At 44.5% G+C, this 72,089-nt stretch overlaps 1 protein-coding gene across 1 annotated transcript; it reads right to left on the reverse strand.

The window, feature by feature from the left end:
- Nucleotides 1-940: 940 nt before the first annotated feature.
- Nucleotides 941-56,083, reverse strand: LOC135512272 (GREB1-like protein). The gene is made up of 32 exons (XM_064934122.1): nt 55,595-56,083; nt 55,141-55,300; nt 52,780-52,959; nt 52,265-52,441; nt 51,664-51,840; nt 50,732-50,857; nt 50,075-50,195; nt 49,050-49,189; nt 48,692-48,817; nt 47,910-48,047; nt 47,643-47,828; nt 43,403-43,702; nt 42,727-42,855; nt 40,526-40,660; nt 40,153-40,350; nt 39,777-39,957; nt 39,305-39,497; nt 37,823-37,956; nt 37,365-37,707; nt 28,840-28,955; nt 28,348-28,592; nt 27,613-28,166; nt 27,171-27,273; nt 26,882-27,037; nt 26,481-26,620; nt 25,627-25,788; nt 23,010-23,214; nt 21,748-21,913; nt 19,819-20,188; nt 17,145-17,345; nt 2,929-3,067; nt 941-2,601 (listed from the first exon to the last, which is right to left on the reverse strand). The coding sequence occupies exons 1-32, from the start codon at nt 55,640-55,642 to the stop codon at nt 2,438-2,440; spliced, it is 5,913 nt and encodes a 1,970-aa protein (XP_064790194.1). The 5' UTR covers nt 55,643-56,083; the 3' UTR covers nt 941-2,437.
- Nucleotides 56,084-72,089: the final 16,006 nt, after the last annotated feature.

The following is a 72,089-nucleotide window of genomic DNA, read 5'->3' on the forward strand; positions in this document are numbered from 1 at the left end:
CACTCCACACTGCCCTTTCCCACCTGGATAAAGCTCATCACTAAGCTAAGGACCCTGAGACTAAACACCTCCCTCTGCAACTGGATCCTGGACTTCCTGACGTGCCTTCCCCAAATTGTAAGTGTAGGCAACAACACATCTGCCATGCTGATCCTCAACACTGGGGCCCCTCAGGGGTGAGTGCTTAGTCATCTCCTGTACTCCCTGTTCACCCACAACTGCGTGGCCAAACACGACTCCAACAACATCATTAAGTTTGCTGATGACACAACAGTGGTAGGCCTGATCACTGACAACAATGAGACAGCCTAAAGGGAGGAGGTCAGAGACCTGGCAGTGTGGTGCCAGGACAACAACCTCTCGTTCAATGTGAGCAAGACAAAGGAGCTGATCATGGACTACAGAAAAAGGCGGGCCGAACAGGCCCCCATTGACATGGATGGGGCTGTAGCGGATCGGGTCGAGAGATTCAAGTTCCTCTGTGTCCACATCACCAACCACCTATCATGTTCCAAGCACACCAACACAGTCATGAAGAGGGCACGACAACACATTCTCCCCCTCAGGAGACTGAACAGATTTGGCATGGGTCCTGCACCATCGAGAGCATCCTGACCGGTTGCATCACCACCTGGTATGGCAACTGCTCGGCATCTGACAGTATGGCGCTACAGAGGGTATTGCGTACGGCCCAGTGCATCACTGGGGCCAAGCATCCTGCCATGTAAAACCTATATACTAGGCAGTGTCAGAGAAAGGCCCTAAGAATTGTCAAAGACCCCAGTCACCCAAGTCATAGACTGTTCTCTCTGCTACCACACGGCAAGTGGTACCGGAGCACCGAGTCTTGGACCAAAAGGCTCCTTAACAGCTTCTACCCCCAGGCCATAAGAACAATTAATCAAATGGCCACCTGGACTATTTACATTGCCAACCCCCCCCCCCCATTTGTTTTTGTCATTGCTGCTACGTCACTGTCTATTATCTATGCATAGTCACTTTACCCATACCTACATGTACAAATTACTCCGACTAACCTGCACATTGACTCAGTACCGGTACCCCCTGTATATAGCCTTGTTATTGTTCCTGTTACTTTTTATAATTTTTTACTTTAGTTTATTTAGTAAATATTTTCTTAACCAACAATGCAGTTCAAGAAAGAGTTAAAACTTGTTTGGTGTAGGGGGCAGTATTTTGACGTCCGGATGAAAAGCGTGCCCAAAGTAAACTGCCTGTTACTTAGGCCCAGAAGCTAGGATATGCATTTGGATAGAAAACACTCTAAAGTTTCTAAAACGGTTAAAGTAATGTCTGTGAGTATAACAGAACTGATATGGCGAAACCCAGAGGACAAACCATCCCAAAAACATATTTTTTTCAGCCTACCACTTTTCAACGGCTGTCATTTTTATTATAAGGTGAAATCCTCCCAGACTGCAGTTCCTATGGCTTCCACTAGATATCAGTCTTTAGAAAGAGTTTCAGGCTGGTTTTTGGAAAAATGACCCAGAAATTGAAGTTCTTCTAGGTGGCTCCCATTTTGGCTGTAGTGTTTCCAAGCACGTGAATGAGAATATGTTCTTTGGTATTTTTCTCCGGTAAAGACAAAATTTAAAACTGAGAATCGTTATTGTTTATTTACGTATTAGGGAACCTAAGGTTGGATTATAAACTTTGTTTGACTTGTTTGGAAAAGTTTATAAGTAACGTTTGGGATTCATTTTGTATGCATTTTGATGGAGGGAAACTGGGAGGATTATTGACTGAAGCGCGCCAGCTAAACTGAGTTTTTATGGATATAAAGAAGGACATTATCAAACAAAAGGACCATTTGTGATGTAACTGGGACATTTTGGAGTGCCAATAGAAGATCATCAAAGGTAAGGCATTTATTATATCGCTATTTCTGACTTTCGTGTCGCACCTGCCTGGTTGAAATATGTTTTTCATGGTTTTGTATATGGGGTGATGTCCTCAGATCGCATGGTGTGCTTTCGCCAAGCTCAGATCAGGGACAGACTCCAACACAAGCCTCAGTTAAGAGTCTCTGGCTGAACAATTCTGTTCCGAACATAGTGCAGCGTGGGAGAGGAGCATATAGGAGAAGTTACATCCACATTGATGATGGCCACGTGTCCATACAGGGCACTTGGGGCCTGGGTGTGCCCCAATACATCTCTCTGATCTCCTGACATACAGAGAATTGTTGTGCTTGTTAAGTGGTCTGAGAACAGATGCTATCCTCCTGTTTGATTAGGGTCTGTGTGACAGGGGGTCGGCTGAACAGTTCTAAGAGTGATTGTATCCTCTGACAGACAGAGAATAATTGTGATTGTTAACTGGTCTAAGATCAGTGGTTGGTGGTTATCCTCCTGCCTGGTTAGGGTCTATGGAACAGGAGGACAGCTGAGCAGGTCTGGCATCAGTCTTAGGGTTAAACATGGCGTCCGGTGAGAAAATAGAGGGGCCGGTCCTCGCTGCAGTTGGCCGTCTGGAACTCATCCCTCAGGCGGAACTGCCACTTGTCCTCCAAATCCAGCCGCATGATGGTCTGACGGAGAGAGTTACGGTCCCTGCAGATCACACACAATGTGGCACCTAGGAACAGGGTCAGAGGTCATAGGTCAAGGAAACAATCAGAAAGGTGCCATTGTTTTCCTACGGTATATACGTGTATTGTTGTATGGTTCATTATACAGTATATGTCATTTTGGATGTATATATTGGAAAACATTATAATCAGAGGTCAGAGAACCAGTCAGAAAGGTGGTATTGATCGAGTGAATTGAATTGAAGATTAATAGCCCTAGGCCTCACAGACATTACATTGGTCAAACCTTACATGGTTCCAAAACAATGGATGAGGTTACACTTAACTTTACATAAGGACTAACAAAACACAACATAGAAAATAGCATTCGTTACCTTTGAGGAAGTGAAACTTCTTGAGGAGGCCAGAGACAACGAAGGAGTCACACAGGTAGAGCAGCAGGCCGCTGAAGACCAGACCCTGGTGGTCCAGGTTTGAGGAGTGTGGCCTGGAGCTGACGTAACATACTGACACCTGGGGATACAGAAAGCATAGTCACATCTCCTCCATCTCAGTCATGATGTTTTATCATGGGAACATGGAATCGTTCCAATTGTCCAAATCCTATACGAAAAATTCTTAAAACCTGTGCTCGATCAATACATGAGTTGGACACAAGTTGGCCTTCAGAAAGTATTCATTCCCCTTAAATGTTAGAATCACCTTCGGCAGCAATTAACGACACCGCTGGTTCTGCTCACACTGCCCTACCCTGTGCTCTGACCTCTTTCTCCCCTCTCTCTCCAGATGAAATCTCGCTTCTTGTGACGGCCGGCCGCCCAACAACCTGCCCGCTTGACCTTATCCCCTCCTCTCTTCTCCAGACCATTTCCGGAGACCTTCTCCCTTACCTCACCTCGCTCATCAACTCATCCCTGACCGCTGGCTACGTCCCTTCCGTCTTCAAGAGAGCGAGAGTTGCACCCCTTCTCAAAAAACCTACACTCGATCCCTCCGATGTCAACAACTACTGACCAGTATCCCTTCTTTCTTTTCTCTCCAAAACTCTTGAACGTGCCGTCCTTGGCCAGCTCTCCCGCTATCTCTCTCAGAATGACCTTCTTGATCCAAATCAGTCAGGTTTCAAGACTAGTCATTCAACTGAGACTGCTCTTCTCTGTATCACGGAGGCGCTCCGCACTGCTAAAGCTAACTCTCTCTCCTCTGCTCTCATCCTTCTAGACCTATCGGCTGCCTTCGATACTGTGAACCATCAGATCCTCCTCTCCACCCTCTCCGAGTTGGGCATCTCCGGCGCGGCCCACGCTTGGATTGCGTCCTACCTGACAGGCCGCTCCTACCAGGTGGCGTGGCGAGAATCTGTCTCCTCACCACGCGCTCTCACCACTGGTGTCCCCCAGGGCTCTGTTCTAGGCCCTCTCCTATTCTCGTTATACACCAAGTCACTTGGCTCTGTCATAACCTCACATGGTCTCTCCTATCATTGCTATGCAGACGACACACAATTAATCTTCTCCTTTCCCCCTTCTGATGACCAGGTGGCGAATCGCATCTCTGCATGTCTGGCAGACATATCAGTGTGGATGACGGATCACCACCTCAAGCTGAACCTCGGCAAGACGGAGCTGCTCTTCCTCCCGGGGAAGGACTGCCCGTTCCATGATCTCGCCATCACGGTTGACAACTCCATTGTGTCCTCCTCCCAGAGCGCTAAGAACCTTGGCGTGATCCCGGACAACACCCTGTCGTTCTCAACTAACATCAAGGCGGTGGCCCGTTCCTGTAGGTTCATGCTCTACAACATCCGCCGAGTACGACCCTGCCTCACACAGGAAGCGGCGCAGGTCCTAATCCAGGCACTTGTCATCTCCCGTCTGGATTACTGCAACTCGCTGTTGGCTGGGCTCCCTGCCTGTGCCATTAAATCCCTACAACTCATCCAGAACGCCGCAGCCCGTCTGGTGTTCAACCTTCCCAAGTTCTCTCACGTCACCCCGCTCCTCCGCTCTCTCCACTGGCTTCCAGTTGAAGCTCGCATCCGCTACAAGACTATGGTGCTTGCCTACGGAGCTGTGAGGGGAACGGCACCGCAGTACCTCCAGGCTCTGATCAGGCCCTACACCCAAACAAGGGCACTGCGTTCATCCTCCTCTGGCCTGCTCGCCTCCCTACCACTGAGGAAGTACAGTTCCCGCTCAACCCAGTCAAAACTGTTCGCTGCTCTGGCCCCCCAATGGTGGAACAAACTCCCTCACGACGCCAGGACAGCGGAGTCAATCACCACCTTCCGGAGACACCTGAAACCCCACCTCTTTAAGGAATACCTAGGATAGGATAAAGTAATCCTTCTCACCCCCCCCCTTAAATGATTTAGATGCACTATTGTAAAGTGGCTGTTCCACTGGATGTCATAAGGTGAATTCACCAATTTGTAAGTCGCTCTGGATAAGAGCGTCTGCCAAATGACTTAAATGTAATGTTAAATGTAATTACAGCTGTGACTCTTTCTAGGTAAGTCTCTAAGACTTACACACCTGGATTGTGCAATATTTGCAGAACATTTGCAGAAAATATTCATACCCCTTGACTTATTCCATATGTTGTTGTGTTACAAACTGAATTCAAAATGGATTATATAGTTCTTGTCTCACCCATCTACACACAATACTCCATAATGACAGTAATTCAAAACATGTTTGACATTTTTGCAAATGTATTTAAAATACAATACAGAAATATCTACTTTACATATTATTCACACCCTTGAGTCAATACTTTGTAGAAGCACCGTTGGCAGTGATTACAGCTATGAGTCATTCTGGGTAAGTCTAAGAGCTTTCCACACCTGAATTGTGCAACATTTGCCCACTATTCTTTTCAAAATTCTTCAAGCTCTGGCAAATAATTGGTTGTTGATCATTGCTAGACAACCATTTTTAAGTCTTGCCATAGATTTTGAAGTAGATTTAAGTCAAAACTGTAACACAGCCACTCAAGAACATTCACTGTCTCCTTGGTAAGCAACTCCTGTGTAGTTTAGGTTATTATCCTGCTGAAACATGAATTCATCTCCCAGAGTCTGTTGGAAAGCAGACTGAACCAGGTTTCCCTCTAGAACTTTGCCTGTGCAGAGTATCTATGGTTCAACGAATACCTGGAAGATGGATTATATCTCTCAATCTCCGCGTAGTTCGGTAATAATATTCAAAAAGAGAATAAAACGGTGACATGCCCCCACTGTTCATTTAAACTGTGCGTCAGATCACACACTGTTTTAGAGAATCTTCTCGCCCAAAGATTCAGAGTGACAGGAAAGTACTGACGATCTTCCAGGTATTTGTAGAACCATAGTTTCATTGGTAACTTCTGTTTTATATGTATGAAGTAGAACGGAAGTTAAGAATGTCAATATGGTTCTACAAAGACTTGGAAGACTGTCAGACATGCCAACAAGGTCGCGAGGAATAGCACTACTAACCTCTGATGAATGTGCCGGTGCCACTGGAAGACTGTCAGACATGCCAACAAGGTCGCAAGGAATAGCCCTACTAACCTCTGATGAATGTGCCGGTGCCACTGGAAGACTGTCAGACATGCCAACAAGGTCGCGAGGAATAGCACTACTAACCTCTGATGAATGTGCCGGTGCCACTGGAAGACTGTCAGACATTACATTACATTACATTTAAGTCATTTAGCAGACGCTCTTATCCAGAGCGACTTACAAATTGGTGAATTCACCTTCTGACATCCAGTGGAACAGCCACCTTACAATAGTGCATCTAAATCATTAAGGGGGGGGGGGTGGTGGGAAGGATTACTTATCCTATCCTAGGTATTCCTTGAAGAGGTGGGGTTTCAGGTGTCTCCGGAAGGTGGTGATTGACTCCGCTGTCCTGGCGTCGTGAGGGAGTTTGTTCCACCATTGGGGGGCCAGAGCAGCGAACAGTTTTGACTGGGCTGAGCGGGAACTGTACTTCCTCAATGGTAGGGAGGCGAGCAGGCCAGAGGTGGATGAACGCAGTGCCCTTGCTTGGGTGTAGGGCCTGATCAGAGCCTGGAGGTACTGCGGTGCCGTTCCCCTCACAGCTCCGTAGGCAAGCACCATGGTCTTGTAGCGGATGCGAGCTTCAACTGGAAGCCAGTGGAGAGAGCGGAGGAGCGGGGTGACGTGAGAGAACTTGGGAAGGTTGAACACCAGACGGGCTGCGGCGTTCTGGATGAGTTGTAGGGGTTTAATGGCACAGGCAGGGAGCCCAGCCAGCAGCGAGTTGCAGTAATCCAGACGGGAGATGACAAGTGCCTGGATTAGGACCTGCGCCGCTTCCTGTGTGAGGCAGGGTCGTACTCTGCGGATGTTGTAGAGCATGAACCTACAGGAACGGGCCACCGCCATGATGTTGGTTGAGAACGACAGGGTGTTGTCCAGGATCACGCCAAGGTTCTTAGCGCTCTGGGAGGAGGACACAATGGAGTTGTCAACCGTGATGGCGAGATCATGGAACGGGCAGTCCTTCCCCGGGAGGAAGAGCAGCTCCGTCTTGCCGAGGTTCAGCTTGAGGTGGTGATCCGTCATCCACACTGATATGTCTGCCAGACATGCAGAGATGCGATTCGCCACCTGGTCATCAGAAGGGGGAAAGGAGAAGATTAATTGTGTGTCGTCTGCATAGCAATGATAGGAGAGACCATGTGAGGTTATGACAGAGCCAAGTGACTTGGTATATAGCGAGAATAGGAGAGGGCCTAGAACAGAGCCCTGGGGGACACCAGTGGTGAGAGCGCGTGACGAGGAGACAGATTCTCGCCACGCCACCTGGTAGGAGCGACCTGTCAGGTAGGACGCAATCCAAGCGTGGGCCGCGCCGGAGATGCCCAACTCGGAGAGGGTGGAGAGCAGGATCTGATGGTTCACAGTATCGAAGGCAGCCGATAGGTCTAGAAGGATGAGAGCAGAGGAGAGAGAGTTAGCTTTAGCAGTGCGGAGCGCCTCCGTGATGCAGAGAAGAGCAGTCTCAGTTGAATGGCTAGTCTTGAAACCTGACTGATTTGGATCAGGAAGGTCATTCTGAGAGAGATAGCGGGAGAGCTGGCCAAGGACGGCACGTTCAAGAGTTTTGGAGAGAAAAGAAAGAAGGGATACTGGTCTGTAGTTGTTGACATCGGAGGGATCGAGTGTAGGTTTCTTCAGAAGGGGTGCAACTCTCGCTCTCTTGAAGACGGAAGGGACGTAGCCAGCGGTCAGGGATGAGTTGATGAGCGAGGTGAGGTAAGGGAGAAGGTCCCCGGAAATGGTCTGGAGGAGAGAGGAGGGGATAGGGTCGAGCGGGCAGGTTGTTGGGCGGCCGGCCGTCACAAGAAGCGAGATTTCATCTGGAGAGAGAGGGGAGAAAGAGGTCAGAGCACAGGGTAGGGCAGTGTGAGCAGAACCAGCGGTGTCGTTTGACTTAGCAAACGAGGATCGGATGTCGTCGACCTTCTTTTCAAAATGGTTGACAAAGTCATCTGCAGAGAGGGAGGAGGGGGGGGGGAGGGGGAGGAGGATTCAGGAGGGAGGAGAAGGTGGCAAAGAGCTTCCTAGGGTTAGAGGCAGATGCTTGGAATTTAGAGTGGTAGAAAGTGGCTTTAGCAGCAGAGACAGAGGAGGAAAATGTAGAGAGGAGGGAGTGAAAGGATGCCAGGTCCGCAGGGAGGCGAGTTTTCCTCCATTTCCGCTCGGCTGCCCGGAGCTCTGTTCTATGAGCTCGCAATGAGTCATCGAGCCACGGAGCGGGAGGGGAGGACCGAGCCGGCCTGGAGGATAGGGGACATAGAGAGTCAAAGGATGCAGAAAGGGAAGAGAGGAGGGTTGAGGAGGCAGAGTCAGGAGAAAGGTTGGAGAAGGTATGAGCAGAGGGAAGAGATGAAAGGATGGAAGAGGAAAGAGTAGCGGGGGAGAGAGAGCGAAGGTTGGGACGGCGCGATACCATCCGAGTAGGGGCAGTGTGGGAAGTGTTGGATGAGAGCGAGAGGGAAAAGGATACAAGGTAGTGGTCGGAGACTTGGAGGGGAGTTGCAGTGAGGTTAGTGGAAGAACAGCATCTAGTAAAGATGAGGTTGAGCGTATTGCCTGCCTTGTGAGTAGGGGGGGAAGGTGAGAGGGTGAGGTCAAAAGAGGAGAGGAGTGGAAAGAAGGAGGCAGAGAGGAATGAGTCAAAGGTAGACGTGGGGAGGTTAAAGTCGCCCAGGACTGTGAGAGGTGAGCCGTCCTCAGGAAAGGAGCTTATCAAGGCATCAAGCTCATTGATGAACTCTCCGAGGGAACCTGGAGGGCGATAAATGATAAGAATGTTAAGCTTGAAAGGGCTGGTAACTGTGACAGCATGGAATTCAAAGGAGGCGATAGATAGATGGGTAAGGGGAGAGAGAGAGAATGACCACTTGGGAGAGATGAGGATCCCGGTGCCACCACCCCGCTGACCAGAAGCTCTCGGGGTGTGCGAGAACACGTGGGCGGACGAAGAGAGAGCAGTAGGAGTAGCAGTGTTATCTGTGGTGATCCATGTTTCCGTCAGTGCCAGGAAGTCGAGGGACTGGAGGGAGGCATAGGCTGAGATGAACTCTGCCTTGTTGGCCGCAGATCGGCAGTTCCAGAGGCTACCGGAGACCAGGAACTCCACGTGGGTCGTGCGCGCTGGGACCACCAGATTAGGGTGGCCGCGGCCACGCGGTGTGGAGCGTTTGTATGGTCTGTGCAGAGAGGAGAGAACAGGGATAGATAGACACATAGTTAACAGGGTACAGAAGAGGCTACGCTAATGCAAAGGAGATTGGAATGACAAGTGGACTACACGTCTCGAATGTTCAGAAAGTTAAGCTTACGTAGCAAGAATCTTATTGACTAAAATGATTGAAATGAAACAGTACTGCTGGAGTAGGCTAGCTGGTAGTGGCTGCGATGTTGACACTACACTAATCAAGTCGTTCCGTCGAGTGTAATAGTTTCTACAGTGCTGCTATTCGGGGGCTAGCTGGCTAGCTAGCAAGGTTGATTGCGTTCCGTTACTTTAAAAGAACGACAATAGCTGGCTGGCTAACCTAGAAAATCGCTCTAGGCTACACAATTGTCTTAGATACAAAGACGGCTATGTAGCTAGCTAGCTACGATCAAACAAAACAAACCGTTGTACTGTAATAGTTACTACAGTGCTGCTATTCGGGGCTAGCTGGCTAGCTACGTTAGAAGAACGACAATAGCTGGCCAGCTAACCTAGAAAATCGCTCTAGGCTACACAATTGTCTTAGATACAAAGACGGCTATGTAGCTAGCTAGCTACGATCAAACAAAACAAACCGTTGTACTGTAATAGTTACTACAGTGCTGCTATTCGGGGCTAGCTGGCTAGCTACGTTAGAAGAACGACAATAGCTGGCCAGCTAACCTAGAAAATCGCTCTAGACTACACAATTGTCTTAGATACAAAGACGGCTATGTAGCTGGCTAGCTACGATCAAACAAATCAAACCGTTGTACTGTAATGAAGTGAAATGAAAATGTGATACTACCTGTGGAACGACGCGGAATGTTGACCGGGTAGTTGGAGTTCAATTCGGTAGAGGTTGGCTAGCTGTTGGCTAGCTAGCTAGCAGCATTTCCTACGTTAAGGACGACAAATAGCTGGCTAGCTAACCTCGGTAAATTAAGATAATCACTCTAAGTCTACACACTCTAAACTGCACAATTATCTTGGATACGAAGACAACTATGTAGCTAGCTGACACTACGCTAATCGAGTCGTTCAGTTGAGTGTAATAGTTTCTACAGTGCTAGTGGACAGTGGATGTTAGCTAGCTGCTTAGCTAGCTGCTGGGCAGATACGTTAGGACGACGAAATACGATAATTATGCAATTGTCGTTGATACAAAGACGGCTATGTAGCTGGCTAAGAAGAAGTTGCTAAGATTAGACAAATCAAACCGTTGTACTATAACGAAATGTAATGAAAAGTTATAAAAAGTTATACTACCTGCGGACCGAAGTGTAGATGCGGCCGCTCGCTCCAACCGGAACCGGAACCGGAAACTAGACACTAGAAACTAGACATGCCAACAAGGTCGCGAGGAATAGCACTACTAACCTCTGATGAATGTGCCGGTGCCACTGGAAGACTGTCAGACATGCCAACAAGGTCGCAAGGAATAGCCCTACTAACCTCTGATGAATGTGCCGGTGCCACTGGAAGACTGTCAGACATGCCAACAAGGTCGCGAGGAATAGCACTACTAACCTCTGATGAATGTGCCGGTGCCACTGGAAGACTGTCAGACATGCCAACAAGGTCGCGAGGAATAGCACTACTAACCTCTGATGAATGTGCCGGTGCCACTGGAAGAATGGCAGACCCCATGTTGTGGCAAGATGCAACGTTGACCTTGTAAAATCTCGAGAACGTGCAGAGCGACGACCAGACAGCAGCTGTGCATATCTCATTCAGGGGGCCGCCTCTCAGTGCAGCCCAAGATGTGACAACACTTCTGGTCCAGTAATATATCACACTTTCTGGAACAGGGAGCCCTATACCCTTGTAGGCCTGAGCAATGACATCCACAACCCAGTGAGAAAGCCTCTGCTTGGACAATGCAAGGCCTTTTGACTTCCCAACGAAGCACAGAAACTGCTGGTCTGATTTGCTGTCGTGCTCCAAGACTTGCATATAGCATTTGAGGAAACAGACTGGACACTGGAGATTTGCTCGCTCCTCCTCCGCATTCTGGAAAGGAGTGAGGGAAGAAGGCCGCCAGCTCGATGGCTTGATGTGAAGGGGTAATACATTTAGGCAAAAGGCTGGATAGGACCATAAGGCCTTCCATGGTATGCAGACAGGACTCATAGAGAGTTTGTGGAGCTCACTCCCACGTTTCGCTGATGAAATAGCTAAGAGGAAAACCATTTTCAGAACGTAACCATTTTATGTCTGACTCCTCCGTATGTTCGAAGGGAGGCTTTCGCAGATCCCAAGTTCTCACCCGGACAGGTCCACATATTCAGTTCCAAACCGCTGTCATATCATCTTCACTACTTGCAGGTGAAGTCTCCATCCTCCCGGAGTTGTTTTCTGTCACGACAAGAAGTCCGCTACCTCGTTCACCTTGCCTGGGAGATGAATGGCTCGTAGGGCCCATGTCAGAAGTTTTTGGGCCACCTCATTCCCCCTTGATGGTTGATGTGGAACACTGTCAATGTATTGTCTGATTGTATCAGGACCCGGCAGAAAGTGATTCAGGGCGAGGTAAACTGTCTGAAGTTCTAGCACGTTGATGTGCATTTTTCTCCAGCGGGGGAGCCACTCTCCCCATACAGACCTGTGTTGCCACAGTGCTCCCCAGCCTGTTAGTGAAGCGTCGGTTGTCAGTTCCCGCCTTAACGGAATTGATCCAAGAGGGACATCTGTAGTCAGGTAGGTTCTCTTCCTCCATGGCCGCAGAGTAGAGAAGCATGCCCATGTCACCTGCATTTTGGTGTTTCTGTCCCACTTGGGGTCCAGGCGGAGGTCATTAAACCACACTTGTAATAGTCTTAAAGACAGGAGCGTGAGCGTGCCCATCAGTTGTTGGAACGTTGGTACCTTCACCACTCATTCAACTGGAAAATTGCAGAAGAAGAATGCTGTCCACACACTGAGTTGTTTACATGCCCTCATAGTACAGGAGTTCAGAGCCATACCAATAAAGGTGACCTTTTGGCCTGGTGTGAAGTTTTTTGTTTTTGTTGTTCATGGTAAGGTGGGTCAGTGTCAACGCTTGGTTCTCAGCCACAAACTCGTGAGAGGGGGAGAAGATGAGCCAGTCGTCAAAGTAAGGAAGGATCCTAATCCCCTGTAGGTGGAGGGAGATCATGGCTGCACTCACACATCTTGTGGAGATGCAAGGAGCCAGGGAGAGGACGAAGGGTAATATCGCAAACTGATATGCCTGGCTACGGATGGCGAACCGCAGAAATTGCCTGTGTTCTTGTCACGCCCTGACCATAGAGAGCGCTTGTTTCTCTATGCTTTAGTAGGTCAGGGCGTGACTAGGGGGTATTCTAGTTTATAATTTCTATGTTGTGTTCTAGTTTAAATGTTCTATGTTGGTCTTTTTGTATGATTCCCAATTAGAGGCAGCTGGTAATTGTTGTCTCTAATTCGGGATCATATTTAATCATATTTAAGTACCTCTTTTTTTTGTGTGTTTGTGCATGTGCACCACGTAGTCACGTTTTGTTGTTCGTTTATTGATTTATTGTTTTTGCTTTAAGTTCCACTTTTGAAATAAATATGTGGAACTCAACATCCCTTAGTCCCGTTCTTACGACAACCGTGACAGTTCTGGTAAAACAGGAACGTGAAGGCCATCAGTTTCGTGGGTTTTAGCTCTTTTGGTCGCCCTGGGTGGATCCAGGCAATCAACGCTGGTAAATTATCTGTGAAAACCAGGCTGTCAATTCTGACTAACCTCGCTTCCCTTACTTTCACAGGCATAATGGTGCAGTTAATGCAGGGTTCAGCAAGGGCCTCATACAGGTGGCCAACGCTTAGGCAGACGGGGCACAGGTCATGACCATCTTCTACTTGTAGTTTAGCTTCACAAGAGGAGCAGCTATGCATGCCCAGTGTTCTCTCAGAATGTGAAGAAAAAATATATAAAATAAACAAATAAAATATTTCTTATGCAATAATCTGATTAATCAAGTTAACTAATATAATAGTAACTGGAGACTGCATTACAACAACTATTACAATCCAGAGTAAAGGTAGAGAGCTACAATAATCTGGCAGGAATTGTACAGCACCTGCCAAACAATTTAGGGTGAGCCTTGCTATGACCACCGGGCTGGAGCAGGAGAGATATCATGTTTAGGAGAGATATCACATAGGCTTATTAATGTGAAACATGCACGAATGGCCGTTGTTTGGTAAGCCAAGCTGACAACACACAGCGGCAGCTAGGTGGAGTTAGTAAACTAGCTGATGACACACAGTGGCGCTAGCTTGTAGCATGCCAGTAATACCAGGGGAGAGGGATGCCTAGGGGAGGCAATCCAAATCTCACGTCTTATAGCTGAGTAGGCTAACAACCTTCCTAGACGCGGTTATCAAGGGAAGTGACCCGTTCGAGTTTTAAATAGTCAAAGGACAACGAGTGCCCAGTGGCCTCGATAACGAGCACAGCAGTGGAGAATATCTTGACAAGGTTAGCACCGGAGTACGGTGGCCAAGACACACACACACCACTTTGACATTGTAAGGGTATTGTGTATAGGCCAGTGACCAAACATTTATATTTATCCATTTTAAATTCAAGCTGTAACAACAAAATGTGGAAATCTTAAGATTTTGACATTCTCTCCACCCCTTTTTCAAAAGATTGCTCAGCTATTACTCAGGGCCTATGTTGAGGTAACTGACTAAATCTTACCTCAGGGCCTATGTTAAACACCCTCCCCCTATAGGCCAGAGAGAAAAAATGTTTTACAGATAATCCCGTGCTATTTTACACATTTTGACACGAGGCTCCGATCTTTTTAACTGCTTTAGAACTCAGGGTTTCTTAAAAGATGGGACAATATCAACTATATTGTGATTGATCAGAGTATTAGCCATCACACCATGTAAAGGAACAACCTAATTATTATTATTTTTAATTAACTAACTGGATTCATGTCAACTCCATCAGACACCATAAAAGGCATTTCATTTTTACAGTTATTATCCAACAAGTGTTTAAAGGCCTTGATTGTTTAATTATAATTGTAGATTAATCAAATATGGAATACAAATCTCCAAACGTCTTTTTGTTTTGTTTTATAGCTCTATTGAAGACTCCAGGGCTGATTTTGTTAGCATTTTGGCATGTTTTTCTAGGTTGAGAACATAAAACATGTATAAAGCAAATATGATCCCTTATACCTAGAAAAGCAAATACTTCAACAGCAAATGTTGCAGAACAGTGATTCTAATATTTGTTCTGAATATTTACAAAAAAACGATCTCACCATCAGTGATGGAATTGACAAGCCACTGACGGAGATGACAATAGATCTTGAAAACAGACATATTATTGCCTCTAAAAATAAAATATGGAGAATGATTCATTTCAAAATCCCCAATAAAAACAACCATCCTATCAGATCTTGCAGCACTCTGACGGAGTTGACATTAGACAGAAATCTGAAGGAGTTGATGTTTTACATAGTTGACAAAAACAAAAATGTTCTTCTTCATTCAAGTGGTATTCAAAGCAGCAATGTTGTTTTTCCTCAGTAGCTTTATGACTCCAAAATCTAATGACATTCAACATATTTTAACCAAAATTCATATTCTATCTTAATCTATCAGGCAGATGGAGTTGACAGTTCATGGTTGTGACCAAGGTGATTCCAATATTGTCTGTTTAAATCTATCAAAAGTAGAGAACTTTACAGATTATGAGTGGTCTTTTGGCGCTACATGTAATGAGGACATGAATAAGGATTTTAGACAAATCATGCAACTGTCTATGGATCTTACCTCAGGGCCTATGTTGAGGAAACTGTCTATGGATCTTACCTCAGGGCCTGTTGAGGAAACTGTCTATGGATCTTACCTCAGGGCCTATGTTGAGGAAACTGTCTATGGATCTTACCTCAGGGCCTATGTTGAGGAAACTGCCTATGGATCTTACCTCAGGGCCTATGTTGAGGAAACTGCCTATGGATCTTACCTCAGGGCCTATGTTGAGGAAACTGTCTATGGATCTTACCTCAGGGCCTATGTTGAGGAAACTGCCTATGGATCTTACCTCAGGGCCTGTTGAGGAAACTGTCTATGGATCTTACCTCAGGGCCTATGTTGAGGAAACTGTCTATGGATCTTACCTCAGGGCCTATGTTGAGGAAACTGTCTATGGATCTTACCTCAGGGCCTGTTGAGGAAACTGTCTATGGATCTTACCTCAGGGCCTATGTTGAGGAAACTGCCTATGGATCTTACCTCAGGGCCTATGTTGAGGAAACTGCCTATGGATCTTACCTCAGGGCCTATGTTGAGGAAACTGTCTATGGATCTTACCTCAGGGCCTATGTTGAGGAAACTGTCTATGGATCTTACCTCAGGGCCTATGTTGAGGAAACTGCCTATGGATCTTACCTCAGGGCCTGTTGAGGAAACTGTCTATGGATCTTACCTCAGGGCCTATGTTGAGGAAACTGTCTATGGATCTTACCTCAGGGCCTATGTTGAGGAAACTGTCTATGGATCGTACCTCAGGGCCTATGTTGAGGAAACTGTCTATGGATCTTACCTCAGGGCCTATGTTGAGGAAACTGTCTATGGATCTTACCTCAGGGCCTATGTTGAGGAAACTGTCTATGGATCTTACCTCAGGGCCTGTTGAGGAAACTGTCTATGGATCTTACCTCAGGGCCTATGTTGAGGAAACTGTCTATGGATCTTACCTCAGGGCCTATGTTGAGGAAACTGTCTATGGATCTTACCTCAGGGCCTGTTGAGGAAACTGTCTATGGATCTTACCTCAGGGCCTATGTTGAGGAAACTGTCTATGGATCTTACCTCAGGGCCTATGTTGAGGAAACTGTCTATGGATCTTACCTCAGGGCCTATGTTGAGGAAACTGTCTATGGATCTTACCTCAGGGCCTATGTTGAGGAAACTGTCTATGGATCGTACCTCAGGGCCTGTTGAGGAAACTGTCTATGGATCGTACCTCAGGGCCTATGTTGAGGAAACTGTCTATGGATCTTACCTCAGGGCCTATGTTGAGGAAACTGTCTATGGATCTTACCTCAGGGCCTATGTTGAGGAAACTGTCTATGGATCTTACCTCAGGGCCTATGTTGAGGAAACTGTCTATGGATCTTACCTCAGGGCCTATGTTGAGGAAACTGTCTATGGATCTTACCTCAGGGCCTATGTTGAGGAAACTGTCTATGGATCTTACCTCAGGGCCTATGTTGAGGAAACTGTCTATGGATCTTACCTCAGGGCCTATGTTGAGGAAACTGTCTATGGATCTTACCTCAGGGCCTATGTTGAGGAAACTGTCTATGGATCTTACCTCAGGGCCTGTTAAGGAAACTGTCTATGGATCTTACCTCAGGGCCTGTTAAGGAAACTGTCTATGGATCTTACCTCAGGGCCTATGTTGAGGAAACTGTCTATGGATCTTACCTCAGGGCCTATGTTGAGGAAACTGTCTATGGATCTTACCTCAGGGCCTATGTTGAGGAAACTGTCTATGGACAGCACAGGGTTGCTGTTGTTCTGTACTGCCTTGGGGAACAGTCTGTGGATCTTACCTCAGGGCCTGTTGAGGAAACTGTCTATGGATCGTACCTCAGGGCCTATGTTGAGGAAACTGTCTATGGATCTTACCTCAGGGCCTGTTGAGGAAACGGTCTATGGACAGCACAGGGTTGCTGTTGTTCTGTACTGCCTTGGGGAACAGTCTGTGGATCTTACCTCAGGGCCTGTTGAGGAAACTGTCTATGGATCTTACCTCAGGGCCTATGTTGAGGAAACTGTCTATGGATCTTACCTCAGGGCCTGTTGAGGAAACTGTCTATGGATCGTACCTCAGGGCCTATGTTGAGGAAACTGTCTATGGACAGCACAGGGTTGCTGTTGTTCTGTACTGCCTTGGGGAACAGTCTGTGGCTGCAGCTTTGGAGGAACTTCTCTAGGAGGAACTGAGCCGGGGCAGCCAGGAGGGTGTGATCACTGTCTGGGGCACAGACATACTGGTACGGGCTGATGGGGGCTGGATTCTCCATCACCTAGAGGGGGAGCAGGTTGGGGGTTAGGGTGACTGACTGTGTTTCAGACATATTTAGGCACATACAAACACACTATATTATGTACAATACCAGTCAAACGTTTAGACACACCTACTCTTTCCAAGGTTTTTCTTTATTTTTACTATTTTCTACACTGTAGAATAATAATGAATACATCAACGCTATGAAATAAAACATATGGAATCATGTAGTAACCAAAAAAGTGTTAAAGAAATTAACAAAATATTTCATACTTGAGATTCTTCAAAGTAGCAACCCTTTACCTTAATGACAGCTTTGAACACACTTGGCATTCTCTCAACCAGCTTCATGAGGTAGTCACCTGGAATGCATTTCAATTAACACGTGTGCCTTGTTAAAAGAAAATTTGTGAAATTTCTTTCCTTCTGCCAATCAGTTGTGTTGTGAAAAGGTAGAGTTGGTATACAGAAGATAACCCAATATGGTAAAAGACGAAGTCCATATTATGGCAAGAACAGCTCAAATATGCAAAGAGAAACAACAGTCCATCATTACTTTAAGACATGAAGGTCGGGCCTCCTGGGTGGCGCAGTGGTTAAGGGTGCTGTACTGCAGCGCCAGCTGTGCCATCAGAGACCTCTGGGTTCACGCCCAGGCTCTGTCGTAACCGGCCGCGACCGGGAGATTGGCCTAGTGTCACCCAGGTTAGGGATGGGTTGGCCGGTAGGGATGTCCTTGTTTCATCGCGCACCAGCGACTCCAGTGGCGGGCCGGGCGCAGTGCGCGCAAACCAAGGTTGCCAGGTGCATGGTGTTTCCTCCGACACATTGGTGCGGCTGGCTTCCGGGTTGGATGCGCGCTGTGTTAAGAAGCAGTACGGCTTGGTTGGGTTGTGTATCGGAGGACGCATGACTTTCAACCTTCGTCTCTCCTGAGCCCGTACGGGAGTTGTAGCGATGAGACAAGATAGTAGCTACTAAAAAAACAATTGGATACCACGAAATTGGGGAGATAACGGGGTAAAATTTTATTTAAAAAAATACGGAAAATGTCAGGAACTTTGAAAGTGAAGTCGTAAAAACCATCAAGCGATGAAACTGGCACTCACGAGGACCGCCACAGGAAAGGAAGACCCAGTTACTTCTGCTGCAGAGGATAAGTTCATTAGTGCCGACTGCACCTCAGATTGCAGCGAAAATAAATGCTTCACAGAATTCAATCAGATAATCAGGCCTTCATTATCAAATTGCTGAAAAAAAACAATACTAAATTTGATAAGAAAAAGAGATTTGCTTGGCCAAGAAACACGAACAATGGACATTAGACCGGATGAAATCTGTCCTTTGGTCTGATGAGTCCATGTTAGAGATTTTTGGTTCCAACCACCATGTCTTTGTGAGATGCGGAGATCATCTGTTCACCTACTCTGCATGTGTGGTTCCCATCGTAAAGCATGGAGGAGGAGGTGTGATGGTGTGGGGGTGCTTTGCTGGTGACATTGTCAGTGATTTATTTAGAATTCAAGGCATACTTAACCAGCATTGTGCAGCGATACGCCATCCCATCTGGTTTGCTCTTAGTGGGACTATCATCTGTTTTTCAACAGGACAATGACTCAAAACACTCCTCCAGGCTGTGTAAGGGCAATTTGACCAAGGAGAGTGATGGAGTGCTGCATAAGATCACCTGGCCTCCACAATCATCCGACCTCAACCCAATTGAGATTGTTTGGGATAAGTTGGACCGCAGAGTGAAGGAAAAGCAGCCAATAAGTGCTCAGCATATGTGGGAACTCCTTCAAGACTGTTGGAAAAGCATTCCTCATGAAGGTGCTTGAGAGAATGCCAAGAGTGTGAAAAGCTGTCTTCAAGGCAAAGGGTGGCTACTTTGAAGAATCTAAAATATATTTGATTTGTTTAACACTTTGTTGGTTACTACATGATTCCTTGTGTTATTTAATTTTTGTATTTGACCTTTATTTAGCTAGGCAAGTCAGTTTAGAACAAATTCTTATGTACAATGACGGCCTGCCAAAAGGAATCCTCCGGGAAGGGGGCTGGGATTAAAAATCCCAAAATAAAATTAAAATTAAAATATAGGAAAAAAACACACAACAAGAGAGACAATACAACACTACATAAAGAGAGACCTAAGACAACAACATAGCATGGCAGTAACACAGCAAGGTAGCCACACAACATGACAACAACATGGTAGCAACACGGTAGCAACACAAAACATGGTACAAACATTATTGGGCACAGACAAAAGCACAAAGTTATTTCATAGTAGTGATGTCTTCACTATTATTCTACAATGTAGAAAATAATAGATGTCTTCACTATTATTCTACAATGTAGAAAATAATAAAAAATAAAGAAAAACCCTTGAATGAGTAGGTGTGTCCTTACTTTTGACTGGTACTGTATTTATATAAAAGAAAAAGTTAAAAAGAAGGATGTGGTAGAAAAAGTAGGAGCAGAAAACTCACTGTGAGTTTGGGTTTGACCAGAAAGTCCTTGTGTCCTCCAAAGGGAATGTGTTTCTTCATCAGGCTGAAGTGGTTGAAACGACAGAGCAGCAGACCACTGCTGTTGGCTCTCAGGTTGAAGTCCACCTCCTCACAGCTGTACCTGTTGAGGTCGTACTGGACGTTCTGTGTCAGGTCCACATTGAGCATGACAAAGTCATGGAGGTGGCATCGGGAGAAGGGCATGGCAGGCAGGCGGCGGGCCAGGGCACTGCTCCACTTGCGGGTGCCACACATGGTATACAGGAAGATCTTAGGAGTAGCCTCAATGTGCTGCAGCACCGTCTTCAAAGACACGTTGGTCAGACTGGGCCCTGTGTCTGCCATATCACTGAGGGAGAGAGGGAAGAGAGATATTAGTAAGGGTGTTGCTGGAGTAGTCCAGATAAATGTTTTTTTCTGAGAATTCATTGCAGATCAATATTCATGGACCAAGAATAAGGGAGTTTGAGTATATACAGTGGGGCAAAAAGTATTTAGTCAGCCACCAATTGTGCAAGTTCTCCCACTTAAACTGATGAGAGAGGCCTGTAATTTTCCTCATAGGTACACTTCAACTATGACAGACAAAATGAGAAAAAAAATCCAGAAAATCACATTGTAGGATTTTTAATGAATTTATTTGCAAATTATGGTGGGAAACAAGTATTTGGTCACCTACAAACAAGCAAGATTTCTGGCTCTCACAGACCTGTAACTTCTTCTTTAAGAGGCTCCTCTGTCCTCCACTCGTTACCTATATTAATGGCACCTGTTTGAACGTGTTATCAGTATAAAAGACACCTGTCCACAACCTCAAACAGTCACACTCCAAACTCCACTATGGCCAAGACCAAAGAGCTGTCAAAGGACACCAGAAACAAAATTGTAGACCTGCACCAGGCTGGGAAGACTGAATCTGCAATAGGTAAGCAGCTTGGTTTGAAGAAATCAACTGTGGGAGCAATTATTAGGAAATGGAAGACATACAAGACCACTGATAATCTCCCTCGATCTGGGGCTCCACGCAAGATCTCACCCCGTGGGGTCAAAATGATCACAAGAACGGTGAGCAAAAATCCCAGAACCACACGGGGAGACCTAGTGAATGACCTGCAGAGAGCTGGGACCAAAGTAACAAATCAGCAAGGGCATTGAAGATGAAACATGGCTGGGTCTTTCAGCATGACAATGATCCCAAACACACCGCCCGGGCAACAAAGGAGTGGCTTCGAAGCATTTCAAGGTCCTGGAGTGGCCTAGCCAGTCTCCAGATCTCAACCCCATAGAAAATCTTTGGAGGGAGTTGAAAGTCCGTGTTGCCCAGCAACAGCCCCAAAACATCACTGCTCTAGAGGAGATCTGCATGGAGGAATGGGACAATACCAGCAACAGTGTGTGAAAACCTCGTGAAGACTTACAGAAAACATTTGACCTCTGTCATTGCCAACAAAGGGTATATAACAAAGTATTGAGATCAACTTTTGTTATTGACCAAATACTTATTTGCCACAATAATTTGCAAATAAATTCATTAAAAATCCTACAATGTGATTTTCAGGATTTTTTCAGGATTTTTTTCTTCTACTTTTGTCTGTCATAGTTGAAGTGTACCTATGATGAAAATTACAGGCCTCTCTCATCTTTTTAAGTGGGTGAACTTGCACAATTGGTGGCTGACTAAATACTCTTTTTTATCCCACTGTATATATATTTTCTACATTTTAGTCATTTAGCAGACACTCTTATCCAGAGCGACTTACATGCATACATGTTGGTACTTTTTCATACTGGTCCCCAGTGGGAATCAAACCCACAACCCTGGCATTGCAAGCGCCATGCTCTACCAACTGAGCCACACATAAGGATATGCTTGCATGAGTGCGTGTGCATGCCAGTTTGAAACGGTACCCGCTGCTGTACTGGGGTTGGTGTGCGTTCCAGAGCACACAGGAGTCGTTCATCATGACTATGAAGGGCCAGATGTCCTGCCTCTTGACCCCCTGCTCTCCCAGACGGTTCCTCTCCAACTCCAGGTTGTGATATGACAGCTCCTTGATCATGAACCGAGCTGCCCCTGGGACAGAGATAACAGTAATGTTACAGCTATGTTACTGACAGTGGGTATGTTCCAAATTGCACTCTATTCCCAATATGGTGCATTACGTTTGACCAGGGTTCTGACCATAATGACATATATGATGATGGTGGAGATCCACTGATCCCTTATTTATTTTATTTAGTTTGGTCTAGTCACATGACCTGACTAGAAAAAGGTCTGGACTGTGGTTATCCCCAAGTTCAAATCCAACAGATTTATTGTGGGTCAAATTCACAAATTGTATAAAAACAGCAGAAAAATATTTTCCAACCACTAACTAAAGAGCTCTACCACAGAGCTCCAACTCTAAAGGCTCTAACTCAAACGACAGTCTGAACACAGTAGCTTTGACCTGAATTCTAATTATTACTTTATTGGTCCGTCCACCTGCTGAACTGTCCTGTTTTTATCACCCTTTACCTCATGCCCCTATTGCTGCACGTGCCATGTGCCTGTAGTGCTGCAACACTATTGGTCCATCCATAAAGACTACACACCTGATTGGTGGATCCATATATTAGACTACTGGCCTAGTTGTGTTTTCATTGACCAGGCCCTACCCTATTGGCTAATGTAATATTTACTGACTACAACCTTACTCAACTGACGGCAAGATACAGTATGTCTCTTGAAGTTCACACTGACTGCCATAAATTCATCACTATCAGCAGAGAGAGATAAGCTACTAGACAAACTAAAAGTGTAAAATACATTAGTGTATAAAGAAATGCATAAATATAGTTAATAAAACACAAGGCAGCTCTATGATCTCTTTGCTGAGTGCTCTATCACACATTACTATGGTCCTCAATGCTACCACTCAGCAGTGAAACACCTTATTGAGCACTATGATGGGACGATGTAATACTGCAACTCTCCAATCAAGGATCACAGAACTAGACCAATGAAATGAGAGGAACTATCTAAATGAGGGGGGAGGTTGCCCCTAGAAGCTGATCTTGGGTCAGTTGTGTATTTTCCCCACTAATGGTTAAGGTTAGGATTGTGGGAGGGAAAGCTGATCCTAGAACTGTACCTCAGGGAAACTTCAGCACAGAGTCCAGACACTCACCGACTCCAGCGCTGTTCAACATGGCTGGCAGCACCAGCAGGATGTGGTTGGGCCATTTTCTCCTGTAGTGTTGCATCTCGTATTCCTTGACCACCAGGATGTGGAGGTGGGCGGTGCCCTCCATGGCATGGAAAATGTTGAAAAGGCCGTGCTCCTGACGCCCCGTGGTCGGGGTGAAGATGGGGCTCTTCAACAGACTGGAGTCCTGGGGAGAGAAAGTAGAGATATAGTTAAAGTTGCATAGTGCAGCCGGCTAGGGCCCAGGTAGCCTGGTCAAGCAGACTGACTGTTGAGCTGAGCTATCACGAGATTAGGCTGCTTCCATTAGACTAGAACCAGGGCTCATTAGCATCAAACCACTAAAGTGAGAGAAGGAGAGGTGCATCAGTGTATAGATCGCACTGTGTGAGACATGTGGCAACTTCTTGTAACATAATGATGTGAGTGTCTGTGTTGATAATGTGTTGCTTACTGTAGGTGTTGTTTACTGTAGGTGTTGCTTAAATGTTGCTTATGGCACTGTTTCATTGAAACATATAACATGCAGTTACAGCTCGAGCTGTTTTGCAAGGAGGAATGGGGAAAAAATTCAGTCTCTCGATGTGCAAAACTGATAGAGACATACCCCAAGCGACTTACAGCTGTAATCGCAGCAAAAGGTGGCGCTACAAAGTATTAACTTAAGGGGGCTGAATAATTTTGCACGCCCAATGTTTCAGTTTGTGATTTGTTAAAAAAGTTTGAAATATCCAATAAATGTCGTTCCTCTTCATGATTGTGTCCCACTTGTTGTTGATTCTTCACAAAAAATACAGTTTTATATCTTTATGTTTGAAGCCTGAAATGTGGCAAAAGGTCGCAAAGTTCAAGGGGGCCGAATACTTTCGCAAGGCACTGTACCTAGGTGTCTGGCTAGACTGTAAACTCTCCTTCCAGACTCACATTAAGCATCTCCAATCCAAAATTAAATCTAGAATCGTCTTCCTATTTCGCAAAAAAACATCCTTCACTCATTATGCCAAACATACCCTCGTAAAACTGACCATCCTACCGATCCTCGACTTCGGCGATGTAATTTTCAAAATAGCCTCCAACACGCTACTCAACAAATTGGATGCAATCTATCACAGTGCCATCCGTTTTGTCACCAAAGCCCCATATACTACCCACCACTTGGACCTGTACGTTATCGTTGGCTGGCCCTCGCTTCATACTCGTCGCCCAACCCACTTTCTCCAGGTAAGTCTTTGCTAGGTAAAGCCCCGCAATATCTCAGCTCACTGGTAACTATAGCAGCACCCACCCATAACATGCGCTCCAGCAGGTATATCTCACTGGTTACCCCCAAAGCCAATTGCTCCTTTGGCTGCCTTTCCTTCCAGTTCTCTGCTGCCAATGACTGGAATGAACTGCAAAAATCACTGAAGCTGGAGACTCACATCTCCCTCACTAACTTTAAGCACCAGCTGTCAGAGCAGCTCACAGATCATTGCACCTGTACATAGCCCATCCAACTAACTCATCCCCATACTGTATTTATTTATTTATCTTGCTCCTTTGTACCCCAGTATCTGTACTTGCACATTCATCTTCTGCACATCTATCACTCCAGTGTTTAATTGGTATATTGTTAGTGTTCGTTTCCTTATCAATTAGTTACTCATTGGTGAAATTAGCATTATGACAATAACTTTAATTAAATAATTTAAAAAACCTTTATTAATGCAATTGCAGACAGAAGTTGACAAACAGGAACATATCATGAATGTTTCTGAGTAAGTTCTGCATCCAACAAAAGGTCTCCAGAGTTTTATTAAATCCTGAGTCACACCCTAGTGATGTCACTGCCTACGTCATCATCCTCTACTCCCGGGACCAAAACCATGCCTACAAAGCTGTATAAACAGGGTCTTTATTGTTAGCTAAACACTTAGCAGTAAATGTCCCCTTCCCCCAAAGTAGATTTATTGTGGAATGTTCACCTAGTCTTACCTCCTTCACTCCCCTGCAGAGTTCTGTCTAAGTCACACATTTCTAAGAGAGGCCTCTTTATAATGAGGCAGAAAATGAGAGAGAGAAAACTAAAATAAAAATGTAGAACAATACTAAACTTCTGCAATATTGTTAATCAGTAGTCTACAACCCTATAAATGTAAGTAGGGAGGGGTCTTTTAACCCCTCTCCTTCTATTAATAAAACATAAGCATAATCCATTTTTTATAATACATCAAACACTTTGGTACAACCCTTTTCATGACCCCTAGGTGAACCCCTATTTATTGCCTTACCTCCCGTATCTTACCTAATTTGCACACACTGTATAGACCTTTTCTACTGTATTATTGACTATATATTTGTTTATTCCATGTGTAACTCTGTGTTGTTGTATGTGTCGAACTGCTTTGCTTTATCTTGATTAGGTCTCAGTTGTAAATGAGAACTTGTTCTCAACTAGCCTACCTGGTTAAATAAAGGTGAAATAAAAAAATATATATAAAAAATGCACTACTGATTACAGAAGCTGAAGGGAGAACATTCCTTGCCACTATTCATACTCATCTTGGGAACATTCTTAGAACTGGAGGGCAGACTCAAGATTGTCCATATCACCCTTTACCTGCGCAGAGACGAGGGGCAGCCTCATGCTCTCCAGGTGACTGCCTTGCTGGCTGAAGACAAAGTGCTGCTCCTTGGCCTTGGGGATGATGAAGTGGAGCTGCACCTCCTCTCCCAGCATGGACGAGCAGAATGTGAAGGCGTGGAAGGTGCACTCCGACAGCTGAACAAAAACACATCAACACACATTGTTACACATCGTTACATATCCTGTACACTCAGAGCTCCACCACCCAACACACCACGCAGTACACCACTCAGTACACCACACCACCCAGTACACCACACATCACACCACACAGTACACCACTCAGTACACCACTCAGTACACCACTCAGTACACCACTCAGTACACCACTCAGTACACCACTCAGTACACCACTCAGTACACCACTCAGTACACCACTCAGTACACCACTCAGTACACCACACAGTACACCACTCATTACACACATCACACCACTCAGTACACCACTCAGTACACCACTCAGTACACCACACATCACACCACACAGTACACCACACAGTACACCACTCAGTACACCACTCAGTACACCACACATCACACCACTCGCCACACCATCCAGCACAAATGGCTTTAATGCTCAGCACAACAGTCCTTCTACAAGCTGGGTGGTGTTTTTCTATATGTTTAGAAAAGTGGAAGAAGGGTGGGGCTGTTGAGAACACACAACACAGCAATAGTTGACACAGGTGTTCTGTTAGTTAAGCCAATAAATCAAGTTCTCCCATGAGACAAACAATCTCTTCACAATGACAAACTACTTTTTCCCTCCCAGAACCATCTTTAGATCTAAATATATAGATGGCTCTGTTCCCTCCCTATGTACTGACCTGTGTGGCAGGGCTTCCTTCACAATAATGGTGACACTGCTCACAATGGTGAAATGCATTGTGGGCCGCGAACATACTCAGCCGAATCGACACAGTCTCCCTCTTTACAGGCATTTGGCTCTCTCCTTCCAGTTTGGGATCTGCATGGACAAATATTACAGTTACATCCACATGCTATGAGACAAAGCAGTTTAAGATACACACACAGACAACAAATCAATATACATATCACACTTGAGGTAGAAGTTGCCCTTAAACTAAGATCAGATGATGTAAGATCAGATGTTAACACCAAATATTAACTCAACCTATTAATGGGTTCCACTCATATCTGACCCTGAATCAGGGCAGCTTCCTTCTACAATGACATGGGCCGTGAATAATAGTTTATTTCTGCTGACCTTTCAAGCCCTTTGGCATCTTGTCAGTGTAAACGGAACTGGCCCTTCTGAACTTAGGGTCTCTGGGGAAGAGGTCAAAGGGTAGTTTGCGGATCTCCTCGATGTCTGGCCACTGGGTCCTGGCTGGGGGTGTGGCCTCAGACATGTCCGTGGTCGCTAGAAGAGGAGGAGAATGACACATCAATAAACATTTACATCAGCTTCAGTTCAACGAGTCACAGAGCATGAGAGAGAGAGAGAAAACAATAAAGACAGAGATAGATAAAACATAAGATCCAGCTCTCCTTACTTTCCTCCAGCTCCTCTTCATCGTACACATCTACTTCCAGCAGTCTAATCAACATGCGGAACAGGATGCGTAGAAACTGCAGGTAGGCACCGGTCTTCCCAACCTATTACAGAGAACAGAGTAATTAAAAGGACTTACCTATCCGGTTGTTACAACTGACATGCTGACATTGCATGCAGCCATCAACACTTAATCTTAGGCATCCATTCAAATACCATAATTAAACACAATTGCCTCTTAGGACTCCATACAACTAGGTCGATATTCTCTTGCACATGGTGGTAGAAGACTGATACTTATCTCTGTATCCGAATGGGAGGGATATGATAGGACAATCCATATCAGCATGCAGCTCTAGACTATGCCAGATGGCATGCACAGGAGAGGTGCTGTCATTGATATAGATATGAGGTGATAGATTAATATCTGTATGGTCTCTAACCTGTGGGGGTCCACTGAGCAGCAGGCGTCGTGGGTGTGGCACCGGGGGAGCCTCGTGGTCGGCATGGTGCTGCCCGGCTACGGTCCACTGTCTGTAGAAGATGCTCTGCTCTGCCTCCTGGAGGTTAGGTTTGAAGAGGGGCCTCAGCAGGCTGCTCCAGCCCACATCAGCGTGAGGCAGCAGGGAGAAGGAGCTCAGCTGGCTCCCTGATTCTGGAGCCAGGAGGTTGTAGGCTGCGTGGGACAGGATGACAGTCCGTGGAGAGACTAGAGGTGACTTGCTGCCCCCGCCACACCCCGTGGACTGGCTGGGGCATTGGGTAGAGGAGGAGGAAGAGCAGGAGGGAGGGGTGTTGGAGGGGCAGGGGGCAGCATTACCCAGGGAGTCACACTCCTGTTTGACCCGGCAGGGGGAGGATGAGGCCATGCCCGGAACTGTCCTGTAGTCCATCATGATGCTGCCTGCCTTGCCTCTGGGGGGACAGGAGGAGGTGGAGGGCTTCTGGGAGGAGTCAGGGACATCAGAATAGCTGACCCTGTTCTCTGCCAGAGAGCCTGAGAAAGGGAGAGGAATAGGATGGGGAGAGAGAAAGTCCAGACTCATAGAATAGTCTTTCAACTGTTTCATAAACCCTTTCCAACTGTAACACCCTCACTACACAGTATCCTGAAACCTGAAAACAAGCGGCTCATCCCCATTTCCTAAACATGTTGAGTCTGTTGTCCAGGGACCTACCGGAGGCTTTAGTAGCAGTGCTGACATTGCTCTGGGACTTCTCCAGGTCCACATGAAGCTCTAGGTCTGGGTCCTGGGGGCCCCTGGTTTTGTCTGTCTCTTGGTCCCTGTGGGCCATTGCCTTGCGGGGCTCCTGCACCATCCCCAGGGACACGTAGCAGCAGGCTAGACCTACCTCCTGCTCCAGGGCCGTACGTGTCAGGTAGCTTGAGTCGATCAGACGCAGATCACAGTACTTCAGAGACCTTTAAGGGGAAAAAATAGGAAAGGTGAGGTAGGGGATTCTGCAGTTTTACCAAGTCAATCCAATAGACGGTAAACCTTTTTTACAGGATGGTGATGACCATTGGGACTAGGTATCCGAATTGGGAAACACTATGCATTACTAGCAGTATTACAACATTACTATAGAGGTTTATGAGCAACCTCAAGTGCTACACAAAATTGCAATACTACTTGCTAATACTACTGTGATGTGTTTGAGTTGATCACCTTGGAAAGGTCTCTCCCAGAGGGTCTTTTCCAGTGAGGATGACGACACAGGGAAGACCCTCCAGATCCTCATAGGTTTGAGGGATCCAGTCCTCATTTTCACATCCCTGCCAGGCCTGCAGCAACAACACAACACACAATTAGAAATGTTTCCGGACCAAATTAAAACCAAGTTAGGTAACACTTTATTTAGATAGAGCGTCTACAGTTGGACTACAAACTATCACTAATATTTCAACTGTCTACTAATCCTAACTCTAGCCCCAACCATTACCCTTATCCTAACCCTAAACGTAACTCTTAACCTAACCCTTACCTTAACCTTTTTGGGATAGGGGGCAGCATTTTCACTTTTGGATGAATAGCGTGCCCAGAGTGAACTGCCTCATACTCTGTCCCAGATGCTAATATATGCATATTATTATTAGTATGGGACAGAAAACACTCTGAAGTTTCTAAAACAGTTTGAATGATGTCTGTGAGTATATCAGAACTCATGTGTTAAGGTTTTCTTCCGGTGAAAGAGAGGACCAAAATGCAGCGTGGTTATCTTTATACATCTTTAATGAAGATGATAAATGAACAATATACAAAAAAACATGAAACTGTGAAAATCCAAAACAGCCCTATCTGGTGCAACAAACAAAGAGACAGGAACAATCAGAGACAACGATAAACACCTGCCTCTGATTGAGAACCACTCTCGGCAACCATAGACTTACCTAGACTACTTCACTAAACCACAATCCCAATACAAAAAAAACCTAGACAAAACAAATACATAATTCACCCATGTCACACCCTGGCCTGACCAAAATAATAAAGAAAACACAAAATACTAAGGCCAGGGCGTGACAATATGGCAGGAAAAACTTGAGAAAAATCCAACCCGGAAGTGGGACATCTGAGGTTTGTAGTTTTCCAAAGCTTGGCCTACCGTATACACATTGAGATATGTTGCATGATGAAGTTGCATGTCTTACAGCTTCCACTAGAAACTTGAATGAGGATTCTACTATAAAGGAGGGGCTCATGAGACCTCTTTGAGTCAGTGGTCTGGCAGAGTGCCTTGGTCTCATGACGCAACGCTCCCGACAGAGTTACCTCTCGTTCCAGTGCTTATCTGAAGACAAAGGAATTCTCCGGTTGGAACATTATAGATGTTTTATGTTAAAAACATCCTAAAGATTGATTCCATACATCGTTTGACATGTTTTAAAGGACTGTAACGGAACTTTTCAAGTTTTTGTCTGGATGAAGTGCCTGCGCATCATGAAGATGGATTACTGGGCTGAACACGCTAACAGAAAGTGGATATTTGGACATAAATTATGGAACAAATCAGTAATTTATTGTCGAACTGGGATTCCTGGGAGTGCCTTCTGATGAAGATCATCAAAGGTAAGTGAATATTTATGGTGTTGTTTCTAACTTTGTTGATTCCAAAATGGCAGATATTCCTCTGGCTGTTTTGGGTTCTGAGCGCCATTCTCAGATTATGCTTTTTTCGTTAAAAAAAAATTAAAATCTGACACATCAGTTGCATTAAGGAAAAGTCGTATCTTTTGTATCTTTTATTAATGTTTATTATGAGTATTTCTGCAAAATCACCGGATGTTTTGGAATCAAAACATTACTGCACGTAAGGCGCCAATGTAAACTGAGATTTTTGGATATAAATATGCACATTATCGAACAAAACATACATGTATTGTGTAACATGATGTCCTATGAAGATCATCAAAGGTTAGTGATGAATTTTATCTATATTTCTGTTTTTTTGTGACTATCTTTGGCTGGAAAAATGGCTGTGTGTTTTTTCGATGATGTTGTGCTTTAGCTGTAAAGCATTTTTGAGATCAGAAATGATGGGTAGATTAACAAGATGTTTATCTTTCATTTGCTATATTGGACTTGTTAATGTGTGAAAGTTACATTTAAAAAAAATATTTTTGATTTTCGCGAACTGCCTTTTCAGCGGAATGTTGTTGAGGGGTTCCGCTACACTATAATGGTTAACTCTTACCCTAACTCTATTTCTTACACTAACCCTTATTTGCATTTTTTGTAGCTTATTTTTTACTTATTTTGTACATAATGTTGCCGCTATCGTCTCGTATGACCGAAAATAACTTCTCGACATCAGGACTGCGATAACTCACCACAGACTGGCAGAATCCTGTTTTTCCTTTAACGAGTCTGACGAGCCTGATGCAAACGATATACTGCTTTCTCGGGAACAGGCCCAGATCCCCATGATTTGCGTGAAGAGGAGGCAGAGAAAAAGGGACCAAAGCGCGGGCTGCCTTCTGAGAATTCGTAGGTGATCGAATAAACGCCCACTTCCTTCCATTCTGTTAGCAAACGTGCAATCGTTGGAGAATAAAATAGATGACATACAGTTGAAGTCGGAAGTTTACATACACCTTAGCCAAATACATTTAAACTCAGTTTTTCACAATTCCTGACATTTAATCCTAGTAAAATTCCCCGTCTTAGGTTAGTTAGGACTACCACTTTAATTTAAGAATGTGAAATGTCAGAATAATAGTAGAGAGATGATTTATTCAGCTTTTACTTCTTTCATCACATTCCCAGTGGGTCAGAAGTTTACATACTCAATTAATATTTGGTAGCATTGCCTTTAAATTGTTTAACTTGGGTCAAAGGTTTCGGGTAGCCATCCACAAACTTCCCAGCAAACAAGAAAATGCTCACCCAGAGCCGGCACTCCTAGTAGCCTGGGACTTTATTGCAGGGAGACTTAAATCCGTTGTTAAAGCATGTTAAATGTGCAAGCAAAGGAGAAAAAAAAAACTCAGGACCACCTTTATTCCACACACAGAGACGCATACAAAGCTCTCCCTCACCCTCCATTTGGCAAATCTGACCATAATTCTATCCTCCTGATTCCTGCTAACAACCAAAAATTAAAGCAGGAAGCACCAGTGACTAGATCAATAAAATAGTGGTCAGATGAAGCAGATGCTAAGCTACAGGAGTTTTGTGCTATCACAGACTGGAATATGTTCCGGGATTCCTCCGATGGCATTGAGGAGTATACCACTTCAGTCATTGGATTCATCAATAAGTGTATCGATGACGACGTCCCCACAGTGATCGTACCAACCAGAAGCCCCAAACAGAAGCCACTGAGCTAAAGGCTAGAGCTGCCGCTTTCAAGGAGCGGGACTCTAATCCAGAAGCTTATAAGAAATCCTGCTATGCCTTCCTACGAACCATAAAACAGGCAAATCGTCAATACAGGACTAAGATCAAATCATACTACACCGGAATGGAAAAAAAAACGACTCCGAAAAAGAGGGAAACGTGGCGGTCTTCTGGTCAGACTACGGAGACGGGCACATCGTGCCCCACTTCCTAGCATTCTTCTTGCCAATGTCCAGTCTCTTGACAACAAGGTTGATGAAATCCGAGCAAGGGTAGCATTCCAGAGGGACATCAGAGACTGTAACGTTCTGTGCTTCACGGAAACATGGCTCACTGGAGAGACGCTATCCGAAGCGGTGCAGCCAACGGGTTTCTCCACGCATCGCGCCGACAGAAACAAACACCTTTCTGGTAAGAAGAGGGGTGAGGGTGTATGCCTTATGGCTAACGAGGCATGGTGCGATGAAAGAAACATACAGGAACTCAAATCCTTCTGTTCACCTGATTTAGAATTCCTCACAATCAAATGTAGACCGCATTATCTACCAAGAGAATTCTCTTCGATTATAATCACAGCCGTATATATCCCCCCAAGCAGACACATCGATGGCTCTGAACAAACTTTATTTAACTCTTTGCAAACTGGAAACCATTTATCCGGAGGCTGCATTCATCGTTGTTGGGGATTTTAACAAGGCTAATCTGAAAACAAGACTCCCTAAATTTTATTAGCATATCGATTGCGCAACCAGGGGCGGAAAAACCTTGGATCACTGTTACTCTAACTTCCGCGACGCATATAAGGCCCTGCCCCGCCCCCCTTTCGGAAAAGCTGACCACGACTCCATTTTGCTGATACCTGCCTACAGACAAAAGCTAAAAAAAAGAAGCTCCCACGCTGAGGTCTGTACAACGCTGGTCCGACCAAGCTGACTCCACACTCCAAGACTGCTTCCATCACGTGGACTGGGTCATGTTTCGTATTGCGTCAAATAACAACATTGACGAATACGCTGTGCGAGTTCATTAGAACGTGCGTTGAAGATGTCGTTCCCATAGCAACGATTAAAACATTCCCTAACCAGAAACCTTGGATTGATGGCAGCATTCGCGTGAAACTGAAAGCGCGAACCACTGCTTTCAACCAGGGCAAGGTGTCTGGTAACATGACTGAATACAAACAATGCAGCTATTCCCTCCGTAAGGCTATCAAACAAGCTAAGCGTCAGTACAGAGACAAAGTAGAATCCCAATTCAACGGCTCAGACACAAGAGGCATGTGGCAGGGTCTACAGTCAATCACGGACTACAGGAAGAAATCCAGCCCAGTCACGGACCAGGATGTCTTGCTCCCAGGCAGACTAAATAACTTTTTTGCCCGCTTTGAGGACAATACAGTGCCACTGACACTGCCTGCAACGGAAAAATGCGGTTTCTCCTTCACTGCAGCCGAGGTGAGTAAAACATTTAAACGTGTTAACCCTCGCAAGGCTGCAGGCCCAGACGGCATCCCCAGCCGCGCCCTCAGAGCATGCGCAGACCAGCTGGCTGGTGTGTTTATGGACATATTCAATCAATCCCTATACCAGTCTGCTGTTCCCACATGCTTCAAGAGGGCCACCATTGTTTCTGTTCCCAAGAAAGCTAAGGTAACTGAGCTAAACGACTACCGCCCCGTAGCACTCACTTCCGTCATCATGAAGTGCTTTGAGAGACTAGTCAAGGACCATATCACCTCCACCCTACCTGACACCCTAGACCCACTCCAATTTGCTTACCGCTCAAATAGGTCCACAGACGATGCAATCTCAACCACACTGCACACTGCCCTAACCCATCTGGACAAGAGGAATACCTATGTGAGAATGCTGTTCATCGACTACAGCTCGGCATTCAACACCATAGTACCCTCCAAGCTCGTCATCAAGCTCGAGACCCTGGGTCTCGACCCCGCCCTGTGCAACTGGGTACTGGACTTCCTGACGGGCCGCCCCCAGGTGGTGAGGGTAGGTAACAACAACTCCTCCCCGCTGATCCTCAACACTGGGGCCCCACAAGGGTGCGTTCTGAGCCCTCTCCTGTACTCCCTGTTCACCCACGACTGCGTGGCCACGCACGCCTCCAACTCAATCATCAAGTTTGCGGACGACACAACAGTGGTAGGCTTGATTACCAACAATGACGAGACGGCCTACAGGGAGGAGGTGAGGGCCCTCGGAGTGTGGTGTCAGGAAAATAACCTCACACTCAACGTCAACAAAACTAAGGAGATGATTGTGGACTTCAGGAAACAGCAGAGGGAACACCCCCGTATCCACATCGATGGAACAGTAGTGGAGAGAGTAGCAAGTTTTAAGTTCCTTGGCATACACATCACAGACAAACTGAATTGGTCCACTCACACAGACAGCATCATGAAGAAGGCGCAGCAGCGCCTCTTCAACCTCAGGAGGCTGAAGAAATTCGGCTTGTCACCAAAAGCACTCAAACTTCTACAGATGCACAATCGAGAGCATCCTGGCGGGCTGTATCACCGCCTGGTACGGCAACTGCTCCACCCTCAACCGTAAGGCTCTCCAGAGGGTAGTGAGGTCTGCACAACGCATCACCGGGGGCAAACTACCTGCCCTCCAGGACACCTACACCACCCGATGTTACAGGAAGGCCATAAAGATCATCAAGGACATCAACCACCCGAGCCACTGCCTGTTCACCCCGCTATCATCCAGAAGGCAAGGTCAGTACAGGTGCATCAAAGCTGGGACCGAGAGACTGAAAAACAGCTTCTATCTCAAGGCCATCAGACTGTTAAACAGCCACCACTAACATTGAGTGGCTGCTGCCAACACACTGACACTGACTCAACTCCAGCCACTTTAATAATGGGAATTGATGGCAAATGATGTAAATATATCACTAGCCACTTTAAACAATGCTACCTTATATAATGTTACTTACCCTACATTATTCATCTCATATGCATACGTATATACTGTACTCTATATCATCGACTGCATCCTTATGTAATACATGTATCACTAGCCACTTTAACTATGCCACTTTGTTTACATACTCATCTCATATGTATATACTGTACTCGATACCATCTACTGTATCTTGCCTATGCTGCTCTGTACCATCACTCATTCATATATCCTTATGTACATATTCTGTATCCCCTTACACTGTGTATAAGACAGTAGTTTAGGAATTGTTAGTTAGATTACTTGTTGGTTATTACTGCATTGTCGGAACTAGAAGCACAAGCATTTCGCTACACTCGCATTAACATCTGCTAACCATGTGTATGTGACAAATAAAATTTGATTTGATTTGATCTGATGCTCGTTGGATGTGGCAGGGCTTGCAAACCATTACAGACTACAAAGGGTAGCACAGCCGAGAACTACCCAGTGACACGAGCCTAACAGACGTGCTAAATAACTTCTATGCTCACTTCGAGGCAAATGGCACTGAAACATGCATGAGAGCACCAGCTGGTCCGAAAGACAATGTGATCACGCTCTCCACAAACAATGTGAGTAAGACCTTTTAACAGGTCAACATTCACAAGGCAGCAGGGCCAGACGGATTACCAGGACGTGTACTGCGAGCATGCGCTGACCAACTGGCAAGTGTCTTCACTGACATTTTCAGCCTCTCCCTGTCCGAGTCTGTAATACCAACATGTTTCACGCAGACCACCATAGTGCCTGTGCCCAAGAACACTAAGGTAACCTGCCTAAATGACTACCAACCCATAGCACTCACATCTGTAGCCATGAAGTGCTTTGAAAGGCTGGTCATGGCTCACATCAACACCATTATACCAGAAACCCCAGACCCACTCCAATTTGCATACCGCCACAACAGATCCACAGATGATGCAATCTCTATTGCACTCCACACTGCCCTTTCTCACCTGGACAAAAGGAACACCTATGTGAGAATGCTATTCATTGAATACAGCTCACCATAGTGCCCTCAAAGCTCATCAATAAGCTAAGGACCCTTAGACTAAACACCTCCCTCTGCAACTGGATCCTGGACTTCCTGACGGGCCGTCCCCAGGTGGTAAGGGTAGGTAACAACACATCCGCCACGCTGATCCTCAACACAGGGGCTACGCAGGGGTGCATGTTCGGTCTTCTCCTGTACTCCCTGTTCACTCATGACTGCACGGCCATTAACGACTCCAACACCATTAAGTTTGCTGATGACACAATAGTGGTAGGCCTGATTACCGACAACAACGAGACAGCCTATAAGGAGGAGATCAGAGAAGTGGCCGTGTGGTCCCAGGACAACAATCTCTCCCTCAACGTGTTCAATACAAACGAGATGTTTTTGGACTATAGGAAAAATAGGACCGATCACGCCCCCATTCTCATCGACGGGGCTGCAGTGGAAGAGGTTGAGAGCTTCAAGTTCCTCAGTGTCCACATCACCAACAAACTAACATGGTCCAAGCACACCAAAACAGTCGTTAAGAGGTCATGACAAAACCTATTCCCCCTCAGGAGAAAGTTTTGGGATGGGTCCTCAGATCCTCAAAAGGTTCTACAGCTGCACTATCGGTTGCATCACTGCCTGGTATGGCAACTGCTCTGCCTCTGACCGCAAGGCACTACAGAGGGTAGTGTGAACGGCCCAGTACATCACTGGGCCCAAGCTTCATGCCATCCAGGACCTCTATACCAGATGGTGTCAGAGGAAGGCCCTAAAAATTGTCAAAGACTCCAGTCACCCTAGTTATAGACTGTTCTCTCTGCGACCTCTCGGCAAGTGGTACCGGAGCACCAAGTCTAGGTCCAAGAGGCTTCTAAACAGCTTCTACCCCCAAGCCATAAGACTCCTGAACACCTAATCAAATGGCTTCCCAGACTAATTGCATTGCCGCCCCCTCTTTTACACAGCTGCTACTCTCTGTTGTTATCATCATAGTCATCATAGTCACTTTAACAAATCTACCCACATGTACATATTACCTCAACTAACCCGGTGCCCCCACACATTGACTCTGTACCAGTACCCCCATGTATATAGTCTCGCTATTGTTAATCTTTAATTACTTGTTACTTTTATTTCTTATTCTTATCTGTATTTCTTTTGTTTTTAACTGCATTGTTGATTAGGGGCTCGTAAGTAAGCATTTCACTGTATGGTCTACTACACCTGTTGTATTCGGCGCATGTGACTTATAAGATTTGATTTGATTCTAAACCTAACCCTAACTGTGACGTTAACAAGTAGTTGCTTATCAACAGATATTTTGTTGATGGTATTACCATATGTAGAGCACTTACAGATGAACTATCCAAACTATCCAAATAAAGTGTGACCCCAAATCTCACCCTGAGTCGGTTAGCGAAGTGTCGTGGAAGGCTGAGCTCGGCGGCAGGGTTCCCCAGCAGTATGGCAAAGCAGAACTGGAGACCCAGCTTGTCCCTGACGTCCTCCAGGCGCTCCTGGGCCAGCATGGCCAGCTGCAGAGAGGGCACCCGGATCAGCAGCATGTGGCCCCGGCCCCTGGTCCCCTCCCGGCCCGGAGCACTGATCAGATCCTCCACCATGGCCAGGGTCTCGGGGGTGATGTTGTTCCGTAGGGAAGGAGAGGAGATCAGAGCCATCATGGCTTCCGTGTACTGCTGGATCAACAGGTAGCTCCTGATCACCATGCTGTGCAGGTGGGGATGTCTGCAAAAGAGAAAGTAGAGGTGGTGGTGTTAGTCATTTTAAGGCAGATTTGGTGTCCAGGTGAACTGGCTTAGCAGCTTTTTGGGGACCTGACCCCTGACGCACAGTGACTGACCTCTCCAGCAGCATGTTGACCATCTTCTCAAAGGCGTCATCACAGCGCAGGATGGGGCTGGCCACCCCCCACCGCAGAGAGCTGCTGTTGTCCCTCAGGCCAAAGTACACCAGCTCCTTAGGAGAGACCTCCCCCTATGGGTCAAACACAAGAACATCAGCTGCTGTCTATGCAAACTGACTGTTCTCTGTGTCTGTCAGTTACATTTACATTTGTTTTTAATTTTATTTATTTAACCAGGTAGGCCAGTTGAGAACAAGTTCTCAACTGCGACCTGGCCAAGATGAAGCAAAGCAGTGCGACACAAACAATACAGAGTTACACATCTGATAAACAGACTTACAGTCAATAACACAATAGAAAAATCTATATACAGTGTGTGCAAATATAGAAAGGCAATAAATAGGCCATAGAGGTGAAAAAATTACAATTTAGCATTAACACTGGAGTGATAGATGTGCAAGTAGAGATATTTCGCTACACTCGCATTAGCATCTGCTAACCATGTGTATGTGACAAATAAATTTGATTTGATAGCATTTAAGAGAAGTTGGAGGCCACGGAAGGAGTGTCGTATGGCATTGAAGCTTGTTTGGAGGTTTGTTAACACACTGTCAAAAGAAGGGCCAGATGATTCAGAATGGTGTTTTCTGCGTAGAGGTGGATCAGAGAATCACCAACAGCAAGAGCCACATCGTTGATGTATACAGAGAAAAGAGTCGGCTCGAGAATTGAACCCTGTGGCACCACCATAGAGACCACCAGAAATCCGGACAACAGGACCTCCGATTTGACACACTGAACTCTATCTGAGAGTCCGATAAGAATGCGGTGATTTCCAGAGTCGAAAGCCTTGGCCAGGTCGATGAAGACGGCTGCACTGTACTCTATTTTATCGATGGCGGTTATGATATCGTTTAGGACCTTGAGCGTGGCTGAGGTGCACCCGTGACCAGCTCGGAAAACAGACTGCATAGTGGAGAAGGTACGGTGGGATTCTAAATGGTCGGTGATCTGTTTGTTAACTTGGCTTTCGAAGACTTTAGAAAGGTAGGGCAGGATGGATATAGATCTGTAGCAGTTTGGGTCTAGAGTGTCTCCCCCTTTGTTTTTGTCACACTGCTTTGCTTTATCTTGGCCATGTCGCAGTTGTAAATGAGAACTTGTTCTCAACTGGCCTACCTGGTTAAATAAAGGTGAAATAAAAATAAATTAATACAATTTGAAGACGGGGGGTGACTGTGGCAGCTTTCCAATCTTGTTGTGTTTGTGGTGGAACAATTTTCGACCCCATTATTTGTGCGGCTATTCAGATGTTTTTACTTGCATTGACTGTGATATGTGTTTGTTTTCCTACCTTAGTTGAATGCACTGACTAAGTCGCTTTTGATAGAAGTGTCTGCTAAATGACCCAAATGTGAATGTAATTCCAAATAGGTACCACCAAAAGACGTAGATGAACCACTGCACAGGACCACTCACCAGGCTGTCTGTGTTGTCTGGCCAGTGCACCTCGTTGTGAACGCTGATGCGGGACTGTCTTGTCTGCAGGGCGAAGGGGAAGCAGCTGACCTGCAGCACCAGCAGGTTCAAGGCCTCCAGGACCTCCTGGCAGTTTACCACCCTGTCAGCTATACCCCTAAGCTCCCCGTGGCACACCGAGCCGGACCGGGCACTACACAGCGAGGGGAAACAAAAATGAAGTTACCTTGAGGTAAGTTGTTCTGTCCTGTTCTATATTTATGACGAAAAATACACCTCTGCTTTTTTCTGTCTTGTTCTGACTTGGCTTGGGCTGTTCTGTTCTTATTCAGTACACTGTGTAGCCGAGGACTGACCCTCTAGCCATAGCAAAGCTTTCATTACAACATCTGTCAGAACCAACAGGATCAGCAGCACAACTTCCAGTTTACTCAAATCAGTGTGTGCATGTGTGTGTGTGTGTATGTGTTACCTGGTCAGGTCCACGTGGGAGTTGTCGTGGATGAGCACGAACAGGGTGTAGGGATTCTGTTTGACTTTCCTCATAAAGGCCTCCATCTTGGCGTGGAAGTCTCCGTCTAGACGCACCACGTACTGGTCTGACCTCTGGTGAGCTGAGGAAGCATCCTCTATACCCAGGTCCACTAGCACTCCTGTTCGAGACAGGCAGAAAGAGATTAGTAAAAGTCCAACAATCATTACTAAGAAACGTCATAAAAGGCAGATATACTGTAATCTTGAGATGAGTCTTTTGTCGACAACCACCTAAAGATGTGATCTTTCAATCCATTGTATTGCCAGTACAGCCTTTAAATTCTAATTTGACCCTCTTCGCCCCTCATGAATACTTGATTGTTGGATGCGATGAGCGGTCTGGTTCACCAGGACGTGAGACGGAGGAACCAGAACCAGGAAGTCCACCTTGCAGAAGCGGCCCAGGTCCAGACTCTGGCTGCCTGAGTCTGCTATGGAACACACCAGGGAGAGCAGGCTCCTGGCTACACTCAGCTGGGGAGAGTGGATCTGAAACATGTCACTCAGCAGCTCTGTTGGAGGAGGGGGGGGAGGAACCTGCAGGTCAGCATACTGGAAACTTAGAGCTGAATATATACAGTAGATTACTTTGATAGCTATCCATCCATATTCTGATCCAGAAGCGTCATAGTGAGTCTCCAGCAGGAAGAGGAGGAAAAGACGGACCAGACAGTAGCCATGCCTCACCTGACTCGGAGGGAGGTACCATGGTGGCTGCCTCCTGGGACGGGATGTGGTCGGTGACATCGCCCTGGAAGGGCTGGATGACCTGGCCCTTCCGTTGCCGCTGGATGTGTAGCAGCTGCTTGTCCAGGTTGTCCCCTGGAAACAACAACACAACAGGCCACTACCCATCAGAGACAAAGACGCTCACACACACAGCGGCTACATAAGCAAAACCTCATCAAATATTGATGTGTCTGTCTGTGGCACAGTGTCCCGTTCCCATCCTGTGACTGCCAAACTGCCAGTTCAAGGTATTGCTGAACAAAGCAGTAGGGATGGGCCAGTGGGCATTAAGGAAGGTGAATATGCATCATTGGGAACAGATACATAAACAGAATCATATGGGACCTAGATTGTGGTGTTGTTCTGTTTTCATATTGACACTAAAATAAACATTGTCCTTGAAACACAGTTCATGTTTGTTTGATTAATTGATTGATTCATTAAATGGACTACCTACATACAGTGGGGCGAAAAAGTATTTAGTCAGCCACCAATTGTGCAAGTTCTCCCACTTAAAAAGATGAGAGGCCTGTAATTTACCTCATAGGTAAACTTAAACTATGACAGACACAATGAGAAAAAATCCAGAAAATCACATTGTAGGATTTTAATGAATTTATTTGCAAATGATGGTGGAAAACAAGTATTTGGTAAATAACAAAAGTTTATCTCAATACTTTGTTATATACCCTTTGTTGGCAATGACAGAGGTCAAACGTTTTCTGTAAGTCTTCACAAGGTTTTCACACACTGTTGCTTGTATTTTGGCCCATTCCTCCATGCAGATCTCCTCGAGAGCAGTGATGTTTTGGGGCTGTTGCTGGGCAACACAGACTTTCAACTCCCTCCAAAGATTTTCTATTGGGTTGAGATCTGCAGACTGGCTTGGGGACTCCAGGACCTTGAAATGTTTCTTATGAAGCCACTCCTTCGTTGCCCGGGCGGTGTGTTTGGGATCATTGTCATGCTGAAAGACCCAGCCACGTTTCATCTTCAATGCCCTTGCTGATGGAAGGAGGTTTTCACTCAAAATCTCACGATACATGGCCCCATTCATTCTTTCCTTTACACAGATCAGTCGTCCTGGTCCCTTTGCAGAAAAACTGCCCCAAAGCATGATGTTTCCACCCCCATGCTTCACAGTAGGTATGGTGTTCTTTGGATGCAACTCAGCATTCTTTGTCCTCCAAACACGACGAGTTGAGTTTTTACCAAAAAGTTATATTTTGGTTTCATCTGACCATATGACATTCTCCCAATCTTCTTCTGGATCATCCAAATGCTCTCTAGCAAACTTCAGATGGGCCTGGACATGTACTGGCTTAAGCAGGGGGACACGTCTGGCACTGCAGGATTTGAGTCCCTGGCGGCGTAGTGTGTTACTGATGGTAGGCTTTGTTACTCTGGTCCCAGCTCTCTGCAGATCATTCACTAGGTCCCCCCCATGTGGTTCTGGGATTTTTGCTCACCGTTCTTGTGATCATTTTGACCCCACGGGGTGAGATCGTGCGTGGAGCCCCAGATCGAGGCAGATTATCAGTGGTCTTGTATGTCTTCCATTTCCTTAAAATGGCTCCCACAGTTGATTTCTTCAAACTAAGCTGCTTACCTATTGCAGATTCAAGCTTCCCAGCATGGTGCAGGTCTACAACTTTGTTTCTGGTGTTCTTTGACAGCTCTTTGGTCTTGGCCATAGTGGAGTTTGGAGTGTGACTGTTTGAGGTTGTGGACAGGTGTCTTTTATACTGATAACAAGTTCAAACAGGTGCCATTTAATATAGGTAACGAGTGGAGGACAGAGGAGCCTCTTAAAGAAGAAGTTACAGGTCTGTGAGAACCAGAAATCTTGCTTGTTTGTAGGTGACCAAATACTTATTTTCCAGAATAATTTGCAAATAAATTCATAAAAAATCCTACAATGTGATTTTCTGATTTCTGTTCTAATTTTGTCTGTCATAGTTGAAGTGTACCTATGATTAAAATTACAGGCCTCTCTCGTCTTTTAAAGTGGGAGAACTTGCACAATTGGTGGCTGACTAAATATTTTTTGCCCCACTGTAATTACTTTTCCTCCAACAAAAAAAATGAGAAAATAGAGTAGAAATTATCTTTGAGTTTTTTCCATTGATGTCCTGTCCCATGGCACTTACTATGCTCACCTAGTGATGTGGTTTTGAAGTTAGACTCCAGGACACTGACTTTTCCTGTTATGAGCTCGTAGCTGATCTCCTTCAGGAACTCATTGGTGGTGAGCATTCCCTCAGCTAGTGCTCTCGCCTGGTACTTCCCTGTAAGACACATGTAGACAAGTGAGAATGAGCCTGAGTGTCCTTTGCGCCGTAAGACTGTTTCAGCCCACAGAGCTAATGTTTAGGCAGCTCTGGGAGCTGACGCAAGACTTAGGGTCTCAGGCAAGGTTCACCTACTATAATTACTTCCTTTGGTACGCTATTAATCAGCGATCATAAACTAGATTCAGTTGTGGGCCAATTCTTTCTAGTGGATATTCAAGGGGCTGGAACATAATTACAAATAATTTTAACAGATGTAATATTTAACTAAAACATAACTATTTCAAACCTTGTTACATTTATATACGATCACATATATCTCTTTATTATGGAAACAGATTTGCAAAATTAAAATCACTTGGAGCTGATTTGCTGGTGTCTTTTATGTCCAACAAATATATAAAAAATGTTATCTTGGGGCGGGGGTCAAATCACCCGTTGGCCAAATTCGGACCGTGGACCACCAGTTGAGGAACACTGCTATAACTATACAGACACAACACATCTAGGTATTGTAGTGTAAAGACAGTATGAGAACACTCACCCAGAACGAGCACACAAAACTCATTGCCGCTCATCTTGGAGGCAAAAACAATAACCACGTAGGTTGGCAGGCACTGTTGGTGGGGCGGCCCATTGCAGAGTGAGCGCAGGGACTCGGAGATGCCCTCCCCCAGGGAGTTTTGGGTGACTAGGACCTGAACCCTGCCCCCAGAGACGCTGGCCCCCAGGCGGGCTAGCCAGGGCAGTTGGGCCGGGGAGATGGAGAGTCCTCCAGGACAAATCAACATGGCCTTCAGCACAATCTGCTCAAACAACTCCCTCAGAGGGATCTGCTCCGAACCTGGGGTGGGGGAAGGAGAGATGAGGAGTAAAGAGAACAGAGATAAAAAACTAATATCAGTTTCCCATGTCTACTTGCTATTTGTTTTGCAGGGGACGGTGTTCTTATGCAGTGCTTAATTTGAGCTGGATCCTCCGGTACCTCTCTGTTTCGGACTGTTTTGTTTCCGGAACCTATACCTCTCATGGCCTGAAAAATCATTTTCACTTTTAGCAATGTAAAAAGTTGCCTCTTTGTTAAATCCCCCGCCCCAATGTAATGTGAAAAAGTAGATATTCGAAGAGTTGATTCGGGTTGGGCCGGCTTATGGTTTGGGCAACATTACAACCTATGCTTGAGACAAACGCGTGGCCATGGCTGTGTGAGAAGAACGCCTACATCTCTCACAGAACTAAAATGACATTCACTTTCTATGATCCCTCGCTCTGCTCTGATAGAAATGAGCCTGCAACTCTCATCTCTCCAGAACAAAGGGTTCTGGAGCTGCAGCACCCCTGGTGAATTGAAATTTTACTGCTATCTGTTCAGAAATAAATGAAATCATTCAGAGTAGCCTACTACACCAAGAAAAGGCCTATAATTTTGACACAGAGAATCAATAACTTCTTTTAAAAAATGGCCTAGTTGTGGATTGTGTATATTCCAACAACAAGGCATAGCCTACAGATGGGAACACGCGGCAAATCTGTGAATGAACAGCATGAAAAATAAAAAATAAACCTTTTTCCAATATAATCGCAGGAAAACACAGGTTGGAATGCAAATGGTTTCTGATGAAAAGAGAAGACTCTAATCTGCCTGCAGTAGGCTAACAAAATATTTCATTTTACAAAGTAAAATAACAGAGACATGCTTTCAAGTGAAACTGGACTATAATTTCCTCCTCATATTGTAGCCACTAGTGTCTCCACACACCTAGGATATTGATGGATTCAAGACAAGGTCATTTTTATCACATTCTCAGTTTGTCAGTGTCAAAGTAGTCTGTCAATTTGACAACTTGTGCAATATTAAAGATTCCAGTTATGTAAAATTATGCAGAATTGCATTATACTTAGACCACACGAGGTCGGCTGTATAAGGAAATAAGCAAACAGGAAACCACTCACCCAGAGGCGGCGCTCCTAGTGGCCGGAGACTTTAATGCAGAGAAACTTAAACAGTTCTACCAAATTTCCATCAACATGTTAAATGTGCAGCCAGAGGGAAAACAATACTAGATCACCTGTACTCCACACACAGAGACGTGAACAAAGCTCTCCCTCGCCCTCCATTTGGTAAATCCGACCACAACTCTATCCTTCTGATTCCTGCTTACAAACAAAAATTAAAGCTGGAAGCACCAGTGGTCAGATGAAGCAGATACTAAACTACAGGACTGTTTTGTTATCACAGACTGGAACATGTTCCGGGATTCTTCCGATGACCCCAACCAGAAGCCATGGATTACAGGCAACATTTGCACTGAGCTAAAGGGTAGAGCTGCCGCTTTCAAGGTGCGGGACTCTAACCCGGAAGCTTACAAGAAATCCTGCTATGCTCTGCGACCAACCTTCAACCAGGCAAAGAGTCAATACAGGGCTAAGATTGAATCATACTACACCGGCTCCAACGCTGGTCGGATGTGGCAGGGATTGCAAACTATTACAGACTACAAAGGGAAGCACAGCTGCGAGCTACTCTCTGTTCATCATATATGCATAGTCACTTTAACGATACCTACATGTACATACTACCTCAATAAGCCTGACTAACAGGCGTCTGTATGTAGCCTTGCTACTCTTTTTCAAATGTCTTTTTACTGTTGTTTAATTTCTTTACTTACCTACACACACATACCTTTTTTCCCCTGCACCATTGGTTAGAGCCTGTAAGTAAGCATTTCACTGTAAGGTGAACACCTGTTGTATTCGGCAAACATGACAAATAAACTTTGATTTGATTTGATTTGAAATGCATTTATAAAAGGCCTTTATAAAAGGCCACATTTCTTCCGGACCGTTGGCACTAAAAATGTTCCTCCATGTGTGCAACTTCTGCTCTATGCCTCTACGCAAATGCGATGATATGCACGCAATGCTTTATTAGCCTATAAAGGTGATTTTCTTGTCTCATGCGTTCCGGTACCTCAGAGCTCCCGAGGTCTCCCCCTCTCACCCTCACTTTTTGTTCCGGCACCTCCCGATTTACAAATTATGCACTGGTCTTATGTTTGTATAGTGTGAACAAGATGTTCATCTCAAGGTCAAGCTTTTTGGAGCTGCCATTAAAGTGCATCAGTGAAGGTAAGTGGAGCAGTGGCAGGGATGGAGCACTTTGAGTTACAATGTGGGAGGGGGATCCGACTACCTCATCATTGTTACCCATAGGGGTACACTACATGACCAAAAGTATATGGATATCTGCTCGTCGAATATTGAATTCCAAAATCATAGGCATTAAAATGGAGTTGGTCCCCTGGCTCACAGTCAGTGTTCCAATTCATCCCAAAGTTGTTCAATGGGGTTGAGGTCAGGACTCTGTGCAGGTCAGTCAAGTTCTTCCACACCGATCTCGACAAACCATTTCTGTACAGACCTCGCTTTGTCCATGGGGGAATTGTCATGCTGAAACAGGAAAGGGCCTTCTCCAAACTGTTGCCACAAAGTTGTAATCACAGAATCGTCCAGAATGTCATTGTATGCTGTAGCATTAAGACTTCCCATCACTGGAACTAACAGGCCTCGCCCAAACCATGAAAAACAAACCCCAGACCATTATTCCTCCTCCACCAAACTTTACATTTGGCACTATGCTTTCGGGCAGGTAGCATTCTCCAGGCATACGCCAAATCCAGATTCATCTGTGGGACTGCCAGATGGTGAAGTGTGATTCATCACTCCACTGCTCCTGAGTCCAATGGCGTCGATCTTTACACCACTCCAGCCGACGCATGGTGATCTCCGGGTTTTGTGCGGCTGCCATGGAAACCCATTTGATGAAGCTCCTGATGAACAGTTATTGTGCTGACATTTCTGCCGGAGGCAGTTTGGAACTCAGTAGTGAGTGTTACAACCGAGGACAGATGATTTTTATGCGCTACGAAGTGGCCTACCACTTCGCGGCTGAGCCATTGTTGCTCCTAGACATTTCCACTTCACAATAACAGCACTTACAGTTGACTAGGGCAGCTCTAGCAGGGCATAAATTTGATGAACTGACTTGTTGAAAGGTGGCATCCTATAACGGTGCCACGTTGAAAGTCACTGAACTCTTCAGTAAGGGCATTCTACTGCCAATGTTCCTCTATGGAGATTGCATGGCTGTGTGCTTGATGTTATACACCTGTCTGTAAAGGGTGTGGCTGAAATAGCCAAATCCACTCATTTGAAGGGGTGTCCATATACCTTTGTATATAAAGTTAGAAGACGGAACATTGTATCGTCCCATTATTGCGTTTGTGAGTGCACGGGTGGCGCCATTGAGACCATTACCATTTTGAAGTAGTACATTTTCTTCTTCTACTACTTCTATGAGTTGGTAAACAAACGGAAAGGGTGCACACCGACCCCTGTAGTGTGTTGTTAGAACAGGTATGAAGCCAAGGTTGGCCATTTACTGCCACCTGCAGATATGGAATATTTGCTCATGAGTATAATTAATTAGCTGATCTCTCCTGATGACCTGAATGGAATTATGTGATCCTTCCTTAACCAATAGGAAGACCCACCTAGTTGATATATTCAAAACATTGAAAATCTTCAATGGTGCTGCCCATGCTAAGCCTTTCTTTTGGGCACTAGAGTCCTCTGTCATTCTCTATTGTGTTAACAAACTTAAAACAACCAGGCCTTGGCTGAGCTTAGCCTGTGTGATTCAAAATGTTATATAAGTCTTCCATATCGAACAGGGTGTATGCATGCATGTGCGTGCAAGTGTATGAGTGTTTTGAGACCTTTACCTAGCCTTGCAAGGTACTGCAGGGTGAGGAGTATTATGGTTTCCACACTGAGCAGTTGGCTACTGTTCAGTCCAAGACTGGACAGGGTCTTCTCAGTCAGCTGGTTGCCTTTATAGCAGCTCACTAGCAGGGGGCTCACCACAATATCCCCCACGTTCCCGTAGAAGTATGGTAACGTACCATGCCCTGCCAAACCAAACATCAGAGTTAATTCAATTCACTTAAATTCAATTCAACTGCAGTCAGTCAAAGAATGGTGGTTTGTACCGATGAGGATGACGGGACGGACTCCTGAGGTGTTGAGCAGGTTGTTGGGGACGATGACAGTCTCTCCGGCAGTGACAGGTTGGGGCTGAAGGACCCCTGCTACAGGCGGCTGAGGAGTAGGCATAGCCAGTACAGAGCCTGATGGAAAAGACAGAGAGCTACATGTCAATACTGGGATTAGAATACAGCTAGACATCAGCACCAACTCTCCTCCTTCAGAGATACCCCCCAGCAGACTTTCACTGAAAACCTTATCTAGCATAGCTAATTCTACTGAACTACTCACCAGGACCATGACGAGGCCAACCCACTCCAGGAGGAGAGTTGGCCTTGTCTACTGTAGATTTTTCAGATTGTTTCCATTATTTGAAGATAACCATGTCCAATGTTTGTAGGTGGGGTGGTCATACACATGGCTCTATACAGCCCTTTATCCTCTGGATATATACAGAATAAAACCAGAGAATATACTGTAAGTCTCCTTTAAGTCATAGTGTCCTGGCTCTCTTAGCTTCGCAGACCTCTCAGTTTTAGCGATTCTCTGTTCATACTGTATCTGCACAAACCCGTCTGACCCGATCTCCATGGAGATGCTGAATGAATCACACTGACAACAGAGAATGTCTCAGACCTTGTGTCCTTCCTTCTCCCGAAAAGGGAGGTCAATGTATTAGTCAACATCACGCACGCATGCACACAGAGACAGAGACAGAGAGAGAGGCTAAATTAATCTGTCCCTATGTAAATAAACAATAAAAATGATCAAAAACTATGTGCCAGACCTGGGGAGTAGACGATGGGTTGGATGGTGTGCACAGGGACGGCTGTAGGGGGGACTGGGACCAGGGGGTTGGGGTGCCAACCGCGGGGGCGCTTCTTGGGCGGGCCTGAGGTCATGGCAGACGAAACTGGACAGAAAGCAACACAAGAGGAACGTATGAATAAACTGCAGAATACCTACAATCCTGGTCCCCAGAACATTCACTGGGCTTCTACAATAGCAATCTATGAGTAAATGTACTATTTCAGAACATAGAATCTAAAACGAGGAGCTAGGGCGGTTGCGTTACCCTCAGTTGGGTTTAAAACAGCAACACAGACAAGCGTCACAAAGGTTTGGGAGGAGAACATGGTGCTCACCAGGGCTGTCTCCTGGGTCTGAGGTTCTGTACCCCTGTCCTTGGGTTCCCAGAGACACCTGGGAGAGGCTCAGTAAGGGGGGGCGGCCCTCTGTACCCAGTCCGCTAGCCGGACTGTTCACTATCAGAACTGTGGGCACAGACAGACGCAGACAGACAGACAGACAGACACCGATACACCCACAGACACACCATACATTGTTATGATGCATTTCACCACAGGTCATTTTCAGATGATTCGATGCTAAATCATTTACTTTCATAAGACTATTTTTTGAGAGATGCCATACGTGAAATGCACATTTATCTTCCTCTGTTATAGGAAACAAATAGTAAAAAAATACAAGAGATACATGTGTTTGATAATCACAAAAGAAAACCAATCATCCTGACATATCTTCCAAATACAGAGACTGAGCAATACACTTTATAAGAAGGATTTATGCCCGCCTAACACTGAGCTATTGGTTTCTTATTGCCAATGAACTGATGGGGCACTTACCAATCTCAGATTCACTGTGTGTGCATATACGCTAACACATTGATCAGTACAGTATGTGTAGCCCAGGCCTGTCAATCTCGCAACCTAGCTAATGGATAGCCCGCCCTTAAAAAGGCATTATAGGGATTTTCTGCTCATTATTGATGAGGCCTGTGTGCGTACGGCATCACTTCTGCCTACAAAGATGTTGGTTTACATGGCCAAGCATAGGCCAGATGGAGCTGTGGAGTGTAGATTCTTCTACTGACTGGAGACACACACACACACACACACACACACACATACACACACACACACACGAGGAATGTTCTGAAATACCCAGACTAAAGCCTATTACACATGAGGCAGTCTGCATAATATCACTGGATATTATTGCTGTATGATGTACCATGGTGTAAAACACTTTGATGCTGACGTTGTGGGAGAAAGATGACTATGCGATGGAGATGTGATCACACATAGATTAACACAATGTCATCCAGAAACAGTGGTGGTAGAACAAGAGTAGAAGAAGAGTTGAACCTATTGGTAGAGTCTCTGTCCCAGGGGTAGAGGCCAAAGGCTTGAGGAAGCTGCACTCTCGGGCCAGGTCCTGGGCTGAGAGGAACACAGAAGATGCAGAGGGAATTCTGGTAGATGGGGAGTCTGGAGGGCAATAAGAACACCGTGTGAGTGTTAGAATGGGTCCTGTCAAGTGACGTTAACCAAAATGTCTCCAAACAACACTAACAAATCAACAATAATGACTCAATCCAGTTTTTCCATTACAACAAGTAGACCATAACTGTCCCCTTTAACCAAACAATGCTTTGTAAACAAACACAGACACAATTCACTCCAGCTAGATCTTGGTCAGAGGGAGGGAGGGATGGGAGAAGAGGGTAGGGAGGGGAGAGGAGAGGGGGTGTTGTGTCACACCTCTACCCTTCCCTGACAGAGGAGCAGGATGTAGCTCAGTAGGAGGCTAAAGTCAATAGAGCATATGAGCACAGCTGTCTAACATCAGGTTAGATCTTACACTGACTGAACACTAACTACCCTAAAAACTGACCAGGCTCCCACTGCCATGAGTGAAGGGTAACAGGAGGGTGTGTGTCCTACCTGACATGTAGAATGGTAAGAGTAGGGTATGTGTCCTACCTGATAGGGAGAAGGGTAAGAGGAGGGTGTTTGTGTCCTACCTGACAGGGAGAAGGGGGGACAGCTGTGTCTGTTGGTGCCTCCATTCTCCTTGATGCTCAGGGAGGATGAGGAGTTGGGTTTGGAGGTGGATGCACTGCTAATGGACAACTGATGTGTCTTACAGTCTGGGGAAAAGGAGGGGAGAAATAAATACACCTTTTAAAATAGAACTGGAACCATTCTATCAGTGAATCAATAAATAATACAATAAATGCCTCACAAGTCCTCAACTGGCAGCTTCATTAAATAGTACCTGCAAAACACCAGTCTCAACGTCAACAGAAGAGGCGACTCCGGGATGCTGGCCTTCTAGGCAGAGTTGCAAAGAAAAAGACATCTCAGACTGGCCAAAAAAATAAAAGATTAAGATGGCCAAAAGAACAGACACTGGGCAGAGGAACTCTGCCTAGAAGGCCAGCATCCCGGAGTTGACTCTTCACTTTTGACATTGAGACTGGTGTTTGTGGGTACTATTTAATGAAGCTGCCAGTTGAGGACTTGTGAGGCATCGGTTTCTCAAACTAGACAATCTAATGGGTCATAAAAAGATTCCAGCCCCAGACCAATACCACATTTTAGTTATTACAAAATCAATTTAAAAACCGCTCAACTACAAACATTAGGCTACTAAGCATGAAACATGATGTAATGTTGTATAACAACAGTGTTACTACACATGTATAACAGCAATTCAATGTAAAGTGTTCCAGAAAGTGTCTGAAATATACAGATAGAGTCGGAGAGACATCTCACATTGTATGGTGGTATCATACATTTTGTATTGTAGATATGTAGTGGTGTAATAATGATACACAATGTACTGTTTAATCTTTTGTTTTATGTGTAATATCAGTGCCTGTTTAGACCCCAGGAAGAGAACCTGCTGCCTTGGCAACAGCTAATGGGGTTCCCTAATAAATACAAATCTCACCTTTCCAGCAGATGAGGGGTCCTTTGCACAGAGCATCCTGACAGTTCTTCACCAGGTAGTATTTTAAGTGCTTCTGCTTCTTGGGCTGCGTGGCCAGCTTCAGGTTGATGTGGTTGGAGAACTCAGTAAAGTACCGGAACCCCTTCTCTCCACAGCCAACACAGTTCCCTGAAAACCCTGCACACACCAAACACAGGGAGAGAGAGAGAGAACATGAGTTGGGAACTGTAGGTATTTACAGAATAAGTATGCATTATTTCAGGTTATATGGATACATTATTGTCTTATGTCAATATTGCTAACCAAAACATTTTCAAAACAGCCCAAAATAAGCCATTCAATTAACTTACTTATTATTGCATTAAATGATAGCAAAGCACAGGTTAATCAACTGCTGAATGCAACAGAAATGAAAAGATGTAGCAAGCTACATTATGGATGGTGAGAAAAAAATATCACTTCAGATGACTCATCCAAGCTGAGTGGGTAAAATAGTACATTCATTTCAGAGGCCTAAAGTACATTGCATTTCCTGTAACTCTGACCTAGGTTGTGGACGACCTTCGTATTGTATCAAGTCAAAGAGGCATGGCAGACTGACCTAAAAGTGCATTTTTCCCGTTCTCATCAGGCAGAAAGCGTCGATCCACAGCACACACCAGGATGTGCTCTGGGATGCTGGGGGACTTGGCACCGACTAACTCAAAGCCAGCTGGGACTTGGATTGGCTCTGTCAACATGGAGACAAGACGGAGGTCCCTACCGGCCTGACAGAAACCTGAGGAAGAGAGAGAGAACACCAGTCAACTCAGGAGTAAACATCACAACAATAATACCCCCCCATTATTTAGGCAGGCCAGGGTGGAGTCCCGTTGAGACCAAAGATTATTTTACAAGAAGCACTGCATGACAAGGGCTCCCTGCATGTAATCTACATGTCTACATTACAGTGGAACATACTAAGGTGAATATTGCTGCAAACGTGGTGTTCCTAGGGAGAGAATGAACAAGATGTGTTCTTCAGATATGCTTTTTAGCAGGGATTTGAACCCGAGGGCTTCGCAACTTCTGAGAAAGTCCCAGGGCGAAAGGAGTTTGAGATGGTTTGACGCTTACCGTCCATGGTGCAGCTGCTGTCGGGCGAGGGGCCTTGTAAGTTGGGCGGTGGGGGGCTGCTGGTGTCAGAGTTGCCGTCCACCTTCATCTCCTCCAGACCATTAGAGACCTGGCCGTTCAGCTGATCCTGACGTGGAGGCTTCCCGCACGGCAGGTACAGGTCCACCTTGGGCTTTATATCTGTACCCATAACACAATGACGCTGTAAGACATAATGTCCCCATAACACAATGACGCTGTAAGACATAATGTCCCCATAACACAATGACGCTGTAAGACATAATGTCCCCATAACACAATGACGCTGTAAGACATAATGTCCCCATAACACAATGACGCTGTAAGACATAATGTCCCCATAACACAATGACCCTGTAAGACATAATGTCTCTATAACACAATGACCCCTTAAGATATAATGTCCCCATAACACAATGACGCTGTAAGACATAATGTCCCTATAACACAATGACCCCTTAAGACATAATGTCCCCATAACACACAATGACCCCTTAAGACATAATGACCCTGTAAGAAACCAGGACTCTGTAAGACATCATTTCCACCTATGACAATGTCACCATTAATACACCACATCACACAACACATTAAATTATCTTGAAGTGAAAATGCCATACAAAAGCAAGGAGCTGGAGATTGGACACTCTGCAAGGTATTTTTCAAGAGAAGGACGAACCCATAACACATTACATGGCCACATTCAAGTCTACCTTTCTTCAACAGAACTACACTGAACAAAAATATAAACGCAACATGCAACAATTTCAAAGATTTTACAGTGTTACAGTTCATATAAGGAAATCAATCAGTTGAAATAAATTCATTAGCCCTAATCTATGCATTTCACATGACTGGGAATAAAGATATGCATCTTTTGGTTTCAGATACCTTAAAAACAAAGTAGAGGTGTGGTCAGAAAACCAGTCAGTCTCTGGTGTAACCACCATTTGCCTCATGCAGCGTGACACATCTTCACATAGAGTTGATCAAGCTGTTGGTTTTGGCCTGTGGAATGTTGTCCCCCTCCGCTTCAATGGCTGTGTGAATTTGCTGGATATTGGCAGGAACTGGAATACGCTGTCATACACATCGATGCAGAGCATTCCAAACATGCTCAATGGGTGACATGTTTGGTGAGTATGCAGGCAATGGAAGACCTGGGACATTTTCAGGTTCCAGGAATTGTGTACAGATCCTTGCAACATGGGGCCATGCATTATCATGCTGAAACGTGGCGATGGAGGATGAATGACATGACAATATGCCTCAGGATCTCTTCATGGAAATTGCCATCGATAAAATGCAATAGTGTTCATTGTCCGTAGCTATGCCTGCCCATACCATAACTCCTCCGTCACCATGTACACAACGCTGACATACACGCTGTCTGTCATCTGCTCGGTACAGTTGAAAACAGGATTCATCCGTAAAGCGCACACTTCTCCAGCGTGCCAGTGTCCATCGAAGGTGAGCATTTGCCCACTGAAGTCGGTTACGATGCCGAACTGCAGCCAGGTCAAGACCCTGGTGAGGATAACAAGCACGCAGATGAGCGTGAGCCGGTTTCTGACAGTTTGTGTGGAAATTCTTTGGTTGTGCAAACCCACAGTTTCATCAGCTGTCCGGGTGGCTGGTCTCAGACGATGCTGCAGGTGAAGAAGCAGGATGTGGAGGTCCTGGGCTGGCGTGGTTACACGTGGTCTGCAGTTGTGAGGTTGGTTGGACATACTGCCAAATTTTCTAAAACAACGTTAGAGGTGGTAGAGAAATAAACATGAATTTCTCAGGCAACCGCTCTGTTGGATATCCCTGCAGTCAAAACTGCACATTTTAGATTGACATTTTATTGTTCCCAGCACAATGTGCACTTGTGAAATGATCAGGTGGATGGATTATCTTGGCAAGGAAAAATGCTCTTTAACAGCGATGTAAACTAATTTGTCCAAAACATTTGAGAGAAATAAGATTTTTGTGCATATGGAACATTTCTGGGATCTTTAATTTCAGCTCATGAAACATTGGACCAACACCACATATTGCGTTTATATTTTTGTTAAGTATAAATTACTGAGATGACATGGACTTGCTGTATGGGTATAATTGAGTGACTCATTCACAAGTGCCATTCAGCTGGTCAACATCAGCATAATTAAACATGATCAGAGATGGCAGTATCAGTTTCAATGTGTTTCTGTTAACTATGATTCACTAAATGAAAGAGACAGCTAGCTATAGCTAGTGTTTTGTTCTGTTTCTATATATAACGATCTAGATGAGGACAGGCAGACAGGCAGACAGGCAGACAGGGAGACAGGCAGACAGGGAGACAGGGAGACATACCCTCCATGTTGCCAGGATAATGGACAGGCTCCAGGTATAGCTGAGTGAAGACGGGCTGTGGGTCTCCACTGCTGGAGCATAGGGAGGCCTTGATAGAGTTGTGGAGGGCCTCTTCGAAGCGAGCAGACTTCGGCTGCCCTGCATATGAATTCCCCATTATCTGGAATAAGAAGCAGGGTATAACATGAACAAAGGCACAGCTATCCACTCCAGGCTCAGCTCCATCCACGTCAATAAGTAAGATAGTGGAATCAGAGGAGGAGCTATAAGAGGACGGCTAATTGCTGGAATGGAATAAATGGAACGGTATCAAACACATCAAACATATGGAAGCTATATTTGACTCCGTTCCATTAATTACATTCCAGCCATTACAATAAGCCCATCTTCCTATAGCTCCTCCCACCAGCCTCAACGGGTAAATATCCAATCTAAATAGGGTACTTGTCCATACAGATGCTAGGATGAACTTAGATGCATCTTCCTGTGTGAGACTAAGCATGCACACACACAATCTCACACTCTTTCCCTTTTGTCCCCTCTTGTTTTTATCTCTTTTTCATATTTTTTCTGTCTTTGTCTCTTTCTCTTTCCCTCTCTTTCGATCTCTCCTTCTGTCACTATTTTTCTCTCCCTCTGTCTGTCTCTCTGCCTGCCCTGGCCCTGTCCCCCCCTCCCCTGGTCCACTCTTCCGACATCTGCCGAGGCCAGCTGTGTGGGCCTGGGGTTGGGCAGCAGGTAGCAGCTAGACAGACAGGGAGGCACACGTGGCCTGGTGGCCCTGATAGAGTGTAAGGAGAGAGGGGGTAGGCTTAGTGAAAAGCCCTTGTTCAAATAAAACAGGGACCACTGCAGGGCCAGGGGTCTCAAGCAAGGAAAATTGCCAAGTACCCTGATATAGCCTATCCTAATAAATAACTCTCCTCTACCCTCATTCTACCAACTGGGGTCATTTTGACGCCAGAGGAATATTTTGGATCATAGCCCGAGGTGGTTTATTCAATTCTTCACATTTTTCATGACTTTGTCAATCAACTTGTTCTTAACAAATATAAATAATTGTTTAGTGATTCTGTATCATGATGGACTGATGCAAATCCCAAAACACCTAATTTCCACCTGTAGTAATTTGATAGAAAGGACCTTCATTTGAATCTAGAGACATAATAATAACAAGTTATTCATACCACCAGGGGTGGAGGGGGACCTGTATCAATGATTTTGACCAGATAGACAGCTATTTCATGTGCTTGCCTAAGATTGTCCTTTTCTATACCATGCATCGTATAACTGTGTACAAAACGAAAATTACCTTATTTTGTGCACATAAATATCAGCCAGTGGTACACAAAGTCTTCCACTGGAAGACATACTAACTGCAAAACAGAATTCAGATACACTCTGAATCTACACAGAGAGCTGTACTGGTGTGTATTCTCTGAAAAGTAGTTATTCTATCACAAATCTCAATAAATATGTATTTAAATCCAGGTTTCTCTGAAGATATTATATTAAGTTACACATATCTTCAGAGGGAGGAGAGGGACATGTACCAGTGATTTTGACCAGATAGACAGATCACCTGCAGAGATGGAGCACCTTATGAACTCACCTATGGTTAGAACTGGTTAGAACTTGGATTGAAGGTGTACAATATGTAAATGACCTTACATATATGCTTTAAACTTGTAGTTAAAACTACAACTACAAGTCCATGCTAGGTAAAGCTCTGCCTTATCTCAGTTCACTGGTCACGATGGCAACACCCACCCGTAGCACACGCTCCAGCAGGTGTATCTCACTGATCATCCCTAAAGCCAACACCTCATTTGGCCGCCTTTCCTTCCAGTTCTCTGCTGCCTGTGACTGGAACGAATTGCAAAAATCGTTGAAGTTGGAGACTTTTATCTCCCTCACCAACTTCAAACATCTGTTATCTGAGCAGCTAACCGATCACTGCAGCTGTACATAGTCCATCGGTAAATAGCCCACCCAATTTACCTACCTCATCCCCATACTGTTTATATTTATTTATTTTTCTGCTCTTTTGCACACCAATATCTCTACCTGCACATGACCATCTGATCATTTATCACTCCAGTGTTAATCTGCAAAATTGTAATTATCCGTTTACCTCCTCATGCCTTTTGCACACAATGTATCTAGACTCTTTTTTTCGTTCTACTGTGTTATTGACTTGTTTATTTTTTACTCCATGTGTAACTCTGTGTTCACACTGCTATGCTTTATCTTGGCCAGGTCGCAGTTGTAAATGAGAACTTGTTCTCAACTAGCTTACCTGGTTAAAAAAAGGTGAAATAAAAATAAAATAAAAAAAACAGCTCATAAAAGTCTGTCAGTCGTATGAATACTTGGTAGAACTGTGTTACTGTAAGGGATCTCGTCCTCCTCTTCTGAGGTGGAGTAGCGAGAAGGACCGGAGGACCAATGCGTAGCGTGGTAAGTGTCCATAATGTTTAATCAAACACAACAGAACACTGGAACAAACCAATAAACGAAACAGTCCTGTGTAGTAACAAACACTGACACAGAAGACAAACACCCACAACTCAAAAGTGAAACCAGGCTACCCAAGTATGATTCTCAATCAGGGACAACGATTGACAGCTGCCTCTGATTGAGAACCATACTAGGCCGAACACAGAAATCCCAAATTATAGAAAAACGAACATAGACAACCCACCCAACTCACACCCTGACCATACTAAAACAAAGACATAACAAAGGAACTAAGGTCAGAACGTGACAGTTACAGAAACTTATTATAATCATAAAACTATAATCTGATGATGTGTGTAGTTTTAGTCAGAATTAGAACAAGGACCTTAAGTTCCTTTTTAATATGGAAGTGTAACCGCTGCTATACTGCACCGCTGTAACTCTGCGTTGTGTGTGGTTGATTGAGACTATAGATGTGGACTGCATCCAAAAGGAAATAAAACATTTGTAGAGCACATATGTTCTGCGAATCGTCGCCTCTTTCTACAACAGATGCACAATAGGAGGGACTGGGATCATATTAGGAGCTAGCCATCGTTCACACATACACATGCTAATACCTTAGCTAGCTACAAAGTCATACACACAGTGTTTTGTTCATGAATAATGTTGTATATTTAGAGGTTACTCATAAGTGGATGGTATTCTTAAGATGCACTTGTAATTGTACTTTTTAGGATGATATCAACATTCTGAATTCAACAAGTGCTTAATAGTTAAAAGAATCAAACTTTTCTGAAGACAACAGAAAAAGGCTGCCTACCTCTCATAGTGCCTCAAAATGATTTGAGCACGAGCATGCGTAAAAAACGTAAGTACACACTCCCCTACTCCCAGGATACAGGCATGCATAATAACAAATCAACACAACATATTAATATATGAACCTGGTGGAATTCACATGTTACAACTGTTACAGAAGCAGGGTGCAAGTGGGAAACAAAAGATAAGAGGAGCTATCGACAGACAAGTTGTAATACTGTGGTCCTTACAGGATATTCTGTCTCTACCCGTGGAGGGGAGAAACTGTTAGGCTTGCAGAAAATTATGAAACATGTTGCAGATTAAACAATGTATCTGTGTAGTGGAAAAACACAGACTGTCTGAGCAAGGCGTAGCTTAAGATTTTAACTTGTTTGTGTGTGTTATAAAGACTGGGTTTGTACAATGGACTTCAGAGTACTCTCGTCAATAAACATTTTTGACTATTGTAAGCTGGGACATGTCTGTTTCATTCAACTAGAATCTTACAAACTCTGGGTTGCAGACTGAGTAGATTAATTAAAGTTTTTTAACATTGATAACGAAATTCTCATAACAAGGACCAAAAGGCTTCTCAACAGCTTTTAACCCCAAGCCATAAGACTCCTGAACAGTTAATGAAATGGCTACCTGGACTATTTGCATTGTGTCCCGCCATCCCCAACCAACCAATCCCTCTTTTACGCTGCTGCTACTCTCTGTTTACCATCTATGCATAGTCACTTTACCTCTACCTACATGTACATATTACCTCAATTAGCCCGACTAACCGGTGCCCCCGCAGATAGACTCTGTACCGGTACCACCTGTATATAGCCTCGCTACTGTTCTTTTTACTGTCATTTTACCATTTTTTAAAATTTCTTTACTTATCTATTGTTTACCTAATACCTATTTTGTACTTAAAAATTGCACTGTTGGTTAGGGCCTGTAAGTAAGCATTTCACTGTAAGGTCTACACCTGTTGTATTCAGCGCACGTGACAAATAAACTTTGATTTGAGCCATTCATTTGCAGGGTTTACAAAGGACTGAAAAGAAAGTCACATTTTTTGGTACCTAACGTATGGTCTTGGCCTGGAAAACCCTCCCTACCTTTGTCCTTGGGCTGGTGTTACTGTAGTGTTGTATAAACGCAGCCATGTCAAGTCAAACCACAGGTTGAAGGCTGTTTGGGAACAGCCAGGATTCTATAACAATTACGTTATCTGTGGTGTGGAAGAGGTGTCTGTGCGACAGTTCTTTTTAGGGACAAGATTATTTGTGTATTTTGACCAATACAATGCCATAAATACTGATTTTGACTATGGCAAGCAATTTAAGAATGGCCTTCAGAAAACAATTCCAAAACAAAACCCTGTATTACAATATAAAAAACATTCACAGGAATGCTACAAGCCTACATATAATATCTATAGTACCTCCATAATTTGGAGACAAATTAAATGTAAACATACTGTAACTAAACAACTTGCGTACATTTATTTGGTAAAAAACCCAGAGTTGCATCCAATCCAGCTAATTTAATTTGCAAGTGAATTGCCAATACCACTCAGTAAGGCAACAATTATGAAATACAACCAAACAAACTAAATCAAGAGATCACTTTGACAATTAAACCACTATCAAAACTGAATGATTAGCTAGTAGCTATCCCTCTCATATGAAATGAAAGGTACAGTAGGTCTACCTTACAACAACCCAGGCTTCATTTTTATCAATATCATGCAAATCATTACATGTGGTAAAAGCAAATTGCAACTGAAAATGTGGGTAATTAACTGCGAGTTGACAACAGCTGCTCAATGCAGGTCTTTGCTATCTGAGATCCTTGGGACGTCCAACTCTGACATCACCGCATTGAAGTTGACATTTTAAACAGTTAAGTTTAGGGTTAGGCAAGGGTTATGGTTAAGGTTAGGGTTAGAGTAAGGGTAGGGGTTTAAGGTAGGGACTTCCCAAGGATACCGGATAGCACTAACTCTCAGTGCAGCCAGCCAAAGCGCCACTTACCTTTTTTTTTTAAGGTGAAATCCTTAGTTGAAACAATAACAAAGCGTACCCCCTTTCCCACTGTTTCAGCAAAAAGCTGAGGGATAGGCCTGGAGAAAAGTAACCACTCTCAAATTCATATACAGCACTATGGATGCAAGGGCTGACCATCCATGATATCCAAATTATTGTTTTAACCATGTTTGAAGCTGTACAGTGTTTGTTTACAAGTACATTGTTTATAAACACTATAGTAAGACAAGCTTATATTTTGAGTTCTGATAGGGTACGACAATTTAACTAAGCTCATAAGGTATTTATAAGTTATATTCTTCAAGAATCAATGGGTACATATCATTTATTTATTAGTCAAAAAAGTAATGTAACAACTACAGATTGCCCCTCGAAAGCTATGGTGACAATTTCAGAATGTAAGTCCGTTACTGTGATTTCAGTTAAAACTCAATAAAACAAGTCTTAAATCTATTTTATTTTAAATATGACCTTTATTTAACTAGATACGTTAGTTAAGAACACATTTTTATTTACAATGACAGCCTACCGGGGAACAGTGGGTTAACTGCCTTGTTCAGGGGCAGAACGACAGATTTATACCTTGTCAGCTCAGGGATTCGAACCAGAAAACTTTTGGGTACCGGCCCAACACTCTAACCACTAGGCTACCTGCCGCCCCATAAGGAAATGTCTATATATTTTAGCTGTTTCAACAACATTGCTCTGCTACTACAATTTTTATCGTAGGAGTGTTGGGCTCAATGAGACAATTCTATTTAAACAACCCTGCTCGGGGGTTGTGACCCTCGGGGAAGGCTCGCCCCGCGACCTCCGGAGGTAGTGGTCGAGACGTATGAAATTTGCAAGTTTACATTACAGTAATGTCTCTCCAGAATCAATACCTTGCTAGAATCTCCTTAAGTCTCGTCAATGTGAAAAGAGCCTAAGTGTGGTGCTTGATTGTGCTTTGACAAAGATATGCAGATTGACATAAAGAAGCTACAGTATCTCTCCCTCTGCTGATGGATGGATGGAAGAAGGTAGACAGAGACAGAGAGAGAACTGTTTAAAGAGGTGGCGGAGCCTGGTGAAGGGGCTAAGAGGTGCTCCAGATGGAAATGTCCACGTCAATACCAGAGCCCAATACCAGAGCCCAGAACAGCAGAGAACAGATTTGTCATTAACCTCACACAGCAAAGCCATAGTGGTGACCTCACACAGCAAAGCCATAGTGGTGACCTCACACAGCAAAGCCATAGTGGTGACCTCACACAGCAAAGCCATAGTGGTGACCTCACACAGCAAAGCCATAGTGGTGACCTCACACAGCAAAGCCATAGTGGTAACCTCACACAGCAAAGCCATAGTGGTAACCTCACACAGCAAAGCCATTGTGGTGACCTCACACAGCAAAGCCATTGTGGTGACCTCACACAGCAAAGCCATTGTGGTGACCTCACACAGCAAAGCCATTGTGGTGGCCTCACACAGCAAAGCCATTGTGGTGGCCTCACACAGCAAAGCCATTGTGGTGGCCTCACACAGCAAAGCCATTGTGGTGGCCTCACACAGCAAAGCCATTGTGGTGGCCTCACACAGCAAAGCCATTGTGGTGGCCTAATGGATGTGGCTGGAGCGGAAGAGAGATAGAGCCAGTGAGTTGGTCCGGGTCAGGTGTGGTTTCTGTTGATGTAATTACGTTTGATGGATAATGGAACAGTGTCTGATCTGTGTTTTTAGGTAGAAATAGAATCCTGTTTGGAGATTTGAAGTGACTGAGATATAGATTTTCAGTGAAACAACTGGAAGCTGACCAGAAAACAGGTCTCCAATTCTTCCTCAAATTCTTGATACTGGGTGGCCATAATGGCCATATTGCAAGAATCTGACCCCAGGTCAGAATTAAGCTCTTGGCCCCTTACAAGCTTGCAGATTCCAGGAGACCATAGCGGAGAAAACATGGGTTGTGTTCATTAGGCATGAAATTGAAGAAAATTGTCTGAATTTGACTGAGTGAGGTTCCATCTAAACTTGTCCAATAAGAAATGCTTGTTACGGTGCGCCCTAATGAACAAGACCCTCCTTCCTCTCATAGATATTTCCCCATTCAGACAATGCCTCCTTCACTCAGTTTCCAGACACCTCACAAGTCCTCAGCTGGCAGCTTCATTAAATAGTACCTGCAAAACACTAGTCTCAAAGTCAACAGGGAAGAGGCGACTCGGGATGCTGGACTTCTAGGCAGAGGTGCAAAGACAAAGCAATATCTCAGACTGGCCAATAAAAGAAAAGATTAAGATGGCCAAAAGAACACAGACACTGGACAGTGGAACTCTGCCTAGAAGGCCAGCATCCCGGAGTCGCCTCTTCACTGTTGACATTGAGACGGATGTTCTGCGGGAACTATTTAATGAAGCTGCCAGTTGAGGACTTGTGAGGTATTATTTATTGATTCACTGATTGAATGGTTCCAGGTCTATTTTAAAAGGTGTATTTATTTCTCCCATCCTTTGTTTCTAGTTCTCAAACTAGACACTCTTATGGACTTGTCCTCTTGCTCAGTTGTGCACTGGGTCCTACCACTCCTCTTTCTATTCTGGTTAGAGACAGTTTGCACTGTTCTGTGAAGGGAGTAGTACACATCATTTTGAGCCTGTAATCTAACCCACAAATGCTGATGCTCTACATACTCAACTCGTCGAAAGAAAGCCAGTTTTATTGCTTCTTTAATCAGAACAACAGTTTTCATCTGTGCTAACATAATTGCAAAAGGGTTTTCTAATGATCAATTAGCATTTTAAAATTATAAACTTGGATTAGCTAACACAACGTGCCATTGGAACACAGGAGTGATGGTTGCTGATAATGGGCCTCTGTACGCCTATGTAGATATTCCATAAAAATCTGTCGTTTCCAGCTACAATAGTCATTTAGAACATTAACAATGTCAACACTGTATTTCTGATTAATTTGAGTTATTTTAATAGACAAAATTTTTGCTTTTCTTTCAAAAAGAAGGACATTTTGAAGTGACCCCAAACTTTTCAACTGTAGTGTATATTGGGTGGTTGAAATTAGGTAGAATTTCAGATTTGATTAGACACATTTTATTTGACCTTGTATCAATGTTGATAGTAAAATAGTATGTTTGAATCAACATCATTGTTTCAACGTCATGCTATCAACTTAAACAAAGAGGTACAGTGCCTTGCGAAAGTATTCGGCCCCCTTGAACTTTGCGACCTTTTGCCACATTTCAGGCTTCAAACATAAAGATATAAAACTGTATTTTTTTGTGAAGAATCAACAACAAGTGGGACACAATCATGAAGTGGAACGACATTTATTGGACATTTCAAACTTTTTTAACAAATCACAAACTGAAAAATTGGGCGTGCAAAATTATTCAGCCCCCTTAAGTTAATACTTTGTAGCGCCACCTTTTGCTGCGATTACAGCTGTAAGTCGCTTGGGGTATGTCTCTATCAGTTTTGCACATCGAGAGACTGAAATTTTTTCCCATTCCTCCTTGCAAAACATAATTGAAGTTTACATACACTTAGGTTGGAGTCATTAAAACTAGTTTTTCAACCAGTCCACAAATGTATTATTAACAAACAAGCTTTGCTGCAGGAGGGACTGGTGCACTTCACAAAATAGATGGCATCATGAGGGAGGAAAATTATGTGGATATATTGAAGCAACGTCTCAAGACATCAGTCAGGAAGTTCAAGCTTGGTCGCAAATGGGTCTTCCAAATGGATAATGACCCCAAGCACACTTCCAAAGTTGTGTAAAAATGGCTTAAGGACAACAAAGTCAAGGTATTGGAGCGGCCATCACAAAGTCTTGACCTTAATCGTATAGAAAATGTGTGGGCAGAACTGAAAAAGCATGTGCGAACAAGGAGGTCTACAAAACTGACTCATTTACACCAGCTCTGTCAGGAGGAATGGGCCAAAATGCACCCAACTTATTGTGGGAAGCTTGTGGAAAGCTAACCGAAACGTTTGACCCAAGTTAAACCATTTAAAGGCAATGCTACCAAATACTAATTAAGTGTATGTAAACTTCTGACCCACTGGGAATGTGATGAAATAAATAAAAGCTGAAATAAATCATTCTATACTATTATTCTGATAGTATTCTCTACTATTATTCTATTATTCTGATATTTCACATTTGGCTAAAGTCTATTCAAATCTGAAATCAGAACAGAATTATCTGGTACCAATCAAACATTACAGCGGTTTAAGTAAGCTTATCAACAACGTTTTCATCTCAACTTTTACAAACAACTGAAATGTTGACCACTTACCCAGCACTTTAGACAAAAACTTAAATCTGCAATTAGTACAGCATTTTCTACTACTAATCAAGAGATACAGGTGTTTTAGTAATCCCACCACCTTATTTAGATAACTTCCCACTGTTGAATTAACTGCCATGTAACTTTGTAGAACATTCAAATGAGAACAATGGGAGAGTACATAAGACTTATTATGCCACACAGTTTACTCCAACCCACTAAACTAACCTACCACGGTTTACTCCAACCCACTAAACTAACCTACCACGGTTTACTCCAACCCACTAAACTAACCTACCACAGTTTACTCCAACCCACTAAACTAACCTACCACGGTTTACTCCAACCCACTAAACTAACCTACCACGGTTTACTCCAACCCACTAAACTAACCTACCACAGTTTACTCCAACCCACTAAACTAACCTACCACGGTTTACTCCAACCCACTAAACTAACCTACCACAGTTTACTCCAACCCACTAAACTAACCTACCACAGTTCACTCCAACCCACTAAACTAACCTACCACGGTTTACTCCAACCCACTAAACTAACCTACAACGGTTTACTCCAACCCACTAAACTAACCTACAACGGTTTACTCCAACCCACTAAACTAACCTACCACGGTTTACTCCAACCCACTAAACTAACCTACCACGGTTTACTCCAACCCACTAAACTAACCTACCACGGTTTACTCCAACCCACTAAACTAACCTACCACAGTTTACTCCAACCCACTAAACTAACCTACCACAGTTTACTCCAACCCACTAAACTAACCTACCACGGTTTACTCCAACCCACTAAACTAACCTACCACTGTTGGGCTACATTTAGTTATCATTTACCTTTAGTACTGGTCTGAAGGTAGCCTTGCACAGTAGTAAACACCCATCCAGCTGGCAGTGCTGATGTGCAATTCTGTGCTCGCCACCCACTAGAACCAAGCAATTTGAACAGAACACGGAACTAGAATTGAAGATGACTTTGTTTTTATTTGAAAGATTCTTTGTGTGGAGTATAGAAAGACATTCTGACTTACCCCACACATTCACAACTCTCATTCAACCGAAAATGTCCATTCATCCATATTGCACCGAGCTGTCTGTTTGAACTACTGGTGCACAGCTCAGACACCCATGCATACCCCACAAGACATGTAACAAGGAGTCTCTTCACAGTCCCCAAGTCCAGAACAGACTATGGGATGCGCACAGTACTTAGAACTATGACTCAATGGAACTCTATTCCACATCAAGTAACTGATGCAAGAGGTAAAATTAGATTGTAGATATGAGGTAGTGGTGGAATAGGGGGCTGAGGGAAAACAGTGTGTTATGAAATTTGTTAATATATTGTACTGTTTTTAAAATTGTATAACTGCTTTAATTTTGCTGGACCCCAGGAGCAGCTAATGGGGAGCCATAATAAATACAAATACAAATTCCATAACTTCCTTTATCTTTGCATTCAACCCTCTGGGTCTTTCATCCTGTGTACTTACTTTATTTATAATAAATGTATGGTATAAGGGAGGTTACTATAGCTAAAAACAAACTTCTAAACGTCTTCCACTAGAGGCACCATCCTATTTCTCTCCCAAAATGATAGCCTAAAACTTTTCTAATTCCTTATGAGTAATTATTACAGTTTGCACATACTGTGGTTTTCTAGTAGGAGACTATGTAAAGGTGTAGTAGTCTTACTTGTAATGATATACAGTGAGCTTCTACTTTAAATCGTATTATTAGACAACACAGGGTCTGCATGTCTGTGTGGACTCTATATGCTCCCATGGAGTAGTCCATTTGTTGTTGGATGAAAGAAAGAAATGACTTGTGCTCTAAGAGGAGACTAGTAACCATTACAGTTTCCTGTCTGAGGTAAATCAAACACATGACCAATCAAAAACTCCCATAGTAAGCCAATTTCACACAGACCGGCGCTAGCAGCAAGTTCAACAGGGGGAATTGTGGTGTCACAGTGATTTATGTCCCCACAGCTCCCAGCAGCAGCTCCCTCCCTCCCAGCAGCCACTGACTTTGACACAGCAGCCATTATTTTTTAAAGATTTGAAATGGAGATAATGAGGAATCGCAGTGGTTTCTTTGGCTTCAAAAGAGCCTTGCGTGTGAAAACAAAAGAGCCTGGGTCTGAATACTAGCTCTGTGGCCTTCACTCCACCCATCCTTCACAACTGTATTGAGTGCCAGCCAAAGGCCCTGAAAAAGGGGAAGTGGCCCTTTCACCCTCCACCACCACCTGAGGAAAGATAGGTCATGTGACACGGTGACTGGGGGACAAGAGATTTCAAAGATTTTCCTGAGTTACAGTTCATATAAAGTCATTAGGCCCTAATCTATGGATTTAACATGACTGGGAATAAAGATGTACATCTGTTGGTCATAAATGCTGTACATCCATGGCTGTGTTCCACATGCTGCTGTGGTGAATATGATGCTGGGGAATATGATGCTTGTCCTAATTGAAAGACAGATTACATCAATAAAGTTTCTAGAACTTGTTTCTCCTCTGAAATTCCATCAGTATTTCGCAGGACAGAATACATGCTCCAATAGATTTTTTCATGAATAATGCTTCATCTACTTGCATTCGGACTCTTGGCCCTATGAAGTGGTGTCTGTGTTATAGGGGAGCAACGGGGGTGTCAGCAAAAGGTGTGCCTGAAACAGCCGAATCCACTAAGTTGAAGGGTTTTCCACATACGTTTGTATATATAGTATACCTTAAAAAAATCTGCCATCTTTATTTCAGCTCATTTTATTTCATTGTTTATTTAACCCTTATTTTACCAGGTAAGTTGATTGAGAATACATTCTCATTTACAGCAAAGGACTGGGGAATAGTTAAAGGGGAGAGGAAGGGGGATGAATGAGCCAATTGTAAGCTGGGGATGATTAGGTGACCATGATGGTATGAGGGCCAGATTGGGAATTTAGGCAGGACACCAGGGTTAACACCCCTACTCTTATGATAAGTGCCATGGGATCTTTCGTGAGCACAGAGTGAGGACACCGTTTAACGTCCCATCCGAAAGATGGAAGGAAACATGGGACCAATACTTTACATGTTGCCTTTATATTTGTTCAAAATAAAGGGATGTTCTTCATTTGAGTACCGTTTAACTTTGTTCAAATCAAATCAAACGTTATTTGTCACATGCGACGAATACAACAGGTGTAGGTAGACCTTACCGTGAAATGCTTACTTACATGCTTACTCGTGAGCTGTCTGAATCGCCATGTGTCCAGCTCGCCCAGCTACTTACTGGACCCAAAGATCACTCGGCTACGCATGCCTCTCCCTAATGTCAATATGCCTTGTCCATTGCTGTTTTGGTTATTTATTACTACCTTATTTCACTGTAGAGCCTCTAGCCCTGCTCAATACGCCTTAGCTAAAATGGCATTGTTGGTTAAGGGCTTGTTTAAAAAATACCTTTATTTAACCAGGTAGGCTAGTTGAGAACAAGTTCTCATTTACAACTGGGACCTGGCCAAGATAAAGCAAAGCAGTGCAACACAAACAAAAACACAGAGTTACACATGGAATAAACAAACATGCGGTCATTAATTCAATAGAAAAAGTCTATATACAGTGTGTGCAAATGAGGTAGGATAAGGGAGGTAAGGCAATAAATAGGCCATTATGGTGAAATAATTACAATATAGCAATACAACACTGGAGTGATAGATGTGCAGAAGATGAGTGTGCAAGTGGAGATACTGGGGAGCAAAGGAGCAAAATAAAAAATAAAAATAACAGTATGGGGTTGAGGTAGTTGGGTTGGCTATTTACAGATGGGCTATGTACAAGTGCAGTGATTTGTGAGCTGCTCTAACAGCTGGTGCTTAAAGTTAGTGAGGGAGATATGAGTCTCCAGCTTCAGTGATTTTTGCAGTTCGTTCCAGTCATTGGCAGCAGTGAAATGGAAGTAATGGCGGCCAAAGGAGGAATTGGCTTTGGGGGTAACCAGTGAGATATACCTGCCGGAGCGCGTGCTACGGGTGGGTGCTGCTATGGTGACCAGTGACCTGAGATAAGGCGGGGCTTTACCTAGCAAAGACTTATAGATGACATGGAGCCAGTGGGTTTGGTGACGAATATGAAGCGAGGGCCAGTCAACAAGAGCATACAGGTCGCAGTGGTGGGTGGTATATGGGGCTTTGGTGACAAAACGGATGGCAATGTGATAGTAAATCAGATGCAATCTGAGTAGAGTGTTGGAGGCTATTTTGTACATGACATCGCCGAAGTCGAGGATGGGTAGGAGTCAATTTTACGAGGGTATATTTGGCAGCATGAGTGAAGGATGCTTTGTTGCGAAATAGGAAGCCGATTCTAGATTTAATTTTGAATTGAAGAGGCTTAATGTGAGTCTGCAAGGAGAGTTTACAGTCTAACCAGACACCTAGGTATTTGTAGTTGTCTACATATTCTAAGTCAGCACTGTCCAGAGTAGTGATGCTGGACGGGCGGGCAGGTGTGGGCAGCAATCGTTTGAAGAGCATGCATTTAGATTTACTTGCATTTAAGAGCAGTTGGAGGCCACGGAAGGAGAGTTGTATGGCATTGAAGCTTGTCTGGAGGTCAATTAACACAGTGTCCAAAGAAGGGCCAGAAGTATAAAAATGGTGTTGTCTGCGTAGAGGTGGATCAGAGAATCACCAGGAGCGACATCATTGGCGTATACAGAGAAAAGAGTCGGCCCGAGAATTTAACCCTTTGGCACCCCAAAAGACTGCCAGAGGTCCGGACAACAGGCCCTCTGATTTGATACACTCTACTCTCTTTGAGAAGTAGTTTATCGAACCAGGTGAGGCAGTCATTTGAGAAACCAAGGCTGTTGAGTCTGCCAATAAGAGTGTGGTGATTGACAGAGTCGAAAGCCTTGGGTGCAGATTTTACAGCTCTTTCAGAACATCAGCTATCTGGATTTGGGTGAAAGAGAAATGGGAGAGGCTGGGGCAAGTTGCTGTGGGGGGTGCAGGGCTGTAGACCGGGGTAAGGGTAGCCAGGCTAGCCTTTGCTTTCCCAACTGCCTGTGTATAATGGTTCCTAACTTCCCTGAAAAGTTTGTATATCGCGGGAGCTATAATGTTATAGTTAGGGATGGAAATTTCAGGGTTTTTGGTGGTCTTCCTAAACCAGGATTCAGACACGACTAAGACATCCGGGTTGGCAGAGTGTGCTAAAGCAGTGAATAGAACAAACTTAGGGAGGAGGCTAATAATGTTAACATGCATGAAACCAAGGCTATTACGGTTACAGAAGTCATCAAAAGAGAGCGCCTGGGGAATAGGAGTGCAGCTTGGCACTGCAGGGCCTGGATTCACCTCTACATCGCCAGAGGAACAGAGGAGGTGTAGGATAAGGGTACGGCTAAAGGCAATAAAAATTGGTCGTCTAGAACGTCTGGAACAGAGAGTAAAAGGAGGTTTGTGGGGGCAATAAAATAGCTTCAAGGTATAATGTACAGACAAAGGTATGGTAGGATGTGAATACAGTGGAGGTAAACCTAGATATTGAGTGATGAAGAGAGAGATATTGTCTCTAGAAACATCATTGAAACCAGGAGATGTCATCGCATGTGTGGGTGGTGGAACTAATAGGTTGGATAAGGTATAGTGAGCAGGACTAGAGGCTCTACAGTGAAATAAACCAATAAACACTAACCAGAACAGCAATGGACAAGGCATATTGACATTAAGGAGAGGCATGCTTAGTCGAGTGATCAAAAGGGTCCAGTGAGTAGAGAGGTTGGTTGGGGTCACGGCGGTTTAGACAGCTAGCCGGGCCATCGGTAACAAGCTAGCATAGGATGGAGGTCTGTTATTAGCCACCTCGTGCGTTTCCGTCGGTAGGATTAGTGGAGTTCCGTGTGGTAGAGGGGATGAATCCAAATCACACAACAACAAAAAAAACAATAGATATAGTTATAGAGGCCCAAGAAGAAAAAAAATGAGTACAGTCGTGGCCAAAAGTTTTGAGAATGACACAAATATTTTAAAAAATCACAAAGTTTGCTGCTTCAGTGTCTTTAGATATTTTTTGTCAGAAGTTACTATGGAATACTGAAGTATAACTATAAGCATTTTATCAGTGTCAAAGGCTTTTAATGACAATTACATGAAGTTGATGCAAAGAGTCAATATTTGCAGTGTTGATCCTTCTTTTTCAAGACCTCTGCAATCTGCCCTGGCATGCTGTCAATTAACTTCTGGGCCACATCCTGACTGATGGCAGCCCATTCTTGCATAATCAATGCTTGGATTTTGTAAGAATTTGTGGGTTTTTGTTTGTCCACCCGCCTCTTGAGGATTGACCATAAGTTCTCAATGGGATTAAGGTCTGGGGAGTTTCCTGGCCATGGACCCAAAATATTGATGTTTTCTTCCCCAAGCCACTTAGTTATCACTTTTGCCTTATGGCAAGGTGCTCCATTAGGCTGGAAAAGACATTGTTCGTCAACAAACTGTTCATGGATGGATGGGAGAGGTTGCTCTCGGAGGATGTGTTAGTACCAATTTTTATTCATGGTTGTGTTCTTAGGCAAAATTCTGAGTGAGCCCACTCCCTTGGCTGAGAAACAACCCCACACATGAATGGTCTCAGGATGCTTTACTGTTGGCATGACACAGGACTGGTGGTAGCGCTCACCTTGTCTTCTCCGGACAAGCTTTTTTCCAGATGCCCCAAACAATGGGAAAGGGGATTCATCAGAGATAATGACTTTGCCCCAGTCTTCAGCAGTCCAATCCCTGTACCTTTTGTAGAATATCAGTCTGTCCCTGATGATTTTCCTGGAGAAATGTGGCTTCTTTGCTGCCCTTCTTGACACCAGGCCATCCTCCAAAAGTGTTCGCCTCACTGTGCGTGCAGATGCACTCACACCTGCCTGCTTCCATTCCTGAGCAAGCTCTGTACTGGTGGTGCTCAGATCCCGCTGCTGAATCAACTTTAGGAGATGGTCTTGGCACTTGCTGGACTTTCTTGGGCACCCTGAAGCCTTCTTTACAACAATTGAGCCGCTCTCTTTGAAGTTCTTGATGATCCAATAAATGGTTGATTAAGGTGCAATCTTACTGGCAGCAATATCCTTGTCTATGAAGCCCTTTTTGTGCAAAGCAACGATGATGGCACGTGTTTCCTTGCAGGTAACCATGGTTGACAGAGGAAGAAAAATGATTCCAAGCACCACCCTCCTTTTGAAGCTTTCAGTCTGTTATTCGAACTCAATCAGCATGACAGAGTGATCTCCAGCCTTGTCCTCGTCAACATTCACATCTGTGTTAACAAGAGAATCACTGACATGATGTCAG

The sequence above is a fragment of the Oncorhynchus masou genome, chromosome 3 (assembly GCF_036934945.1).
Source record: "Oncorhynchus masou masou isolate Uvic2021 chromosome 3, UVic_Omas_1.1, whole genome shotgun sequence".
NCBI classification, from domain to species: domain Eukaryota; kingdom Metazoa; phylum Chordata; class Actinopteri; order Salmoniformes; family Salmonidae; genus Oncorhynchus; species Oncorhynchus masou.

Excerpts from the sequence above, each read along its gene's own strand:
- LOC135512272 (XM_064934122.1), bottom strand. The coding sequence starts at position 55,642 with ATGCTTAGTCTCACACAGGAAGATGCATCTAAGTTCATCCTAGCATCT. Across the intron at positions 37,708-37,822 it reads GTCAACATGCTGCTGGAGAG|ACATCCCCACCTGCACAGCA; the intron begins GTCAGTCACTGT and ends TCTCTTTTGCAG. Across the intron at positions 23,215-25,626 it reads TGCCCCTCGTCTCTGCGCAG|GACTCCAGTCTGTTGAAGAG; the intron begins GTAAAGGGTGAT and ends TTCTCTCCCCAG.